General features: G+C 38.3%; 1 protein-coding gene and 1 pseudogene across 1 annotated transcript; both read right to left on the reverse strand.

Moving 5' to 3' along the window:
• Positions 1-10,889: 10,889 nt before the first annotated feature.
• On the reverse strand, positions 10,890-11,917 carry LOC135277985 (histone-lysine N-methyltransferase SETMAR-like; annotated as a pseudogene).
• A 24,992-nt stretch (positions 11,918-36,909) lies between these two features.
• LOC105729239 (protein disulfide-isomerase A3-like) lies at positions 36,910-38,636 on the reverse strand. Its single transcript, XM_064384143.1, is given in 3 exon segments — positions 36,910-37,623; positions 37,626-38,597; positions 38,600-38,636. Coding segments are annotated over 3 exon segments (1,497 nt in total). The 3' UTR covers positions 36,910-37,135.
• Positions 38,637-72,089: the final 33,453 nt, after the last annotated feature.

Here is a 72,089-nt window from a genome sequence, read left to right on the forward strand (position 1 = left end):
GAGATGCTGTAAGTTAGTAGGAAACATATTCTCCATCCCAAATAATACATGTGTTTCAGTAGATGTTTGCACTGACAACTTTGAAGGGACTTTGTTTCATCCTGGTCTGTAGTTCCCAGTGAAGGTCCTGACATAGAATTGACATTTGATAAATATCTGCTAAATTAAGTGTATGACAAGTGATTCTGGAACTCCCTAGCAGGCTATTAGTAGTGCTATTCTCAGTTAGGGGCACATTTCTTGGTTGTTACACGATAAATGAGTATGCAAAGCATAATAAAGCATATGCAGATATTTGCTCCACTTTGTCCTCAAAGCGTAATTGATATCTAACCTGGGCTTTCCTGTGCAGAGTGGAGCCTAGTGAATGAGGTAACTTGGGCTCTGAGCCCAAGAACACCTTACCGCATGTAAAAGATGGCCTTCATTTTTAAACAAAGCACACACAAAGCACACACATACCCCTGAATTTCAAAGCAATGTGCCCCAGAGAGTCTCCAGGATGAAAGGGATGAATCTACTGTCAGCTTTTAACTAACTTCTTTCTTCCTTCTTGTTTTATTTTCCCAAAAAGGGTCAATCACTCTGGTTCTTACTGTTACTGCCATTCCAGGCTCACTCATTAAAACTCCACTGTAGGTTTTGACAAGAATCCATTTTGTAGAGCTGAGCAGGGTAGCATTTATTCAAAAGTTATAATACATGCTGTGAGAATGTAAAAATTAAGTTGACATAAAACACAAATAGAGAAAAAAACAGGATTTTCAAAGTACAAATTTCCAATTTTAAGAGTGTTAGTAAATGAATCCAGTTGACTAGGTCCCAAATAATCTGATTGAAATTTTATCTTCCTCCTAACATACACAATGAGCCTCTTTCTCTCCCAGCACCATGTCTACCTCTCAGCTTTTGTGTGCTCTATTGTCCCTCACCCTGAGACTCTCATTGTAGTTCTTACCACCAAAGATGTGCCAAACCGTCAGGTGACCCTCTGTTCTTTCTAGAGCTAAGAATGAACTAAATTATTGGCTTGGATGCAAAACACTACCAAATCATTGCTGGACTGAGTGTTTATCCTAGTTTTAAAGTTCATTCTAACACACAGAAACAATTGATTTTATTAAAGCCCTTTTGCTTTTTGCAAAATTTCATAACAGTTGTTTCAACATAAAGCAGTTGAAGCACAAATATTAGCTAAGCACATATGCAGAAGGGAATGGGGTGTGAGAAGTAAAATGATTTAGATATGTTACTTAAGGAATATGGCAGTAGGATTAAATAAGTCCTTGTTATGAATCATTTCTGAGACCTATAGAGATAGACTTGTACCTATGATATGTCATGTCTCACATTTTGTCACGCCTCCCATAGAACTCAGCATCTAGCATATTCTCTTTAATACTGGAGTGCTCAATAAAGGTCTGGTAAGTGATTGACTGGTTGTTGGTCCTGCCAAAGAAAAAAAAAATCATTTTCTTTTTCTTTTTTTCTTTTTTTTTTTTTGAGACGGAGTTTCGCTCTTGTTACCCAGGCTGGAGTGCAATGGCATGATCTAGGCGCAACCTCTGGGTTCAGGCAATTCTCCTGCCTCAGCCTCCTGAGTAGCTGGGATTACAGGCACGCGCCACCATGCCCAGTTAATTTGTTGTATTTTTAGTAGAGACGGGGTTTCACCATGTTGACCAGGATGGTCTCGATCGCTTGACCTCGTGATCCACCCTTCTCGACCTCCCAGAGTGCTGGGATTACAGGCGTGAGCCACCGCGCCAGGCCCAAAAAAATCATTTTCTGATGAGCTTTGTATTTAAGATCCAAATCAGGTAAGCTAGTTTATTTTGCTTCAGAAATGGTGATTATTTACTCTGTTGCAAAAAAATGTAGAATGCCATGTCATCGAGAAAACATTTCTGAATCTATGGACACACAGTCAAAAGAAATACATGAAAAGAAAGAATACACTGAAAAGATACCTCCCTTTTCCACGTTTGATAAATGACCATTTTAACAAAAGCTTATGAGATGAAATTGCTGTATGAATGAGACATTTTATGTCAAGTTCCAGCCAGTAGCTGACAACACTTTCAGTGCAATGTTAACAATTTGAAATATATTGAAATAATTTTATAAATTAGTACTGTAGCTATGAAAAGCTCAACCTCATAATCATTCTCCTCTGGAAGCACTCCATTCCATCTTATTTTTATAAGCAGTTTATATGGAAATATGATACGTTGCTCCTGTTAAGCAAACTACTTCAGGAGGCAAAAAATGGATTTATTAAATAATTAGCATGCAGCTAGAGAAAAGCTATGTGCCTTGCAGAAAATCTAAAATTGTTATTGGGAGCAAAGTGATATTCATATTTTTTAAACTGTATCAGCAATTGCAGATGCCAGGCACATTCACAATAACAGTACAATTTAGTCATGGATTAGATATGGACATGGTGTTAGCATTTTAGTGTGAGAATAATTTTGGTAATATAAATGTGAGCAAACCTTTGAGGATTTAGAAAGGCCAGATAAGGCATAAAGTATATCCTGGCTGTGGCAGGGTAACAGAGGCATTGTAGGAAGAGGATATATAATGTAGATTATACATGACCTCAGAGAAGACAGCGACATATAGAAGACTCTTACTAATAAAAACAGAGATGATGATGCATGCATTTATTAAATTCCTGGAGGGCTAGCAAGTATGATATTGGACAAATAAAAAGGTCAAGTGCTTCTCTCTCAGCACTAAGAAAGAAATATCAGAATGTCCCTAAAGATAAATAAAGCATAAAGCAGTGAATTTTAATAAAAGTTGTGGTTGGCAGACAATGGAAAGTAATCACCAAATAAGTTAGTGACCAAATTGGCATGTGTGCAATAACCACAAACAAACTATTTCTCAGCCGAAGAAAAACAAACAGACAGCAAACCCAAGAGGTTTGAGATAACAGCCAAATTATTCTTCGCTTATACCTTCCTTCAGGATAGCCATGAGGGAAGAAATGTGAAAATGTGACAAGCTGAAGTTTTAGTTATGAAAGGAGATAATTATCTCAAAGTGCTTTGTAGGTAATAAAGAGCTGCATGAAAGATAGTAATGATAGTAATACATCCTTGTGACTTCCAAAGTGCCTTCAGATTCCTACTCTCATTTGAGCCAGGTGTTTTCACGTATCTGTTATCTCCCATAATACTCAACGTATTCGTCATGTCCAGGTGAAACAGAGAGTCCAAGAGCATAAGCGACCTGTCTACGGTCAGGCAAGGCAGTGAGTGAAAGTGGGAGTCAAATTCAGGTGCCCAGATTCACTGTCCAGAATAATGGCTATTAGAGCTCTATGTGGTTCTTGATCAATGTGTCTCTCCTTTCACTGAGAAGCTCCCCATTTGCTCAAGGTGGAGGCCATTCCATGTTAATATTCTGCCTAAAATATAGACACTGGCTTGAGACACCGTTGTTATATATTCCTCTAACTAGTCATTCTTTCTCATTTAATTATTTTTGAACTTATCCCAAATAATCAAAATCCTTTTCTCACAAGAACAATTAGCCAGTAACATTGATTAAATTCTGGCTTGAAAATCCCACATTATTTTCAGCCAATGTAACAAACAGAAACTACTTGACTTATGAGGCAACATATAGTACCTAATGTTTCTTCCTTTGAGGATTCAGAGCTACTCAAGGTAGAAAAAAATGCAAATAAAAATGCCTCTATAAAGAGATACTTGACTTTATTAAGCATATTCCATGTTAAATAGAACTGCGACTTTAATAACAACTGCTAGCCAGGTCATTCCTTTAAGTAATTTAAATGCATCTAATTCTTCAACTTAAATTTTGCTCTTGTGTAATTTTCCAGTTTACCACATAACATGTTGAACTTAGTATGAAATATTTGCTATATGCAAAAAGGAAAAGAGGTAAATTATTATTTCAAGGCGGCTTTCTATGCCATTCAAGTTGGAAAATATGCTGGTTAACACACACAAAAACAATTCGCCTAGTAGCTGAAGGAAGTGTCAGGCATGTAGAAATCTATTTCCCCACCCTGCTGAGAGAAAGAGAACCAGCAAAACCTCAGGATTTCCCACAGGTTGGTCTTGGCATTCACAAACAGCCTGAAGATGTACAAGTGACAAGTAAGTTAAAAGGGAAATTCTTTCTCCTCCCCAACTGAGAGATGGGAAGCTTAACTTGAAAATTTCCTTATGAGTTAACAAATTAAATGTTTAGAATACCAAATGTACTTCATTGGACCCCACTCCCACTCGTTGATATTCATACAAAACAGCTCCATTAAATACGGCACAGAGAAATGAGATGAAACCAGAGGCATAGTTTATCAGATCTTCTGGGGAAAAGGAAAAAAAAAAGGAACAAAAGATGGAAAATAAGCCTGAATGTTGTCTTGTGGTGTACACTCGAAAACTGTGAAAAACACTCCAAAATGCTTGTGTCATATCCTAAAAGTTCGTTTAAATGTTACCCTGTGCTCAAGGTGAAGGTGCTGTTTTCTTTCCCCAAATAGGCCAGTTGAGTTTCGCCCATGTTTTGCATCTCTAACTGTGCCTCTAACCCCAGGTGAGCCTCTTGCAAAAGTGGCCAGAGGCTGAGTGAGACTGTGAAAGAAATCCTATGAGAAAAACAGTGAGCAGCATGAGTTACCAACCAATTTACCGAGTTACTATGGTAGGGTGGAGGCTGCAGAAAACTGATAGCCTCAAGTTCTGTCCTTTGATCTCTTAGAAATAAGCTGGAGGAGTTAACATAGGTTGAAACAATAAGGGTGAAACCTCAAAAAGACTCTTGACATAATTGGATTTCAAAAAAGAAGAAGTTTGAGGCATACCAGACTTGTTAAAAAACGCTACATGGAAGATATCGGTATTGAACTGCATCTTAAAGGCGCGATGGGATTTAACTGGAAAGAGAATAACTATATTCATGTCTTGAGTGCTTATTCTGTGCCAGGCATTGGGTTAGGTCTTTTACATACATTATCTAATTGACTTCTTACCTTGGAGAGGTTTTATTACTCCCATATTGTAAATCAAAAAACAGAAGTTTAGAGGGATTAAGGGACTTTTCCAGGGTCGGACAGCTAGTAACCACCTTTGGGATAATGTCATGATCATAACCTTACAAGATCTTGCACAGCGAGCCTCTGCTTGTCTCTCCAGCCTCATCTCACACCGCTCACCTGCTCATTTAACACACTCATTTAACACACTATAAATGAACCAATGACTCATCACAGGATGTTCAACTTTGGGATTCTCACTCATAAGCGCATGTTGAACAATGAGAACACATGGACACAGGAAGGGGAACATCACACACTGGGGTGTGTTGGGGGTTGGGGGGCTAGGAGAGGGATAGCAAGGGGTGGGGAGATTGGGGAGGGATAACATTAGGAGAAATACCTAATGAAGTTGATGTAGGAATGGAGGCAGGAAACTGCCATGGCACGTGTGTACCTATGTAACAATCCTGCAAGATCTGCACATGTACCTCAGAACTTAAAGTATAATTAAAAAAATAAATAAATAAATAAATAAAAATATTGCCTGGGAATATCCTCTTTAAATTTATCATCACAATCCTCATATGGACACTATATGGTGCCTGGAAATCCTACATTTCCCCCAATAAATTTCCTTTCATCATCTCTATTTTGTACCTTTATTTTTTTCCTCAAAACTGTGAGAGCCTCATCCCCACACTTTCAACAGATGGCCTCACCTTATTCTGCTTTGAGAATTTTAGTAGCAACTGACTTGAGCATTCTAATCTTCTTATGATAACCAATAATCCTCATGCTTCTAAGTCAGTAACCCTTCCCTATTCTTGTCTTAAAAACTCATTTTCTTAAAACACATTCATCTCTCGGCATTCACAACATTATGTTCTTCTGATTTTCTTCATACTGTATCAGCCATCTCTTCTCAATTTGTTTGCTATTATCATCCTCTTCATAGCCTTTCAATGTTGAAGTATCCCAATGTTGATGGGTACTCTCCTCTAAAAATCCTTTATCCCTAAAAAATCTCACCCAGGCATATGACTTTAACTATCAACCATATACCAAATTTATAGCTCTAGCTTTCACCGCTTCTCTGAACTTCAGATTGTTATATTCTCAACAACTCCAAGTAATTGTCTACTACGGTTGAAACTTAATATGGCCCAAGCTGCTGATTGTCCACTCCACAAACAAATGTCTGCTTATTCCTCAGTCTTTCATGTCTCATTGTCACTATCATTCTTCCGGTTGCTAAAAGAAAAAAAACAATGAGTTATCCTTGATTCTTTCTATTCTATAATAATTCATATACAATGAATCAGTAAGTTTTGTTAACCTACTTCAAATTATATCCCCGAATCCATTCACCTCTCTCCTTCCTTACTGCTACCAGGATAGCCCAACTCACTGTGGATGGTGTCATCAGCTTCCTAATTGATATTTCTGCTTCCACTCTTGCTCTTCACATCCAAGTATCTAATCTCCAGGCAGTGGGATATTTCCCAAACAAATCAGATCATGTCATTCTCTGCTCAAAACCCATTCATGGTTTTCCGTCACACTGAGAATACTATTCCCATTCCTTCTCATGAGGTACGTGGCCTCCTAGGATCTGGCCCCTGACAATTTTCTAATCTCATTGTATACCTCTCTTCTTTTCTCCTCAATCATACTGGCCTCCTTTCTGTTACTCAAGTAAGTAAAGTTCTTTCTCACATTAGCACCTTTGCACTTGCTGATTCCTCTGCCTGGAGTGCTGTTTTCTCAGCTCTTTATGTGGCTGGTATTTGTCTTCTGATCATTCAGATCTCAGGACAAATGTCATGGCTTCAGAGATGTCTTTCTTGAGAATTCTTTCCAAAGCAGCCACCCTTCTCCCCGACCACACGCTAACACACTGCCGTGTTTATGTCTTTCATATCACAACGGCCTGTAATTGTAGTTTTGTTTGTTTGTTTATTAGACTATTTTCTTGTTATCTATAAAGATTACAATTGTTTGAGAGCAGAGACCTTGTCTCTCATACTGTGGGCACATGGAACACCTTGACTATATAGTCCAGTGAGTTGTGAGAAATTTGTCCCCACAACCGACAACTCCACTGGAGAGGCAACAAGGACAGTGCCAACTTTACTTCTCCTCATAGGATAGCCAGAGAAATAGCCGACAGCTGCCCACTACCCAAGTCTCGCATACTGTTTTCTGCTTAACTAATCAGAAAAACAAGTCTAATAATGAGAAAACTTTTAAAAAATATTTTGTTGCTGTGCATCTAGAACAAATAAAAAACTTACTCTTCAATTCCATTATGCAATTATTTATTCAGTGTTCACTCTGGTTCTAAGTCTTGTTCTCAACATTGACGATACAATGATCAATAAGACAAGGACCCAGTCCTCAGAAAGCATATAGCCTAGTAGGGGAGGCGGGAAGAAGCAACTGCGAAACACAAATATTTCTATTAGAAAGCAGTGAGAAGTGTTGTCCTAAATGTTAAAAAAACGTGGTCAGAATACAAAAGAAGTTGGATTTCTGAAGGTTTTGCCAAAAAACAGACAAACTTAGATTACTATTTAAAGCCAATATCACTGAACAAAAGACATCAATCATACACAAACCAAGCCAGCGGGCATCTGGAGGTTTCCTGAATGAAAGTGGAACACACTAACTATGGCATTTTCTATGCCTTTTAGCAAGATCAAGTCCAACCCTGGAGTCCCTAGACTCTGTGTTTGAGAGCCTCATGTATCATAAACACTTCTGTGCCCTTGAACTTTCTGTGCAGTCAGAATTATAGAGTGGCAGAGCAGGGAAATAACTTAGTGGAAATCATTTATCTGTTCAGCTATCAAAGAATCCGGAACTTACAGTGTCATGTTTAAAGTGGAAAGGTGTCAGAGAAAGTACAGTTCCCTGGTGTACAATTGATTACATAAAAGGAAAATGACAGTTTGCCAGAAACTTTTATTTCAACTCCTGTACACCAATAGGACAATATGTAAAACTGCCACATAATATAGACTGATCCCAGCACTTAAAGAAGAGGCCAGAGCTTCCCTACCTCATAAATCAGGATCTCTAAATAGATTAGTTATCCTTAGAATATTGAATGAAGAGTTACAAAGCCATGTAGGCTTAGATAGGACATGCTGTTGTCTAAATTCTGATGTCCTATATGTAAAGAATTTAATAGGCCAGGCGTGGTGGCTCATGCCTGTAATCCTAGCACTTTGGGAGGCCGAGGCTGGTGGATCACCTAAGGTCAGGAGTTTGAGACCAGCCTGGCCAACATGGCAAAACCCCATCTCTAATAACAATACAAAAATTAGCTGGGTGTGGTTGTGGGCCCCCATAATTGCAGCTATTTGGGAGGCTGAGGCAGGAGAATTGCTTGAACCTGGGAGGTGGAGGCTGCAGTGAGCTGAGATCATGCCACTGCTCTCCAGCCTGGGTCACAGAGTGAAACTCCATCTCAAAAAAAAAAAAATTAATAATACTGACCTCTCTGAGTTATCGCAAGCATCAAATGGAATAACAGATGTTCTGAGGTATTAACTGATGTATGTAAAAATGCAGTATCAACTTCGTTCCAACAGTTGCCCAGTTCTTGGAAATTTCTTTATTTTACTTGGAATAATTTTACTTATTTTGTTTTATTGTGGTAAAATATATTGCTATTGTATTCTTTAAATAGGAATAAGAATAAGCTTTCTTAACATTTTCTTCAACTGAATACTTACTAGTCTTCCAGATATCACCTTTTGTCAGAATTCACGAGTTATGAATGCACTTCAGCATACTGATGCTTTCTGACTAACTTCCTTCTACTCTGAATACAAGAGACCCTAATAAGCAAGAATATCATTGCTCTTAATCAGCATGAAGAAGTTACAGAAGATGAATCTTCCTCCTTCTACAACCCTTAGGATTAAGGGTTCTCTTATAAAAGGGAGGGAAGAAATGTCAGAGATGTGTAAACCAGAGCAACACCATCTTGAATAGGAGGGATGAAATGAGGCTGAGACTTACTGGGGTGCATTCCCAGATGGTTGAAGCATTCCAAGTCACAGGATGAGATAGGAGGTCATCACAAGATACAGTTCATAAAGACCTTGCTGATAAAACATGTTACAGTAAAGGAGGTAGCCAAACTCCAACAAAACCAAGATGGCCACAAGAGTGACCTCTGATCATCCTCACTGCTACACTCCCACCAGTGCCATGACAGTTTAAAAATGCCATGGCAACATCAGGAAGTTACCCTATATGGTCTAAAAATGGGAGGCATGAATAACCTGCTCCTTGTTTAGCATATCATCAAGAAATAACCATAAAAATGGGCAACCAGCAGCCCTTGGGGCTGCTCTGTCTATGGAGTAGCCATTCTTTTATTCCTTTACTTTCTTAATAAACTTGCTTTCACTTTATGAACTCGCCCTGAATTCTTTCTTGCACAAGATCCTGTAACCCTTTTTTGGGGTTTGAATTGGGACCCCCATTTCCTGTAACAAAAGCAGTGATTAAAGAATTTTTTAAAAGAGCTGTTTAAATACAAAGACATTCTGTGTTCATGGATTGGAAGACTCAATATTGTCAAGGTGTTATTTCTTCGTTACTTCATCTATAGCTTCAATCCAAACTCTATCAAGTGCCAAGTAAACATTTTGCAGCTATTACAAGCTACCAATAAAATTCATACAGAAATGCTAATGATTTAGAGTAGCCTAAATAACTTTGAAAAAGGCCAAAGCTGTAAGATATTATCAGATTTCAAGATGTATTATGAAGCTGCATTAAGCAATACAACATGGTATTGTCACAAAGGTAAACAAATGCATCAATGGAACAAAATACAGAGCTGGAAAATAAACACATACTCATATAAACAACTGATTGTTAACAAAAATGCAAAGCAATGCTGTGGTGATATGATAATTTCTTCCATAAATGGTACAGGAACAATTAGATATCCATATGCCAAAAAAGAAGAAATAAAATCCTTGGATTTATTCCTTATACCATGTATAAAAATTAACTCAAAATGAACTATAAACCTAAATGTAAACGTTAAAACTATGAAACTTCTAGAACAGAGCATGAAAGGACATCTTTGTGAACTTATGTTAGACAATTTCTCAGACATGATACTAAAACATAAAGCCCATACAAAAGAATTGATTGTGCCAGATCCCTGGCATTGGAAAGTGGTTGACTTGTGGACTGGTAAGAAGAACGTACTGACAACTGTATAGGTTTGAAAAAGGAACATTTTATTAGAAAGAAAGAATGCTGTGGGAGAGTGCAGTGGGGTGCCTCAGCGAGAGGACTGAGCGAGCCACGGTGGACTTTTCCTTAGAGCTATTTATGGACCTTCATGTGGGAGCTGAAGGGTAATTTGCACAATAAGTGATTACATTTGTAGACATTTTGGTGCCTTAATGTCAAGAAAAGTTCAAAGGTTGCACAGTGCGTTTTGGCATGCATGCATTCCAGAGATGTATAGAAATTCTAGTTACTTATAAATTTTAATTTGAAATGAGGTCTGGAATCAGGTGTCTTTAGATAATAGGGATGTTTCATTACTTCTAAATTCATCTGATAAAGAGTTCTTGTCTCCAGGGACTGCTTGCTGGTCGCTAGGTATTTTTGCTCTCCTCTGATTGGACTTTAACAAAATAATTTAAAAATCTTTCCAAAAGACATTGTTAAGAGAATGAAAAAACAAGTCAAAGCCTGGGAGAAAATAATTGAAAAATTACATAATCCATCAAAAACTTGTATTCAATATATTAGCTTGGTGCATAAGTAATTGAGGTTACAGACTATGAATTTTAAATCATTATAACTAGATTCAAACACAGCTTTATTAATTAAACTAGGAACCATTACAATCAACACATTTTTTCCAATAAGAAATAAGTTTTATTCCTGTAGCATAAAAATCTGTGCTTTGGGATTCAACAAACTCATGGAAAGCATTTTATGCATCCTGCTGGTTGTGGAAGCATTTTTTTACTCCAAAACTTGTTGAGATGCTTGAAGAAGTGGTAGTCCGTTGGTGAGAAGTCAGGTGAATATGGCGGACGAGGCAAAACTTCGTAGCCCAATTTATGCAACGTTTGAAGCGTTGGTTGTGTGACCTGTGGTCGGGCGTTGTCATGAAGAAGAATTGGGCCCTTTCTGTTGACCAATGCCAGCTGCAGGTGTTGCAGTTTTCAGTGCATCTCATCAATTTGCTGAGCATATTTCTCAGATGTAATTGTTTCGCTGCGATTCAGAAAGCTGTAATGGATCAGACCAGCAGCAGACCACCAAACAGTGACCATGACCTTTTTTGGTGCAACTTTGGCTTTGGGAAGTGCTTTGAAGTTTCTTCTCAGTCCAACTATTGAGCTGGTTCCCGCTGGTTGTTGTGTAAAATCCACTTTTCATCACATCACAATCCAATCGAGAAATTGTTCACTGTTGTTGGGTAGAATAAGAGAAGACAACACTTCAAAACGACAATTTTTTGGATTATTCACTCAGCTCATGAGGCATCCACTTATCAAGCTTTTTCACCTTTCCAATTTGATTCAAAGGCCAGAGGAATGTAGAATGGTTAACATGGAGTACTTTGTCAATTTCTCGTGTAGTTGTAAGACGATCAGCTTTGATGATTGCTCTCAACTGGTGGTTGTCAACTTCCAGTGGCTGGCCACTATGCTCTTCATCTTCAAGGCTCGGATCTCCTTTGCAGAATTCCTTGAACCACCACTGCACTGCACATTCATTAGCAGTTCCTGGACCAAATGCATTGTTGATATTGCGAGTTGTCTCCACTGCCTAACGACCCATTTTGAACTCAAATAAGAAAATTACTCTATTTTGCTTTCTGTCTAACATCAATTCCATGGTCTGAAATAAACATGAAATAAACAGCAAGTAGTAAGTCATTAGTAAAAAACATAAAGTGAGAAATGCCCATTAAAATGATATATAACATAACCACATTTATTTAATAATGTATTCCAATATCAAATGGCAAATTCCAATAATACAAAAACCACAATTACGTTTGCACCAATCTATATATACAGAACTCTCAAAACAACAATAAGAAAACAGTCTTACTTAAAAAAATGGGTAAAGAATTTGAACAGACACATCACCAAAGAAGATATACAAATGGCTAGTATGAATATGAAAATATGTTCAACAGTCATTTTTCCAAAGAAAATGCAAATGAAAATCACAATGAAATACCATTACATACTTACTAAATGGCTAAAATTCAAATGGCTGACCATATTAAATACTGATGATTGTACTCTAATCTTTTTACTCTTTCGTTCCTACTACCACTCTAGTTTAGATTCTTAAACACTCTGGCCTTTACTGTTAACGTAGATTCCTGATAGGCCTCCCCATTTTCACTCCCGCCATCCTCCAGCTGTTCTCACTGAAGCCAGTCATTGTCATAAAATACAGATCTGATTGTCTCACTCCCCTGCTTAATATTCTTAGTTGATCTTCTTACTGCTCTCATGAAAGTTCATAATCCTTAGTGTGGTTATAAAGGCCTTTTATGATCTGCCCCCTGCCCATTTGTGTATACTCATCTGTGCTACTCTCTTTCTTCATCAATATGCTCCACCCACACTGTCATCTTTCTGCTTTTTTTTTTTTTTTTAATGTATGGAACATCTTTTTCCTTTTATGTGCCTTATGCAACCCAGCAGACAAAATCACATGTTATATTTTTTCAACACACAATTTTATTTCAGGTCTCTGTGCCCTTTACAAATCTACTACTTTCTGTCTGGAGTGTTCTTTTTTCTCCTGGCCAAATTCTAATTATTTGTCAAGAGTCTGCAACAGCATCATTTCTTCAGTGACTCAATTCTCCAAGCATCATATCCTCTGTGTTCCTAGAGCACTACATTTGATCAGTCCATAACAATACTGTCAGTGTATTATAAGAACTTATTTACAGGTTTTGCCTATTTTACTATGCTGTGAGCTTTGTAATCATATGAATTGTGATTCTGTATATTTAGTGGCTACCATAGTGCCTAATTCATGGTAGGTGCTCAATAAATGTTTGAGAAAGATGAAATCTTTTTAAACATAATTTAACTTACAACTTCTCTGCAGCAGTCTTTTTCTCTGCCCAGGCTATCCTTAGTGTGAAAATGATGTGTGATTTAGAGAGACACTAGCCTGCAATAAAAGCTTATTTTTTTCTATGATCTACAAATTGGAGAGGACCATAAAGTGTCATATGGGGACTTGTACACTCCCTGTGTTTTGGTACCGAGCTTGAAGGTCCTTTTAAAAATCACAAATTTAATTAAAACAGATAAGCCCTCAGGTCTGAAGAGGAGATTCCTGACTTCAGGCTCTTTTCTATTGGTGATGAAAGACAGATTTCATCATCATTTCAAGGTGAGGATTTGTATTTTTGTTTTCTCTTCACTTTCTTTAAATACAAACTGCTTCTCTTTTTAGTGCTCACTGGCATCTTACAGTCATGTTTACATAGGTAAAAAAGAGACATGCAAGCCATCCATTTCCCTATGTGGAAATTTCATGAAGTCCTAGCTTTAAGTTTCTCTCTCTATTTTTGAATGTCTCAACTATTTATAAAATGCCTGACCATTTATGTTGAGAAAGTTACATAAAAAAGGAGGCTGGATGCTGGTAAGTCAAGACATTTTTTTCCAGACACAGCATGATGTGGAATATTTATAGCTCACTGTAGCCCTGAACTGATTATTGTTTCTTTCAGGAAATTTCTGGGCTTTTGTGTCATGTCATAGCCACATATTACCTTCAAACAACTACCTTAATAGTGCTCCAAGGAGATTCACCTTACTCTCTCTAACATGTTTGCAAAGGTGTTTACAGCTGCATGATTTGTGTTGTTAGCATAAATCTGGGTCCTGAAGAATTGTGGTTTAGATTTTCTTGACATGATGGATGGTTCTCCTTGAAGTTTGTATTATTACCTTAATTGTTCCAGATGTTCCTCCCAGCCCCATTGAGAACTTCCTAGGCAATAATTACGTGACCCATGCCCAAACTTGCCATTTCTTGCATGCTACTCAGGGTCACTGAAAATTCTCCTTTGAAAAAGACATGAGAGCTGAAGGTAAGATATGTCAAAAGCTTTGGAGGCAGAAGGATTAGCTTGTTTATTTCCAGCAGTCTTGATATGGGTAGGAAAATGGAACTAAAGGGCAAAATTAAAAGTTAAGTAAACTTTGGCTCAGTGTCAGAATATCCTTTCTAATAGTCAAACGGGACTGAGACCTGGTGTACTTTTGTTACCACAATGAGTGGGTTTGGTCACTTGGCAAGTGTTAACCCAATAACCACAATCAAGGAGAATTTAACAAGGGGATTTTTATTACTTGTAACAAATAAGGCGAATACTGGGGACAGTTCCCAAAACAGTGTCTCCTGGAGCTAGGGGTTGGATCAGGTTTTAGAAGCATAGGGCAATGAGACATAATCTGATTAGATCTCGTAGTTATGTAATGCTGGGAGGCATTAACTGACTGTATCCTGCCATGGGCTGACACCAGAGTTTAAGCTGGTTGGACTGTGGATCCTGACATGTGGTGTCCACTTTTTAGTTCAGTCCCTGCTCCTTGGTCTGAGAACTTAAGTTCTTCCTGTGAATGCATGCTTGGTTCATCTGGGCATGCTCAGATTACACGACCTAAGAGTTCATGGCAACTGAAAAACAACTCACAACTTTGTTACATAAAACTTGAACCAAATTGGTCTGGTGTGGCTACACTTTCATAATGACAGCTCCACAATTTTTACCTGGGAGAGATTTAGAGATGACATTTTAGTCAAAAGTAGATGACTAAGGGACTCGATTGGACCCTACAGTTGCATAGAAATTGGTGTACATTGTAAAAACATTATTTGTTCATATCAGTGAACTGGGGGAAAGTGGTAGATATTGGGGGGAAGCTAAAGGCTCCAAACCACTCTTTTAGGCTGCTGCTGCTCAGGAAGTAGTGCACTTTTCAAAATGGAAAGTGTTTACCTTCTTGGTACAATTATTGGAGAAGGAATTACTGCTTAGATTCTATTCTCCTGTGTTTTTGTGAATTTACTCTTTTGGAATGTAACAAACTCTGTCTCTTTGTGATATAAATTCTAGATAGAACTATTAAATAATTTTGCCATTTGAGGGAGGGAGAGAGGTGGGAGCTTCACTTTCTGCCTACTGTGACCTTACAGAAAACCCCAAATGAGGGAGGTAAAGCAGGTGGTTCTAGTTCTATTTTACATAAAGAAAACCTGAAGGCCGAGTGAACTATGGTTACATATTTTAGCATTTAACACAGGTAATACTTTATAGAAGGAAAAAGCAAAGTTTAGGTGGCCTAAGGTTCCATCTTTAACATACTGAGGGACCTGAGTCCCTTCTTTCATTATTTTTTTTTTCTACCAGACAACTTTGTTACCTATATACAACTGAGTTTATAGGTTTATAAGTAGAGCTCCAGCATTTTACCCATCTAAACAATGCCTAAAACTAAATACAATTTCTATTTCTAGTTTCTTTAATTTTTGTTATTGGTTTATCAGTCTTGGACATTCATATATGCATACACATATGCCCATACACACACACACACATACACACACACACCTCTAGCAATCCTGTACCAAAAGTTCATAGTTACCGTAGGTTGTAAAAGAAACTATAAAAATAACCAGCAACGCAGTAGGCAAGCTGAGTTTCAGGGGCAGGCACCAGGTCTGCTTCCTTTAAAGCAGTGTGCACACTGGCAAGAGTATGGTCAATATGGCAAACAAACCATAGAGAATGTATGTTTATTTTTGGTAGTCTAAATCGTATTTAAAATATTTACATTTTATAATTATAAGGCAATTTGTACATATTTCAAAAGTGTTGAAAAATACTGAGTCAATAAGAAAATAGTTATCACATAATTTCACCAACAAAAGGCAAACATTGTTGCTATTTTGCTATATATTTTCCCAGTGTATATGCTTATATAAACGTGTGTGTGTGTGTGTGTGACAGTATTTCAATCTTGGTTGTAATTTGAATAAGTTTGCAATGTTGGGATATTTGTCATGCCTAGATATATTAGGTTTTAAATTTATACTATAGGACTTCTGCTTCTGGCCAAGATAAAATAACAGGAAGCAAATTTATACCCCTATCTGAAAGAGATGAAAAAATGACAAAACACATGGAACAATCATTTTCAATTTATCAGACTTCAGACAGTACAGGATAGTGATCTCAGAGATGTAAACAAATGAGGTGAGCCCTCCAATTGCTCACCTTATTGCCTGGAGAGAGATTGCAGCCTACAGTGCACGGAGTGGGAGCCTGGTAGTCTTCCTGAGTGGAAGAGATGGAGCTGAAAATCAAGGGAGGCAAATGAGGCCAGAATACCAGAGATGAGAGAGTCGCACAGAGGGCTGTGCATAATCCCTGATGGCATCAGAGTGGAAAATTTTATAATTCATGGAGCATTGATTGGAATACTCAAATAGTTTTGCTTAGGTGTGATGTAGTATTAGCTACAGTCTAAACACTGCTCTGACATTTCCTAACAAGGTTTAAAAGCAAGACGCATTGCAGTTTGAATTGTGCCACCCGCAAAATATGCTCAAGTCCTAACGCCCTGTACCTGTGAATGTGACCTTATTTGGAAATAGGATTTTTGCAGATTACTTACTTAAGATGAGGTCATAGTGGAGTGGTGTGGGCACCTAGTTCAGAATTACTGACGTCTTTTTAAAAGGTGGAGAAGAGAGAGGCACAGAGGGAGAACACCATGTGAAGATGGAGGCAGAGATAGAAATGATACACTTATAAACCCAGGAGTATTGCTGGCCATCACCAGAAGCTAGCAGAGAGGTATAGAACGGACTCTGACTCAAAACCCTCAGAAGGAACCACCTCTGACGATAACTTGACTTCAAATGTCTAACCTCCAGAACTGTGAGAAAATAAACTTTTGATGTTTTAAACCAGGAAGTTTGTGGTCCTTGTTAATGACAGTCCTAGGAAACTAACACAACCCAAATCATAGTACTATTTCCAATTAACTGTGTCCCATAAGAAAGCTCACAGATATTTACTGGTAGAAATACAAAAATACCCAGCACTCAGTAAAGTAGAACTCACAATGTCTAGCATCTGATCAAAATTAGCAGGCATGCAAAGAGGCAAAAGAATATAACGATAATGAGAAAAACATCAATTCATCAGTAATATAATTGATGGAGTTGGGTAAAGGATATTAAAACAGTTATAATTATTTCATATGTTCAAGAAATAAGAGAAAAGTTTAATGTTGTCTAATACAGACATGGAAGATATAAAAAGACCCCAAATGAACTTTGATAAATGAAAATTACAATATCTGAGTTGAAAAAAATACATTGGTTTAAATTAAAAGCAAAAGAAATGAATAGTGAACTTGAAAATATAGCAATAGAAACTTTCCATAGTGAATCACAGAAAGAAAAAGAAATTAATAGGGCACTATTGAGCTATGAGACAACTTCAATAGGCCTAACGCATTTGGAGATCACAAAAGAAGAAAAAAGGGAGGATAGAAAAAAACATTTGAATAAATGAATAAAAATCACCAAATTTGATGAAAACTATATAATTCCACAGATCTAGGAAATTAAAAGAATCTCAAGAAAAAGAAACGCTTAGAAAAATATACCAAGGCACATAATAATTAAATTGCCTAAAATTAGTGCTGAAGATGGCACTTAGAAGCCAGTTAATGAATGTGCATCTTATAAGGAAAAAAAAAAAAATACTAAAAAGGAAATCCTAAAATTAGCCAGAAATGGGAAAAAACATTTAATTTGCAGGGGGAAGAATATAAGGATGACATAGACTTCTTGCAAAATAATAAAAGCAGAAACACAACATACCAAATATTGTATGATTCTATTAATAGGGAATATCTAAAATAGGCAAATCTGTACAGACAGTAAGGAGATTAGTGGTTTCCAGGGGCTTGAGGGAGGGGAGAATGGGGAGTGCTTAATGAGCATGGGGTTTCTGTTTGAGGTCATGAAGTTCTGGAACTAAATAGTGGTAATTATTGCACAACAATGTGAATGTACTTAATTGAACACTTTAAGTACCACTGAATTGTACACTTTAAAGCTATTCACATAGTCAATTTTATGTTTTGTTATGTGTATAACAATAAAGAGAAGAAAAGCAGGGGAAAGTGGAACAATATATTTGAAGCACTGAAAAACAAAATGACTGTTTACCTGTATTTCTATACCCAGTGAAAATATATTTCAATAACAAAGGTAAGGCCGGGCACGGTGGCTCACGCCTGTAATCCCTGCACTTTGGGAGGTAGAGGTAGGTGGATCACCTGAGGGCAGGAGTTCAAGACCAACCTGACCAACATGGTGAAACCCATCTCTACTAAAAATACAAAAATTAGTTTAGCATAGTGGCAGGCGCCTGTAATCCCAGCTACTCGGGAGGCTGAGGCAAGAGAATCGCCTGAACCCGGGAGGTGGAAGTTGCAGTGAGCCGAGATTGCACCATTGGACTCCAACCTGGGCGACGGAGCAAGACTCTGTCTCAAAAGAAAAAAAAAGAAAAGAAAAAGTAAAATAAAGGTTTTTTCATAAATATACAACCTGGAAAAATTCATCACCAACAGATGGACACTACAAGAAATGTTAAAGGAAATCCTCCAGGCAAATGAAAAATGATACCAGATAAAAATCTGGATCTATAAAAGGAATGAAGAATACCAGAAATTACAACTACGTGGGAAAATATAAAAGATGCTTCTCTTATTATGTAAATGTCTTTAGAGATAATCGACAGTTTAAAGTGGAATGAAAAATACTGTAAAATAGTTTATAACATATGTTGAAGTAAAATATATGCCAACAATAGGCGAAAGGATGAGAAGGGAAAAATTGAAATATACTGTTGGGTTTCATGCGTTTGACTACTCTAAGTTCCATTAAATAGGATTGGCTGTTTTCTTCTTTATACATAAGGTTTCTGCACAGTGACCAGGTGAGCTCATATATACCAGGCACTTAAAAAAATATTCATCATTTAGTGTTTGCCATGACAAGCTTGAGTTACTGAAGCTTAAAACAGGCACACTATATTACAGGACTAAGGGTCTGGGTATTGATGTGTGTAAGCTCCATCCTGGACAAAGGATGCCAAGACTAGAGCCTGAAAAATGACCTGAGACAGCAGATGTGAGATTGAAAATTTACACTATATAACTCTATACATGATATGAGCCACAAATTCACAGGTGTGTGTGTATATATACACACATATACACACACCTGTATATACATATATTCATCCATCCAGGAAAGCAGAAAAAAGTGTGTATATGCACACACACACCCCAATACACACACACATACATATATGTGTATGAATATCATATATATGAAGTACATGTAACACACATACATATGTATGTGTGCATATATATGTGTATATGTTACATGTATTTCATATATATATGTTTAAGGAAACAGGAGTTTATCTGATTGGTGAATTCTGAGTGAGCACTTTCTCCCTTTAAAATCTTCCCTGGATTTATTAAACTTTGTGTGATTTTGGCTGTCAACTGTGTTTGCCTGAGAGGGATTGACATCCTATAGCATGTAAACCACTTTCTATATAACACTAGATTTTCCCTAAACCTATGGCTTCAAATGACCTCTACTGATGCAGCCTGGCCTAGTCATCAGGTTAGACCCCTCTCCTGATAGTCCAACCATGGTTCCTACTGACCATTAGACAGCTTCACCTGGACAGTCCACACAACTTAGCCCATACTGACCTCAGCCCTCACTCCCTTCCTCACTTCTACTCCTAACTCAAGTCCCCACCAACTGTTCCTCCTCTATGCTCAGTCTTAGCCAGGTGGAACAGCTTTTACTTAGTCAGCAACCTTCAGAACTCAGAATCACTATACACTGTCCACAACTATTGCACAGAATTTCCCCAAAATTCTCATGAGTCCATCTCCTCCTCACCTTCTCTCACCCACAGCCTGAATTAAGTGCCTTGTCATTTTATTTTGCTTTGTTTACTTGGTGTTATTAACTCATCATATATTCAATGAAATTTTTCTGGATGGATGAATTAATGAGAGAATGAGTGAATCAATTAAAATACTGGAGGATCGCATTCAATTATTCAAAATGTGGAGTCTGCCCCATGCCTGGGCTTTCTGGCTCTATGAAAGAAATCTAACATGCCACAACTGCTCATGTAACTTCAGAAATCCCAAGGAAAAGTAGCACCGAATCTGTCATTATGGATGTATGAATGTCTCCTCTCCAGGCCTAAACACCATCTTGGCTGTGGAGATGCTCTCAACATCATCATATGTGATGCTTCCTGCTTTGCACCCTACATATTCCTGTTAGCCCTCAGGTATTTATATTTAATCCTAACAGGGACTGCATCCCCTTTTTTTTGCTTACCTGATGATGTACCGTTCAGGCCAAAGACCCCATTTCCCTGACAACCTTAGAAGACGAAGTGAGGGAGGGGGCCTTCTGTATGATTGTCCTGCCTGGGACTTCCCCAGACAGATGGCATATGTGGCTTTCTGTGAGTCCACCTCTCTCTGTGGAGGGAACTCCTTTCTGCCTTCCCTGTGATGCCTGGCAGTGCTTAGATCACCTTCCCTCTCCTGATCCGAAGCCAGGCCCCTCTGAGCAAGGTCTTCATCTCTCTCTAACAAACACCCTAGTCAGAAATCAGGGGACCCCACATCCAACCATAATGCTCTAGGGCCTCCCAGGGCTGAAAGCAGGTGGGGTGCTGTATTCTGTGGGGCCTCCTTCTTCTTAGGTGAGGTCTATTCAGACCTCCCTCAGGGCCCTCATCTTAATGTTCACCAAGGGCCTGGCCCCTTCCCTCTCCCAGCCATTCCAATGACCATGCCCTGGGACCTCCCAGAACTAATCAGAGGAGTAATGTGGGATTGGGGCCTATTTATTCTGGAATGAATGGGAGATCCCATAAGTCCTCCCATAGGTCCTCATTGTTCACAGCTGTAAGGGCCTCAAATCCCTCTCTGCTGATCTGTGTCTGTCACTCTCAGACCAAGGCCTCCACCACCCTGAGACCCCAAATGGAAAATGAGAGGGGCTTCTCAGCCTGGAGTCTCCCAAACTGCTATCAGAAGTGGATTAGGAATCTGTGGGTTGCCCATTTTTCTGAAATGTGTAGGCCCTTCAGTGCTCAATTTTGAGGGTCCTCAATCATATACCCTGGCTTCTTGATTAAGTACTTCTTGGGCAATTATTCCTCCCTGACATATCTGAGCATTTGCTCAACTTGCAACTCTGGCAGAGAATGGTTTTGTAGTTCCTTGTTACAGATGCTAGATGAGGAAGTAGAAGCACCCATGACAGAGAAAAAGCCCATCTTCCCATAGGGTCTTTTCACCAGCCAGAATGGAGAAACCATGGCTGTGCAGACTCTTTTTTGGTCCCATATAAATTTTAGAATTGTTTTTTTTTCTAATTCTGTGAAGAATGGTGGTGGTATTTTGATGGGAATTGCACTGAATTTGTAGATTGCTTTTGACAGTGTGGTCATTTTCACAATTTTGATTCTACCCATCCATGAACATGGGATGTGTTTCAATTTATTCGTGTCATCTATGATTTCTTTCAGCAGTGTTTTGTAGTTTTTCTTGTAGAGGTCTTTTGTGGTTAGGTACATTCCTAAGCACTACACACACACACACACACACACACATTTGTAGCTATTGTAAAACGGGTTGAGTTCTTGATTTGATTCTTCACTTGGTTGCTGTTGATGTATAGAAGAACTACTAATTTGTGTACATTAATCTTGTATCTGGAAACTTTGTTGAATTCTTTTATCGGTTCTAGGAGCTTTCTGGAAGAGTCCTTAGGGTTTTCAAGATAAACGATCATATCGTCAGCAAACAGTGACAGTTTGACTTCCTCTTTATTGATTTGGATGCCCTTTATTTCTTTCTCTTGTCTGATTGCTCTGGCTGGGACTTCCAGTACTATGCTGAAGAGGAGTGGTGAAAGTGGGCATCCATGAGTGGGTCTTGCTGCAGTTTCTGTTGGGGAATGGGAGTGAGATTCCCAGGTCACTAGAGTTGTGTATCTTAAAGGATTATGGCTGCCTTTGCTGAGTCATGCAGGTTGTTGGGGAAAGCCAGCAGTACAGGCCTCACCCAGCTCCCACACAAACTAAAGAGCCTGTCTCACTCCCACCATGCCCTGCCCAACATCCCTGAGTCCATTTCCAGGTGGAGGGTGAGATGGACTTGAAAATCTGCCCCAGGCTACCTGCATCCCAGCTGCAAAAGAAAAGAGTTTTGTTCTACCCCCACCTGTGGAGTCTGCACACCAGATTTGCAATCTCCCCCAAGTTCTGGCCAGGAGGCTTCTCACCCCATTCAAATTGTTACAAAGCCCAGCTAGAGATTTCCTTCTCCACTTGGAGTTTTACTCTCTGCTTCTCTAGCTGCCCTCTGAATGGATCCCTGTGGTTCCAGGCAGGAATGGCATGCTAGGGGATGCAGAGAGCTCCCAGGGCCTTTCTGCTGCTTCCTTTACCAGTTTATTTCTCTCAGCTCTCCAAATTGACTCAGATCCAGGTAAAGTCAGAAAGCTCCTGCAAACAGACATTCACTTCTCCAGTGGGGGTGTGTGTTTGGGAGGGGAGGGTCTCCCTTTTCCACTTCCAAAGTTGGGGCACTCACATATTTGGGGTATCTAGGTCCTGCAGGGGCAGTCCACTTCCTTCAGAGGGTCTGTGGGTCCTCTTGGGATTGCTGGTTTGTTCTTGCAGTGGATCTGGAGCTAAAATTCACAATTTGAGCCTCCACACACTGCTCTGTCTGGAGCTGCAATCTAGTCCTGCCTCCCATCCACCATGATGATATCTCCCCTCACAAGGGAGAATTTAATTCAGGGAATTGATTGCACAAGTGATGGAGAAGCCAAACAGGAGAAATGGAGAACCCAACAGTTTTCACCATGAGGAAGTCAATCTCACCTCTAGGCTGGAAAGACAAAGAGAGGAGATATTGTTATTGGAGCCTAGGTGTTGGGTTCCACAGGATCTCGTGTCATGGTGGGTTAATTTGATGGGGCTAGAGTCATGGATAATACGTAGCCTTTGAAGGATAAGCCCCACCTGATGCAGAAGAAGGAGAAAAACTGTCTGCTCCAACCTTTTGGATTCTAATCTCTTGTTATTCTGCGTATTGGTTGAACCAAGATAACCACAAAATGTTAGCTAGTCTAGGAATTGCAATCTTCAGGGGTCAGCCTATGTAAGGCACAGCAGAGGACAAATGATAGCCACAAAATGTTAGCTAATCTAGGAATTGCAATCTTCAGGGGTCAGCCTATGTAAAGCACAGCAGAGGACAAATGCATCTTTCCAATCCCAGGATAGGTTAAGCATTCTTTTCTATCCTTCCATCTCCCTTTGTGTTCCTCCTCTCAATATATCATTAATTTACAAGCTGTGTCTGATAGTTTACTTGTCTGTCTCCTTCATTTGACAATAAACTTTATGTGTGCAAAGACTATGTCATGTCCCCCACTATATCCACAGTGTCTGCATATTGCTTGAAGCACAATGTGCACTGTAAATATTTGTTGTTGAATCATTTGATTTGCCAATGATTCTGAATTGAAAATAAAATGCATAATTGTTTTAATTTCCTTTATATATATATATATAATTATTGGACTTTAGGTTCTGGGGTACATGTGGAGAACATGCAGGATTGTTGCATAGGAACATACATGGCAATGTGGTTTGTTACCTCCATTCCTCCATCACCTATATCTGGCATTTCTCCCCATGTTATCCCTCCCTAATCTCCCTACCACCAGCTGTCCCTCCCCTATTCCCCCCTACAGACCCCAGTGTGAGATGTTCCCCTTCCTGTGTCCATGTGTTCCCATTGTTCAACACTCGCCTATGAGTGAGAACATGCTGTGTTTGATTTTCTGTTCTTGTGTCAGTTTGCTGAGTTGATGGTTTCCAGATTCATCCATGTCCCTACAAAGGACACGGACTCATCATTTTTTATGGCTGCATAGTATTCCATGGTGCATATGTGCCACATTTTCCTTGACCAGTCTATCGCTGATGGGCATTTGGATTGGTTCCAGGTCTTTGCTATTGTAAACAGTGCTGCAGTGAACATACATGTGCATGTGTCTTTATAATAGAATGACTTATAATCCTTTGGATATATATCCAGTAATGAGATTCCTGGGTCAAATGGAATTTCTATTTCTATGTCTTTGAGGAATCGCTACACTGTCTTCTACAATGGTTGCACTACTTTACACTCCCATCAACAGTGTAAAAGTGTTCGTATTTCTCCAAATCCTCTCCAGCATCTGTTGTCTCCAGATTTTTTAATTATCACCATTCTAACTGGTGTGAGATGGTATCTCAATGTGGTTTTGATTTGCATTTCTCTAATGACCAGTGATGATGAGCACTTTTTCATGTGTTTGTTGGCCTCATATATGTCTTCTTTTGAAAAGTGTCTGTTCATGTCCTTCACCCACTTTTGAATGGGTTTGTTTTTTTCTTGTAAATCTGTTTTAACTTTCTAATTTTTTCAAAGTTGAGTATCCCACCCCTGTGGCCAAGGACACTTGCCTGCTCTACTGAAACAGCATGGTTTAATTGAGAGGATAAAGAAATTTCCTTTCAAGAAGATAGAGATGTTCTCAAGACAGAATGAGATGCTGAGACAGTAAACCAAGTAGTATAAACTACATACTTCCAAATGAATGTCACAATCTCTTCAATATTTTAAGAATATAGAAGGATGCTGTAGAGGGTAGTACTTTATTCCTCCTAAATGGAGGAAGGCAAATCCAAACCTTGCTTTTCACATTCTCAGGTTATATGAGAAAGATGTTTTAAGAATGATTACCAAAGTTGAATAATGAAGATTTTTAATTATCTGTCTCTTTGGGTTTTCCACCCCCTTGTTCAACCCAATTAATACTAATAATAGTTAACTACATGTGTCCCCCTAAAAAAAAGACTATTCGGATTTTTTTTAAGTAGTTAACTCCATAATCAGAAAACCCATATATACTGTACTTTCAATAATTCTTTATTCTTTATGCATTTTAAGAGAAGGAAGATGAAGGATAGAACCAGAAACTTTGGTCTTTCTGATATACTTTTAAGACAACATGATTGCACTTTTCCTCTTGAACCCACAGTATCTGGGTAAATGAGAATCTGATGAATGTCCTAATGTGAGCACCTAATAAAAAGTCAGTGCTAGATAGAGCAGAGTTAAGTGGTATGATCTTTTGACTCATTTGGAGAGTATGATTAATGGAGGCATTTGTGGCCAGGAGTGATAGGGTTGGAGGGTTGACAGAAAAGGGCGAGTTCTCCAGACTTGTCCTTTCCATAATGCACTCCACTCTCAAGGGCAGAACATTCCTCTTAAAGCACAGCTCTCACAAGCTCCAACCTTGATTCAAAAATTAAACCTTTTAATCTGGTGAAATAAACAAGCCTTCACCTCACTTCCTGGATTCATCACTTTGCCACCTCAGGAAGCCACAATGCTGAGCAGAATGGGCATCTCACCAGACCTTGAGTGCTAATCACCCTTCTAAGCTCACCTCAGATACCACTGTCTTCCTCTCCATCCTCCAAACTGCTGTCGCTCATGTTTTGGCATTACTTTGCCCTTCTATTGTCTATCACAGCTTGCTTGAGCTTAGCATTGTTTGTGTATATGTGAGTCCTCTCTTTTAGACTGTACATTCCAAAATTAAGTGCACAACTTGACACACTAAGTACTCAAGAGAAGAAGTAAACTGAGATGGGGGCACCGAAGTTTACTTTCAGCAATAGAATAACACATGACTCTTCTCATTACATGAATCATTGTGCTAGAAGTGTGTATTACAAGTTGGTAGCCAATGGGATCCAACTAGTACAAGCCAACCAAGGATAAGGTAAGTGGGGAAAGGCCTAACTTCATTCTGGTATTTTATTAGAAACAAATAGATTCTTAAAAGTTGCACCCCTTGGTTGATACAGTTTCTGAACATTTTATTTCTAATTTTCTGTCTGTCACTAAAATGTGACATTTTTCTATTTCCCTTGGAGCATCTTGTAAAATCTCTGCTCTTTTCTCTCCCAAGTTCAGTTTCTGTAGTACACTTACATAATTATACTCAATACATTTCATTAAGGTGCACTTTTTTCTTCCCTTATTTATTGCTGATATTTTATGGAAAATTTCTTAAGCGATGAAACACTCTATTCCCAAGTACATCTTCAGGCAAAAGAGGAAGGAGTGGATTTACAGACGGTCCCTAAACCCAACACTATGACTATCTCCCAATAAATTGGTATTTACAACAAGCAGGCAATTTTTGCCATACTTACAAGAAGACATAAAATTCTCTAGAATCCATAATACATCATATGATCAACAGAAAGGAACTCTAGGCAGCTATCTCCTCCAGGCAAAGGAACAAAACAACAAACCAAAAACTTGCAGGGTTATCAAAGTAGTAACGCCAGAACAGGATACTAATTTCAAATATAGGTTAATATTGCAGCTGTCAGAATAATAGGTTTTTGAGGTGAATACTAAGGAATTACCCTGTAGTCTAAACTACTTTTACTTTTCTATGTTACATGCAGGGGTTTTTAGACAACCTTTTAAAATATAAACATTTATTATAAAAATATAAAAATTGAAAAATATGTAAAGAGAATACAAATTCAACTGCAATATACCATGGGTAAAAGATATAGGAAAAACCAAAGGCAATGTTTTTTTTTTCTACTATCATAGACTCGCTGAGCACAACACTTCACATCTGATCACCAAAATATGTGGCTATTTCTCCCCATCAGCAACCAATTCTGCAGTGAACACCAGCTCTGTGTCCTGTAATTCAGCATTTGATACTGACACTATCTACTTTGAAATAGCATAGCATCACACTCCACAGGTTGAAAGCTTAATCCTATAAGACTGCTTCCCACTTCAAATGCCAATCATAAACCCCAGGTTATGGCTTGTGCTTCTGTAAATTCGGGTTACCACAACCGCCTCCTCAGGCTGGAATAATTTTCTAGAGTGGCTTATAGAACTCAGGGAAATTTCTTTATTTACATTTACCTGTTTATTATTAAGGATTTTATAAAGGATATGGATGAACAGCCAGATAGATGGAAGAGAGATGCCTAGGGCAAAGCATATGGGAAGGGGTGAGGAGCTTCCATGCTCCCTCTGGGTACACAACCCTCCAGGAACTTCCACATGATCAGTAATCTGGAAAGCTCCTCCAAACCCCGTCCTTTTGGGTTTTTATGGAAGATTCATTACTCAGGCATGATTGATTACATCATTGGCCATTAGTGATCAACTCAAGCTTCAGCCCCCTCCCCTCCTGGAAAAAAGGAAAGTTCCAACCCTGTAATTGTGCCTTGGTCTTTCTGGTGACCTGCCCCCATCCTGAAGCTCTTTAGGGACCCCCAGCCACCAGTCATCTCATTAGCATACAAAAGACACTCTTACTACTCCAGAGACTCCAAGGACTGTAGGAGCTATTTACTAGAAAGCTAAGATGAAGGCCAAATACATACAGGTTGAGCATCCTAAATCTAAAATGCTCCAAAATCTGAAACTTCTGAATGCTGACTTGATGCTCAACGAAAATATTCATTGGAGCATTTTGGATTTTCAGATTTGGGATGCTTAACTGATGTAAACTAAATACTAGTATAAAGTAAATACTCCAAAAACCTAAAAAATCTGAAATCCAAACATTTCTTGTCCCAAGCCTTTTAGATAAGCGATACTTAATCTATATTTCACAATATCACAACCATCTAAGGATTAGATTATTTTAAATATTGATTTATTTCCTCTCAGCCTTTTTTCCATGCAAATAGAAGACTTCTTATTTAATAAGTTAGCACAAGAATCCATTAAAACAAGAATCAGAAATTATAATAAATATTTGAACAGACTATTTTTAGAGCAGTTTCAGGTTCACAGCAAAATTGAATGGAAGGTACAGAGATTTCATATATACACTTTTCCTTTACACATGCATACCTTCCCCCCTTATTAACACTGCACCAGAGTGGTAGATTTGTTACAATCAATGAAGCTACACGGACACATCATTGTCACCAAAAGTCTATAGTGTATATTAAGGTTCACTCTTGGTGTCGTACATTGTTATGGGTTTGAACAAATATATATTGACATGTATCCACCATTGTTATTGTACTATACAGAATAGTTTCACTACCCTAACAATCCTGTGTGCCTCATTTTTTCATCCTTACCTCCGAACTAACCCCTTGAAAACACTAAGCTTTTAATTGTCTCCGTAGTTTTGCTTTTCCCAGAATGTCATATAGTTGGACTCTAACAGTATGGAGCCTTTCAGATTGGGTATTTTTCTCTAATTAATGTGTATTTCCATTTTCTCAATGTGTTTTCATGGCTTCATAGCTCATTTTATTTTAACACCTAATAATACTCCATTATCTGGATATACCAAAGTTCATGTGTCCATTCACATGCTGAAGGAGATCTTGGTTGCTTCCAAATTTTGGCAATTATAAATTTAGCTGCTGTAAACATCCATGTGCAAGTTTCTGTGTAGACACAATTTTTTAGTTCCTTTGGGTAAATACCAAGGCACGGGATTGCTGGATCATATGGTAAGAGTATGTCTAGTTTTGTAAGAGACTGCCAAACTGTCTTCCAAAGTAATTGTGCCATTTTGCATCCTTACCAGCAATGAATGAGAGCTTCACTTGCTCCCCCTCTTCACCAGGATTTATTGTGGTTAGTGTTCTGCGTTTTGGCCATCCTGATAGGTGTGTAGTAATATCTGTTAGTTGTTTTAATTTGGATTTCCTTGATAATATCAGACGTGAATCATCTTTTCATATACTTATTTGCCGTCTGTAAATCTTCTTTGGTGAAGTGTCTGCTAAAGTCATTGGCCAATCTCTTAAATTGGGTTGTTTGTTTTCTATTTTTGAGTTTTAAGAGACCTTGGTATGTTTTGGATAACAGTTACCTAGCAGATATTTGTTTGGCAAATATGTTCTCCAATTCTGTGGCTTTTATTTTCATTCTCTTCACAGTATCTCTCGCAAAGCATAAACTTTTAATTTGAATGAGGTCCAGTTTATCAATTCTTTCTGTCATGGATCATGCCATAGGTGTCATGTCGAAAAAGTCACCTCCAAACCCAAGGTTAGCCACATTTTCTCTTGTTATTTTCTAGGAGTCTAACAGTTTTGCATTTTACATTCAGATCTGTGATCCATTTCTAGTTAATTTTTGTGAAGGGTGCAAGGTTTGGGCCTAGATTCATTTTTTGCATGTGGATGTCCAGTTATTCCTACAACATTTGTTGAAAAGACTATCTTTTCTCCATTGTATGTCTTTGCTTCTTTGTCAAATATCAGTTGAGTGTATACGTGGGTCTATTTCTGGGCTCTCTATTATGTTCATTGATCAATTTTCTATTCTAACACCAATTCCACACTCAGTTACTGTGGCTTTGTAGTAAGTAAAGTTTTATAGTGTCAGTTCTCCAACTTTGTTCTTCTTCAATATTGTATTAACTGTTATTGTCTTTTGCCTTTCCATATACATTCTAGAATAAGTTTGTTAATATCCACAAAATAACTTCCCAAGACTTTGATTGGGATGGTATTGAATCTATATATCAAGTTAGGAATAACTAACATGTTGACAATATTGAGTCTTCCTATCCATGCATATACATATCTCCATTTACTTAGGTTTTCTTTAAGTTTTTCTTTAGAATGTTATATTTTCCCTATATTCTTAACATAAAACTTCAAAGAGAACAATTCTTTGGCAGTCTTACGATGTGAGGCCAAGATCTTCTCTTGGAGATACATCCAATGATTGGATCTCTGTTGATCTTTCTTATGAAATGCTCACTCATAGCAAACACATTATAAATTCTCGTTACATTTATTTGAATGGGAACAATAAATTTAAAAGACACTTGCTGAAAAATCTGAGAAAATCCTTGATTTTTTTCTAATTGTTTTTTCCAACATTTTATTTTCCTCCCGCATATAGTTAATACAGAATTTTTAGAAGACACTCACTTTGTGTCTTTCTGCAGCTTTTAACTGAGCTTTCCTACGAGAAAAAGAACCTCTATAATGTAGATGACAGGGCGATGGATGCAGCAAACCACCACCATGGCACATGTATACCTATGTAACAAACCTGCACGATCTGCACATGTTCCCCAGGACTTAAAGTATAATAAATAAATGTATTTAAAAAAAGAAAAAGAACTTCTGTTTTTACAGTTATATCTCACTGGTTTCCATCATATTTAATTAAATAAATAATTATAATTTCAAACTTTAACATGTTAAAAGGTTTGTGTACAGATAAAAATTATTCTCTTTTTTGTATAAATTTATGGAGTACAAGTGTAAATTTGTTACATGCATAGATTGTGTAGTGGTGAAGTCAGGACTTTTAGGGTATCTATCATCAGAATAATGTATATTGTACCCATCAAGGAATTTATCATCATCTACCCTCCTCCCACTCCCACACTCTTCCAAGTCTCCATTGTTTATCATTTCACACTCTACATCCATGTGTACACAGTATTTACCTTCCATTTATAAGTGAGAACATGCAGTATTTATTTTTCTTTGTCTGACTGTTTCACTTGATATAATGGCCTCTGTTTCATCTATGTTGCTGCAAATGACATGATTTTACTCTTTTTATGGCTGAATGGTATTCAATTATATATATATATATATATATATATATAATACTTTCGTTATTTTGTCATCAATTGATGAACATTTAGGTTGATTCCACACCTTTGCAATAGTAAATAGTACTGTGATAAACATACAGGTATCTTTATGATTTAATGATTTCTTTTGTTTTGGGCAGATGCCCAGTAGTGTAGTGTGATTGTTGGAGTGAATGGTAGTTCTACCTTTAGTTCTTTGAGAAATCTTCATACTGTTTTTCATAGAGGTTATTGTAAGGCCGATTGCCTCGCTGGGAGCTCGGACGCACACACACCCGCTTTTTTCTGAAAGCTCAGACATACTCGGGCATGTTCCCTTCTCCCTATCTTGCACAGCCTGGCTTTCCCTTAAAGAACCCAGTATGCAAGCGGGGTCTTGTGATTCTAGTCAATAGCAGCCAAGTCTTTCTAGCCAATAGCAGCCAAGTCTTTCTAGCCAATAGCAGCCGAGTCTTTCTAGCCAATAGCAGCCGAGTCTTTCTAGCCAATAGCAGCTGAGTCTTTCTAGCCAATAGCAACCGAGTAATTCTAACCAATAGCAGCCGAGTAATTCTAACCAATAGCAGCCAAGTCCTGTATGCAAACAAAGGCTTGTAACCTTACCCAATAGTAGTCCTGCTCTCCCACAACCAATCGAGCTCCTTCACTCCCTATAAAATCCCACGTCTGAGAGGAGTCCGTGCGACTTCTCCGGCCCCTCCTGTCGGGCCGCAGAACCTCGCCCGGGAGCCTGAATAAATTCCTTCATATTGGATCTTCTTGTGTTGGCCTCAGTTTCTTCCTTTTAAACTCGGCAAGAACCCAAGAACAAACCTTACAGTTATATTACTTTATATTACTACCAGCAGTGCATAAGAGTTCCTTCTTCTCTGCATCCTCACGAACATCAGTTAATATTTTCTCTTTTTAATACTTATTCTCTAGCCGTATGCAGAAGAATGAAAACAGACCCCCTACTTTTCATCACATATAAAATGTAACTCAAGATGGATAAGAGATTTAAATGTAAGACCACAAACTGTAAAAATCCTAGAAGAAAACTTAGTGATATGGTTTGAATATGTGTCCCTGCCCAAATCTCATGTCGAATTGTCATCTCCAATGTTGGAGGTGGAGCTTGGTGGGAGGTGATTGGATCATGGAAATGTTTCTCATGAATGGTTTAGCACCACCCCATTGGCACTGTCCTCATAATAGTGAGTGTTTTATTGTGACATCTGGTTGTTTAAAAGTGTGTAGCACTGCCCCGCCCACTGTCTCTCTTGCTCTTGGTCCTGCCGTGTAAGGAATGCCTGCTATGCTGTCACCTTATCCCATGATTATAAGCTTACTCAGGTCCCTCCAGAAGCTCAGTGGATGCCAGCATCATGCTTCCTGTACAGTCTGCAGAACTGTGAGCCAATTAAATCTTTTTTTCTGTATAAATTACTCAGTCCCAGGTATTCCTTTATGGCAATGTAAGAATGGACTAATACATCTAATAAATATCGTATGGGGCTGGGTGCAGTGACTCACACCTGTAATTCCAGAACACTGGAAGACCAAGGCAGACAGATCACTTGAGGCCAGGAGTTCAAGACCAGCCTGGCCAACATGGCAAAACCCTGTCTCTACTAATAATACAAAAATTATCAGGGCATGGTGGCACACTCCTGTAATCCCAGCTACTCAGGAGGCTGAGGCACAAGAATCACTTAAACCCAGGAGGGGAGGTTGCAGTGAGTTGAGATTGCACCACTGCACTCCAGTCTGAGTGACAGAGCGAGACTCTGTCCCAAAAAACAAACAAAAAGAAATACGATTCTGGACATCAGCCTCAGCAAAGAATTTATGGTAAGACCTCAAAAGCAATTGAAACAAAACCAAAAATTAACAACTGGGACCTAATTAAACCAAATAGCTTCTGCACAGCAAAAGAAACTATCAACAAAGCAAACACACAACCTACAGAATAGGAGAAAATGTTAGCAAACTATACATCAAGTGAGGGTCTAATATCTGGAATCTGTAAGAAACTTAGACAAATTAGCAAGCAAAAAACAACCACATTAAAAAGTGGGCAAAGGACTCAAACAGACACTTCTCAAAAGAAGACATACAAGTGGCCAACAAACATATGAAAAAAATGTTCAACAACAGTAATCATCAGAGAGATGCAAATTCAAACCACAATGAGCTACTACCTCACACCAGTCAGAACAGCTATTAAAAACACAAAAAATAGCAGATGTTGGCAAGGTCATGGAGAAAAGGGACTGCTTATACACTGTTGGTGGGAATGTGAATTAGCTCAACCACTTTGGAAAGCAGCATAAAGATTTCTCGACAAACTTGAAACAGAACTACCATTTGACTGAGCAATCTCATTATTGGGTATATACCCAGAGGAAAATAAATCATTCTACCAAAAAGACACATGGATTCATAAGTTTATGGCAGTACTATTCACAATAGCAAAGACATAAAATCAACCTAAATGCCCATTGACAGTGAATCAGATAAGGAAATGTGGTACATATATACCATGGAATACTACACAGCTGTAAAAAAAAAGTGGAATTACATTCATTACAGCAACCTGGATGCTGCTAGAGGCCATTATCCTAAGCAAATTCATGCAAGAACAGAAGACCAAATACTGCATTTTCTTACTTATAAGTGGGAGTACACATGGATACACACAGACACAAAAATGGGACCAACAGACAGTGTGGACTACTAGATTGTGGAGGGGTTGGGGGAGAGGATGAAAAACTACTTCATGTAAGAAAATTCATATACAGGTAAATTGCATGTCATGGGAATTTGGTGTACAGATTATTTTGTCACCCAGGTACTGAGACTAGTACCCAATAGGTAGTTTTTCACTCCTCAAACCCTCCTCTAAGCCTCCACCCTCAAGTAGGCCCCAGTGTCTATTGTTTTTCTTCTGGGTCCATGTGTACTCAGAGTTTAGCTCCTACTGGTAAGTGAGAACATGTAGTACTTAGTTTTCCAATTAGGATAATGGCCTCCAGATCTATTCATGTTGCTGCCAAGAAAACAATCTCATTCTTTTTTATGGCTGCATAGTATTCCATGGTACATATATGTCACATTTTCTATCCAGCCTGCTGTTTATGGGCATTTAGGATAATTCCGTGTCTTTACTACTGTGAACAGTTCTGCAATTAACATATGTATGTATGTGTATTTATGGTAAAATGACTTATTTTTACTTTAGATATATACCCCAAAAAGGGATTACTGGGTTGAATGGTAGCTCTGTTTTAAGTTCTTTGAGAAATCTCAAAACTGCTTTCCACAGTGACTGAACTAATTCACATTCCCACCAACAGCGTATAAGCATTCTCTTTTCTCTGCAACCTCATCAGCATCTGTTATTTTTTTTTGAGTTATTAATAATAGTAATTCTGACTGGTATGATTGTATCACATTGTAATTTTGATTTACCTTTCTCTAATGATTAGTAATGTTGAGCATTTTTTTTCAAATGATTGTGAGTTTGTCTTCTTTTTGAAAAGTGTGTGTTAATGTGCTTTTCCGACTTTGTGATGGGGTTGTTTTTTGCTTGCTCATTTAAGTTTCTTATAAATTCTGGATATTAGACATTTGTCAGATGAATAGTTTGCAAATATTTTCTCCCATTTTGTGGTTTGTTTGTTTGCACTGTTGATAGTTTTTTTGCTGTGCAGAAGCTCTTTAGTTTAATTAGGTCCCACGTGTCAATATTTGTTTTTGTTGCAATTGCTTTTGGCATCTTTATCCTGAAATCTTTGTCAGGACCTATGTCCAGAATGACATTTCCTAGGTCTTCTTCAGTGTTTTTTTTTTTTTTTTAATAGTTTTAGGTTTCACATTTTGCCATTAATTCATCTCGAGTTGATTTTTGTATATGGTGTAAAGAAAAGATCCAGTCTCAATCTTCTGCAAATGGCTAACCAGTTATCCCAGCACCATTAATTGAACAGGGCATCATTTCCCCATTTGCTTGTTTTTGTTGACTTTGTCAAAGACCAGATGGCTGTAGGTGTGAGGCTATATTTCTGTGGTTTTCTATTCTGTTACATTGATCTATGTGTTGGTTTTTGTGCCAGTATCATGCTATGTTGGTAGCTGTAGTCTTGTAGTATAGTTTGAAGTCCAGTAATGTGATGCCTCTAGCTTTGGTGTTTTGCTTGTAATTGCTTTCACTATTCAGGCTCAATTTTGGTTTCATATGAATTTTAAAATAGGTTCTTTAATTCTGTGAAGAATGTCATTGGTAGTTTCTTAGGGCAGTATGTTTATTTTAACAATACTGATTATTCCTATCCATGAACATGGAATGTTTTTGCATTTGTTTGTGTCATCTATGAGTTCTTTTGGCAATTCTTTTTAGTTCTCCTTGTGGAGATCATTAACCTCCCTGGTTCTCTATATTCCTAGGTATTTTTTGTTTGGCTATTCTGATTAGGAATGTGTTCTTGATTTGGCACTCAGCTTGGACATTGTTGGTGTATAGAAATGCTACTGATTCTTGTACAGTGGTTTTGTATCCTGAAACTTTCCTGAAGCTGTTTATCATATCAAGGAGCCTTTGGACAGAGAATATGAGGTTTTCTGGGTATAAAATAATATCATCTGCCAGCAGAGGTAGTTTGACTTCTTCAATTCCTATTTGGATGCCTTTTATTTTTTTCTCTTGCCTAATTGCTATGGCTAAGACTTCCAGTACTATGTTGAATAGGAGTAGTAAAACTGGGCATTCTTACATTGTTTCAGTTCTCAAGAGGAGTGCTTTCAGCTTTTGCCCATTCAGTGTGACATTGACTGTGGGTTTGTCATAGATGACTCTATTATTTGGAGGTATGTTCCTTCAATGCCTACTGTGCTGAGGGTTTTTAACATGAAAGGATGTTGAATTTTATCAAAAGTCTTTCCTGCATTTATGGAGATTATCATGTGTTTTTTGTTTCTGGCCATTTATATGATGAATCATATTTATTGATTTGCAGCCAATGTTGCATCCAAGGTATAAAACCTACGATTATGCTGGATTACCTTTGTGATGCACTGCTGGATTCAGTTTGCTAGTACTTTGTTAAGGATTTTTGCAGCTATGTTCATCAAGAATATTGGCCTGAAGTTTTCTTTTTTGTTGTGTCTCTGCCAGTGTTTGCTATTAGGATAATGCTGGCCTCATAGAATGAGTTAGGGAGGAGTCTCTCCTCCTTAATTTATTTGAATACTTTCAGTAGGAATTATACCAGTTCATCTTTATACATCTGGTAGAATTCAGCTGTGCATCTGTCTGGACCCGGACTTTCTCTGGTTGTTAGGTATTTATTGCTTATTCAATTCCAGAACTCATTATCAGTTTGTTCAGGGTTTTTATTTCTTTCTGGTTTAATCTTGTGAGGTTAAATGGTTCCAGGAATTTATCCATTTCTTGAGGATATTCCAGTTTGTGTGCATAGAGGTGTTCATAACAGTCTATCGGTTTTTCTCCCCTGCTCTGGAATTGGTGATAACATCTCCTTTGTAATTTCTAATTGTGTTTATTTGGATTCTCTGTATTTTTTCTTTATTAATCTAGCTAGCAGGCTACTGATCTTATTTACTCTTTCAAAGTAGCAACTTCTGGATTTGTTGATCCTTGGTATGCTTTTTTGGATATCAGTTTTATTCAGTTCAGCTCTTATTGCTTCTGCTAGCTTTGGGGTTGGTTTACTTTTGTTTTTTGTTTTTTCCTTTTTTTACTTTCTTTAACTTTTTATTTTATTTACTTTTTATGTTTCTAATTTTTCAAGGTGTGATATAAGGATGTTAATTCGAGACCTTTCTAACTTTTTGATGTGGACGTTTAACACTGTAAAGTTTCTTCTTCTTTTTTATTTTTTTAAAGGGGTCTCATTTATTGTCACTGTTTCAAATGTACAAAAAAAATTAGAAAATACCCCCCAACTCAATTCCCTCCACCCCCACAACATTCCCCTCAACACAAATAATTTTTCCCAAAACCACAAACATAAACTGGTCCTGGTATTTCCATAAACAGTGCAGCTAAGAAACAGTTTACAGAAAATTTAACAGGATTCAGATTATATCCATTCTGTCCTCTCAGCCCTGAGAGGTAATAATTCCCATATGGGTCCCAGTCCTCCCCAATGGTTTTCCTATCTCTGGTGGAAGAGTCCTTTTACAAAGTGGTGTTTGGCTACTGCTTTAGAGATCCTCCTGTGCCTTCTTCTTCTTCTTGGGCTTTTCTTCTTGAATTACAGGGGGGTTTGTAGCTTCTCGTTGTAAATAGCTAATAAAATCACTTAATTCACGGCCACCTTCGTATTTCTTTGGATTTAACTTCTTGTTGGCTGGAGAGAAGTATATGGTAGGAAAACCTTTGACTTCATATGGAGAAGGCACATCATTGGCTGTGGCATCCGTCTTGGCTATGACGATATTTGGGTCTTTGCTGAGCTTCTCTCCAAGTTCTTTATATTTGGGCTCCAGATTCTTACAGTGACCACACCAAGGGGCATAAAATTTAATCAGCACATCTTTATCTTCATTATTCACTATTTTATCAAAATTCTCTGCTACCACTACCTTTACAGGACCATCATTGCTGTCTGGGATAGGTTCAGACTTCAGGAGTCTCTTCAGATTGTCATCAAAGTAATCCTGCAGGAACCTCTCCAAAGCCTTGCCATCACTTTCTGCATGACAAACTTCTCTCCTTTAGCAGTTCTGATGGCAACAACAGGAATCTCTCCAGTAGTGCTTTCCAAGCCAAAATCAGAAAGTTCATGGCTAAAGGTTTTGCGGCTAGCTACAGCAAAGTTGAGTTTGTGCCCAGCATCCAGGAATTTCTTTGCCACCATCATTACCCTGTTTCTCCAGTAGTAAGAACCCTTAGCATTCTTTTCATAGTCCACATCATAGTAAGCGATAAGTAAGTCCTTGCCCTGTATCAAATCTTTATTGTCTTCTGTCATGTGAGGGCAAATACCAAAAATGTTTTCCTGGATAAACTTTTTAATTTTGCCACTGGTCATTTTCTGCTCTGTATATGCCACAGTCTTGTCCTCAAACTTGTTAGTCAGATGTGAAGGACGAAATAAGGTGATACCCTCTCCGTTATCATCGTACTCGTTCACCAGAGACTCAACATTCGTACGTGCAAATCGGTAGTTATCCCTCAAGTTGCTGGCTGCTTTTAGGAACTCAGAGTGAGCTTCACTGAATGAATCCTTGAAAAAACCTACTACGGAGGCATCTTTATCACTAATGAATTTCTGAAATTCTTCCTCAGTCTTGAGAGGCACTGAAGCTGGGCCTGCCTGCTTCCTCAGGTGGCTGACAATTCCATCAGCAGTCCTAGGTCCATCATAAGCACCTGCTTCTTCACCATCTCTAAATACCTTCAGGATTGGATAGCCACTGACTCCATATTTATTACAGGTGTTAGTGTTGGCAGTGCAATCAACCTTTGCTAATGGAACTATTCCTTTTAATCTGGTAGCTGCAGCTTCATACTCAACAGCAAGTCTCTTGCAGTGTCCACACCACGGGGCAAAGAACTCAACAAGCATGAGGCCCGCAGACCCCGTGTCAGAGACGCGACTCTCGAAGTTGTCGTCCGTGAGTTCCAGCACGTCGGAGGCAGCGGCTAGGCGGGCCGCAGCAGCGCCACGCCCGGGAACAGCGCTAGGCGGCGGAGGCGCATGGCGGCGAGGTGAGGTGGGGACAGCCGGAAGAGTCGGGGCTCGGCTGGGACTGTGGAGGTCGTGCGCGCGTCCACACAGCGGCTGTCTGCGCTCGCGCGTCTGGCCCAGGCAGACCTGTAAAGTTTCTTCTTAACATTGCTTTAGCTGTGTCCCAGAGATTCTGGTATGTTGTACTTTTCTTCCATTTGTTTCAAAGAATTTCTTGATTTCTGCCTTCATTTCATTGTTTACCTAGAAGTCATTAAGGAACAGGTTGTTTAATGTCTATGAAGTTATGTGATTATGAGAGATCTTCTTAGTATTGATTTCTATTTTTATTACATTGTGTTCCGAAAGTGTGGTTGGTATGATTTTGGTTTTTCGGAACTTGCTGAGGATTGTTTATGGCCAATTGTGTGGTCAATTTTAGAGTATGTGCCATGTGCACATGAGAATGTATATTCTGTTATTTGGGGGTGGAGTGTTTTGTAGGTGTCTATTAGGTTCATTTGGTCAAGCATCAAGTTCAAGTGCTAAATATCTTTGTTAGTTTTCTGCCTTGCTGATCTGTCTAATGTTATCAGTGGAGTGTTAAAGTTTCCTGCTATCATTCTGTGGCACCTAAGTCTCTTGATATGTCTCTAATAACTTTTTTATGAATCTGGGTGCTCCTGTGTTGGGTGCATATATATTTAGCGTGGTTAAGTCTTGTTGAATTGAACCCTTTACCATTATGTAATGCCCGTCTTTGTCTCTTTTGTCTGTTGTTGATTTAAAGTCTGTTTTTTTTTCCAGAAATGAAAATGGCAAGCCCTGCTTTTTTGTGTTTCCCATTTCCCTTTTAGATTTCTCTCCATCCCTTTACTTTGAGCCCATGGATGTCATTGCATGTAAGATGGATCTCATGAATACAGCATGCTTCTTAATCCAACTTGCTGCTCTGTGCCTTTTAATTGGGGTAGTCAGCCCTTTTACACTCAAAGTTAATGTTGATATGTGTAGATTTGATCCTGTCATTGTGTTGTTAGCTGCTTATTATGCAGACTTCACTGTGTAGTTGCTTTATAAGTCAACGGTCCTGTGCTTAAGTGTGTTTTTGTGGTGGGTGGTAGTGGTTTTTTCCTTCATTATTTGGCACTCTCTTAAGGATCTCTGGTAAGACACATCTGGTGGCAACAAATTCTCTTAGCATTTGTTTGTCTGAAAAGGATCTTATATCACCTTCACTTATGAAACTTAGTTTGGCTGGACATTAGTTGGAGTTTATTTTTTTAACAATGCTGAATATAGGCCCCCAATTTCTTCTGACTTGTAGTGTTTCTGCTGAAATGTCTACTATTAGCCTGATTCGGTTCCCTTTGTAGTGACCTACCCCTTCTCCCTAGTTGTCTTTAATATTTTTTTTTCATGTCAGCTTTGGGCAATCTGATGATACATGTCTTGAGGATGGGCATGTTGTATGGTATCTTGCAGTGGTTCTCTGCTTTTTCTGAATTTACATGTTGGCCTCCCTAGAGAGGTTGGGGAAATCTTCATGGACAATATCTTCAAATAAATTTTCCAAATTGCTTGCTTGCTTTCTCTCCTTCTCTTTCGAGGATGCCAGTGAGTCATAGATTTGGTATCTTTACATAATCCTATATTTTTCAGATGTTTTGTTCATTTTTCATTTTTTAAGACATTTTTGTCAGGCTTAGTTAAGTTGGAAAGCCAATCTTCAAGCTCTGAGATTCTTTCCTCCACTTGGTCTATTTGCTGTCAATAATTGCAGTTATATTATTAAATTATTGTAGTGTGTTTTTCAACTCTATCAGATCATTTTTTTTAATGGCCTTTCTTCTTTCGGCCTGGCATTTTGAGTTACTGGAGTTCTTGTGCTCATTCTTTCTCATCTGTGTGCACTGATGTTCCTTTAATCCTTGAAGTTGCTGTCCTTTGGGTGGGTTTTTTAAAAAAAATTTTTATCTTTTATGCCTTTGGTGGTTTGATTGTGAGCTTTGGCACTCCTGGGCTATGTTCTGTAACTCTTGGGGACTGGTATTGGACCCTTGAATTTGATCTCTGATCTCTAGATGTTAGGAACCTGATGCACTGGAGGGGCCAAAGTGTTATGATCACTGGCCCCAACACTCTAGTGGGGTGTGCCGGCCAAAGTGCTTCATAGGGGCAGTGGCAGTGGTAACATGCTCACTTGCACATGCCAGCAGCCACAGCAGCACAGCAGAGTGCCAACATGAAGGAGGCCATGGGCCAGCAGCAGGGACAGGGTGGTTACAGGGTTGCCAATGTCTGTGCACGATCTTGCACCAGAAGCAGATGCGACGCAGCTGGGCATAACACCAGCTGTTGCAGGGGTCTGGTTCCATCATCTGTGCACAGACTTGTGTCAGAAGTAGTAGTGGCAGCACAGGGGGCTGCCCACACCTCAGTGGTGGCAGCGTGCCATTGAGGGTGGGTAGGGCAGCCGGGTGTGCTTACTTACCAGGAAGCAGTGGGGTGGTGAGGTGTTTGTGGATGTTCACTGTCATGAGAAGGGAGGCAAGGTCCACCCACATGCATGTGCTGGCAAAGCAATGGGGCGTGGGTTCATGAGCACATTCTTGCCAACAGAGCAGCAGGTAGAGACTGCAGTTGGGGGAGGTTCCAGGTGGGCTCTTGGAGCTCTCTAATGATTAAGCATGGTCTGCCAGAGAGGGAGCTATAATGAGGGCTCCTGAGAAACACCTTGGTAGGGCATCTGAGACTGCACTGCAAGAGGGTGGCCTCTGGCTGGGCCCCCAGGATAGGTCAGCAGATGAGGGCGTGCTCAGACTGGACTGGCCCGGTCCTACAGGCAAGATTACCCTGCTCTGTCCAGGCTAAAGCTACCTAGAGGACCTTGGCAAGCCTTGGGGGATGGGTATCCTGTGCTCCAATGCAGCTATTCCCTTGCCAAATCCTCTGCTGGTTTGGCAAGGGCTAGAGTCCTGCCCTTGCCACCTTTCCAATTTGCTCTCCTTATCAGCCCAAGTGTCCATGGAAGTCATGAGGTCTCCTGCTGCTAGGATTCTGGAGGTCTGTGGTGAGAGTGGGCCAGTCCTCACCTGTTCAACTCACTCTTTCCCCAGGAGCCACTTGGGGCCGGGAGTGGGTCCCAGTGTTTGGCAGCCCCACACAGGGTTCCCAGCTTTCTCCCTCTTCGTCCATTGTCTGCATCTTCCCTCCATCCACTCTCAGTGCCTTCCCCCTGAAGATCTGCTCAGAGTGTGCCAGTCTTCCTGATGTCTCAGACCTTTGGTGAGCAATATTTCTCCTGGCTGTGCCTAATCAGTCATCCTGCCTTCCTCCTAATATGTGGCTTTATTTCTGGGTTCTTTATCCATTGATTTATATGTGTCTATTTTTATACCAGTACCGTGCTGTTTTGCTTACTATAGCCTTGAAGAACAAAACTGGGGGCATCACATTACTTGACTTCAAATTATACAAATGATTCTTGATAAACATATATAACTCAACTTGTGGGAGAAGAGTCACGTAGGCATACAGAAGGGATAGCTACCAGCCCTGAGTTTTATGTGTGCTGAGTACTATATATTTTACAGATGATCCAGAAACCACTTGTAGATCACTTAATAGAATCCTTATTGCACATTTTTATTGTGAAACTGAGATCAAACTACAGATCTCTTTTCTAATAGAATTCAAAGTTGTTTTAGTCAGTAACATCATCAAATAACATTTTAAATGCAAAAAAGTAATATGTTCAATGTTGAAAACTTGTAAATCTAGAAAAGTCACAAAGGTAACAGGAACAGAAATGAATTTTAATTACCATGTAACTATCAGTACACTACGTTTTTTAAAAGTGGCATTCCAGAATTTTTTTTTAGAAGCATGGATTTTGATGTTTACACTATTTTTCCATGTTATTTCAGCTTATTCTTTAATCATTAAATATTATGTACCTACGAAAAGCATAGAGACTATTATAATTTATGCTCATGTGCCCACAACCCAGCATATAAAATAAATTATTATAGATATAAGTGAAGTCCCTTGTTTAATCCATCTGGTCCCCAATAAGAAACACAGTGACACACTCAGTATAGGATCATTCCAGAAGAGTTTTTGGAAGAGGGGACTATTTACAACGATGTGGGTATAAGAGAACCACAATGGATAGTGCAGAATCTTGGGGCTAGTAGCAACTTAGATATCAACACCTAGGCACAAAGGCATAGGAGAGAGAAAGATACCTGGACTCCAAAGAAGTCTCTTATAGAATTAGCCACATTGAGAGCTGCAGAGACATCTGGTCAAGGGACATAGTCAGTTTGAGATGATTTCACAGAGAAGATGCCAGGAGAATATTTCCCTTCTTCTCCCTAATCTCTTGTTTTCTCATTGTGTAAACCCAACCTGAAGCCAGAGAACATGGAAAACACATTGATACAGCTTGTGCAGGGTTCAACATGCCCCAGGCAAAGAGTAGAATGGGAAAGGGTAGAGAGGTAACTGAAGTAGCAAACAGCAGTTGTCCAGCATTCTCAGCCCATTCCACTCTCTTCCTTTCTTTCTTCCACAGGGGTATTGCTAATTTGAACTTTATATAAATATACTTTTATTACATTTTATATGTTCATATGCACTGTAGAGTGTTATTTAGTCTGGTAGTTATTTGAATTATTTAACAAATATTTGGAGTGATTTCCCCTCAAATGACATGGAAAAATTAAACTTCCCAGTCCTATTAAAGTTCAACGTTACTGTGTGATTTGCTTTGGACAATGAAATATGAGTAAAAATGAAATGTGTCACTTCCAGCAGAAGCTTTAAAAGCTACCATGAAAATCACTTTATCTGCTTCCCACTGGTTGAGTGATCAGTGAAACATGTGAGAAGATGAAACCTATATCAGCCTGAGAGTCTGAGTGACCCATGAACAGAGGCCTCCAGATAATCTGTACTAAACATATCATGGCATTAAGTAACTGAGATTTGGGAGCGTTAGGCAGCATTACTTAGCTTATTTTGCATTACAGACACATTTTGCATGACTTAAAACTTTGTATAAATGTTATCCTACCATATTTATCATCCAGGAATTTTTGCTTTGCAGTTTTGAGATTCACCCATGCTAATGGATGTAGCTATGTAGTTCATTCCATATACAAATATACCTAATTTACTTATCTCTTCTCCCATTGATTAGACACAATTTTATTGCTATCACTGATAATGACAAGATGATCAGTTTGGTACATACTTCCTGCACAGATGTGCAAGAATTTCTCCAAGAAACACACTCAGGGGAGGAACAGTGTACTTTTAAACCTTTCAAAGAAAGTCGCAGATCAGGAGGAGACGTTAATCATTGTGAACCATAGTTTCCGTTAGAAAGGTTTTCAGAAATCTTTGCCCCTGAGGATCCTTATTCCTACTCTCTCAGAACACTAAAACATAATATTCAGAAAAATTATATTTAAAAATTGCTCTGACCTTGAAAAGACCAGAGACATTCCTAAAAATCAAAAAGATCCATCTTAGAGAACGATGGCTACACAAAATAACACCAATTACTTTTTTGAAAATCTCTCATTATAGAAGACAAATCGAAATAAAGAAACAATATAAAATTTGAAGTAGCTTCTTAAAGGATACTCTTTTCATAGGTATGATGAGACATAAAGCTACATAATCAGTCACTTACTGACTCAAAAGTATTATCAGCAAATACAATTGGTGAGTAAATATTTAGCTGCCAATCATAGGTCAAGAGACCAGTAACGTGAAATGCATTTTTGACATATTCAGTTTAGATTATAAATATCAAACTGTCACCATATAAATGAGCAATCTGGATAACAAGGTTGCTACCTAACCCCCAAAGGTGCTAAGAAACAAAAGAATCATTCTGGAATATTTGAATGCAAAGGAAAATGCCCACAAAATGTGTCACATACATGTCTTCAAAACACACCATAAGACTATCCAGTGGTAGAATTTCTTATTTGTATAGGTAACAAATATTCCAGACTGTAGTATAAAGAACATAGGTGTAGTACAAATTTCTATGGGCACTCAAGTCCGTAGAATACAGTTATGAGGATGATTGGAAAGGTGACCTCAAATGGCAATGGCAGATTATGAAATACTGTAATAATAGCCTGGTAAGATTTTTGTATCTAATACTAAAGGAGTCTGGAAGAATATATATAAAAATATTGAATTGTTCTCTAAGCACTGGAATGGTGGATTAAGTTAATTTTTGTTTTTGACATATAAAACCTAAATTTTTCTACAAAATTAAACATTAAATGTACATTACATGTTACATTAAAATTACTTAATTTAAAAATTTGTTAATGGTGGAAGAAATGGGAAGAAAGAAAATATTTTCTTTGCCTACACATCAACATTTCATAACTTCCATTCTGTTGATTCCCAGTGTAAGGCTTTCTCCTTATCTTCACTGCTTCAGATCTAGGCCACTTGGACAGGTTCACCTCCAGAGACTAGTATAGTAATAAGAGAAAAAGTCAAATAAGAGCTTTTTCTCCTTCTGTCCAGTTACCTTCTCTGCTCCCCTTCTAGGGCTTGCTTTCAAATGTCCAAAGTAATGAACTAGGCCAGTGAAAAAGGTACAAATTGGCCAGAAGTTTGGGGGAAGGGATCATATCACAAAGCATGAGTGTTTAACCAAGCTCTAAGTTTCTGTCTAGTTAGCACACCTTTTACCCCTTTTCATACCAGACTCCCTTCCCCACCACACACACTTCTCTGCAGCTCCTTACCCCATCCAGAGTCTACACTCCTACTCTTTCTTAAAATACTTTAGAGCAAATTGTAGCCATAATCAAGTCCCCTTATTTTACAAATGGGGAAATTTCCAAAGAAGGAAACTGTTTTATTCAAGGTGCTACAGCAATGTAACAGGTGAAAGATATAACAGGTGAAGGATTAGACCCGTGTAACAGGTGAAGGATTACAGTAAGCTGATAATGTAACACAGCTTGCATAAGCCACTAATTAAGCAGACAAGCAAAAAAAAAAAAAAAAAAAACTAACAAAAACCTGACACTTTTAACTTTGTCCCCCAGCTTTCTATCTTTTTGTTGTTTCTGTTTATATTTTATTGTACTGTCTATGTCTTGAATAGTTGTTGTAATTATTTTGGATTCATCTTTTAGTCTTTCTAGTTTGATAAGAGTAAGTTACACATCAGTTAATGTTATGATATTCTATGTCTTTTTGTGTACCTACTATTACCAATGAGATTTGTATCTACACATGATTACTTATTGCTCACTGATAACATTTTCTTTCTGACCTGAAATACTCCCTATAACATTTCTTTTTTTTAAATGTAATTTAATTTCGTTTAAAATTCCAGGATACAAGTGCAGGACATGCAGGTTTGTTACATAAGTAAACGTGTGCCATGGTGGTTTGCTGCACCTATCAACCCATCACCTAGGAATGAAGCCAAGCATGCATTAGCTACTTTTTCTGATGCTCACCCTCTCCCGCACACACCCTCTCCACAGGCCACAGTGCATGCTGTGTGTGTTGTTCTCCTCCCTGTGTACATATATTCTCATCATTCAGCTCCCACATATAGGTGAGAACATGTGGTGTTTGGCTTTCTGTTCCTGTGTTAGTTTGCTGAGGATAATGGCTTGCAGCTCCACCCATGTCCCTGCAAAGGACGTGATCTCCTTCCTTGTTATGCCTGCATACTGTTCAATGGTGTATGTGTATATACAGCATTTTCTTTATCCAGTCTATCATTGATGGGCATTTGGGTTGATTCCGTCTTTGCTCTTGTGATTAGTGCTGCAATGAACATATGGGTGTATGTATCTTTATAATAGAATGATTTATATTCCTTTGGGTATATACTCAGTAATGGGATTGTTGGGTCAAATGATACCTCTGGTTCTAGGTCTTTGAGGAATCACTATGCTGTCTTCCACAACGGTTGAACTAATTTACATTCCCATCAACAATGTGAAAGCATTCCTATTTCTCTACATCATCATCAGCATCTGTTGTTTCTTGACTTTTTAATAATCACCATTCTGACTGGCATGAGACAGTATCTCATTGTGGTTTTGATTTGCATTTTTCTAATGATCAGTGATGTTGAGCTCTTTTTCACAGGTTTGTTGACTGCATAAATGTATTCTTTTGATAAGTGTCTGTTCATATCCTTTGCCCACTTTTTAATATGGTTGTTTGGTTTTCTTCATGTGAATTTGTTTAAATTCTTGTAGATTCTGTATATTATACTTTTGTCAGATGGACAGATTGTAAAACTTTTCTCCCTTTCTGTATGTTGCCTGTTCGCTCTGATGCTAGTTTTTTGTTTTTTTTTTTTCTGTGCAGAAACTCTTTAGTTTAATTAGATCCCATTTGTAAAATTTTGCTTTTGTTAGAATTGCTTTTGACGTTTTTGTCATGAAACCTTTGCCTGTGCCTGTGTCCTCAATGGTATTGCGTGTATTTCCTTCTAGGGTTTTTATAGTTTGAGGTTTACACTTAAGTATTTCATCCATCTTGAGTTAATTTTTGTATAAGGTTTAAGGATGGGATCCAGTTTTAATTTTCTGCATATGGATAGTCAGTTCTCCCAGAACTATTTATGAAATAAGGACTCCTTTCCCATGCTTATTTTTTGTCAGGTTTGTTGAAGATCAGATGTTTGTAGATGTGCAGTCTTATGTATGAGATCTCTATTCTGTTCCATTGGCTACTGTGTCTGTTTTTGTACCAGTACTATGCTATCTGGTTACTGTAGACTGGTAGTATAGTTTGAAGTCAGGTAGTGTGATGCCTCCAGCTTTGTTCTTTTTGCTTAGGATTGTGTTGGCTGCACAAGCTCCTTTTTGGTTCTGTATGAATTTTAAAGTAGCTTGTACTAATTCTGTGAAGAATGTCAATGGTAGTTTAATGGGAATAGCACTGGATCTACAAATTACTTTGGGTACTATGGCCATTTTCATGATGTTGATTCTTCCTATTCATGTGCATATAATATTTTTCCACTTGTTTGTGTCCTCTCTGATTTCCTTGAGCAGTGGTTTCTAGTTCTCATTGAAGAGGTCCTTCACTTCCCTTGTTAGCTGTATCCCTAGGTATTTTATTCTCTTCGTAGCAGTTGTGAATGGGAGTTCATTCATGATTTGGCTCTCTGCTTGCCTGTTGTTGATGTATAGGAATGCTTGTGACTTCTGCACAACAACTATGTATCCTTAGACTTTGCTGAATTTGATTATAATCTTAAGAAGCTTTTGGGCTGAGACAATGAGATTTTCTACATATTGGATCATGTCATCTGCAAACAAAGTCAATTTGACTTCCTCCTTTTCTATTTGAATACTCTTTATTTTTTCTCTTGCCTGATTGCCCTGGCCAGAAATTCCAATACTGTGTTGAATAGGAGTGGTGAGAGGGGTCACCCTTGTCTTGTGCCAGTTTTCAAGGGGAATGTTCCCAGCTTTTGGCCATTCAGTATATTGGCTATGGGTTTGTCATAAATGGCTCTTTTATTTTGAGGTATGTTCCTTCAATACCTAGTTTATTGAGAGTTTTTAACATGAAGGGATGTTGAATTTTATTGAAGGCCTGTTCTGCTTCTATTAAGCTAATCATGTGGTTTTGTCTTTAAATCTGTTTATGTTGTGAATTATGTTTATTGATTTGCATATGTTGAACCAGCTTTGCATCCCAGGGATGAAGTTGACTTGATCATGGTGGATAAGCTCTTTGATGTGCTGCCAGGTCAAGTTTGCCAGCATTTTATTTAGGATGTTTGTGTTGATGTTCATCAGGGATATTAGCCTGAAGTGTTTTTTTGTTGTTGTATCTCCTCCAGATTTTGGTATCAGGATGATGCTGGCCTCATAAAATGAGTTAGGGAGTAGTCTCTCTTTTCCAGTTGTTTGGAATAGTTTCAGAAGAATAGTACCAGTTCCTATTTGTACCTCTGGTAGAATTCAGCTGTAAATATGTCTGGTCCTGGGCTTTTTCTGGTTGGTAGGCTATTTATTACTGCCTCAATTTTAGAACTTGATATTAATTTACTCAGGGATTCAGTTTCTTCCTGTGTCATTTGATTCTTCTCTCTTTTACTCTTTATTAGTCTAGCTAGTGGTCTATCTATTTTATTTTTTCAAAAAACCAGCTCCTGGATTCACTGATTTTTTGAAGGGTTTCATGTCTCTACCTTTTCCAATTCTGCTCTGATCTTGGTTATTTCTTGTCTTCTGTTAATTTTGGAGCTTGTTTGGTCTTGGTTCTCTATTTGTGATGTTAGGATGTCAATTTGATAATTTTTTTTTGATGTGGGCATTCAGTACTATAAATTTCCCTCTTAACACTGCTTTAGCTGTATCCCAGAGATTCCAGTACATCATTTCTTTGTTCTCTTTGGTTTCAAATAACTTTTTGATTTTAATTTCATTATTTACCCAGGAGTCATTCAGGAGCAAGTTGTTCAATTTCCATGCACTTGTGTGGTTTTGAGTGAGTTTTTAAATCTTCAGTTCAATTTAATTGTGTTGTCATCTCAGAGACTGTTATGATTTCTTTTGCATTAGATAAGGAGTGTTTTACTTCCAATTATGTGATTGACTTTAGAGTGTCATGTGGTGCCAAGAAGAAAATATATTGTGTTATTTTTGGGTGGACAGTTAGATATCTCTCCACTCAAAACCAGATAGATATCTATCAGGTCCACTTGATCCAGAGCTGAGTTCAAGTCCTGAATATTCTTGTTAATTTTCTGTCTCATTGACCTGTCTAATATTGACAGTGTGGTGTTAAAGTCTCCCACTGCTATTGTGTAGGAGTCTAAGTCTGTTTACAGTCCCTAATAACTTGTTTTATGAATCTGGGTGCTCCTGTATTGGGTGTACATATAATTAGCATAGTTAGCTCTTCTTGTTGAATTGATCTCTTTACCATTATGTAATGCCCTTTTTTTTGTGTGTGTGTTTTTAATCTTTATTTGTTTAAAGTCTGTTTTGTCAGAAACTAGGATTACAACCCCTGCTCTTTTCCGCTTTCCATTTGTTTGGTAGATTTTCTTCTATTCCTTTATTTTACGCTTATGTGTGTCTTTGCACGTGAGATGGGTCTCTTGAATATAGCACAGCGATGGTTCTTGAGTCTCTATCTAACTTGCAATTTTGTGTCTTTTAATTGGAGCATTTAGCCCATTTACATTTCAGGTTAATACGGTTAAGTGTGAATTTGATCCTGTCATCATTATGCTAGCTGGTTATTTTGCAGACTTTTTGATGTAGTTTTCAGCGGTTTTTTCATTGATTTTTTCTCATCTTTGTGTTTATCTAGCTTTGATCTTTGAGGCTGCTGACTTTTGGATGGGATTTTCATGGGGATATTTTTGTTTATACTGTTGTTGCTTTGTTTGTTTGTTTGTTTGTTTTTAACAGTCAGGCCCCTCTTCTGAAGGGCTGGGGGTCCACTCCAGACCCTATTCACCTGGGTCCCTCTCACACCTGGGAGTGTCACCAGTGGAGGCTGCAGAACAGCAATGATGGCTGCCTGCTCCTTCCTCTGGGATTTGTGTCCCAGAGGTGCTCCGACCTGATGCCAGCAGGAACTCTCCTGTATAAGGTATCTGGCGACTCCTGTTGGGGGATCTCACCCAATCAGGTGGCACAGGATCTGGGACCCACTTACTGAAGCACTCTGGCTGCCCCTTGGCAGAGGGGGTGTATTGCACTGGGGGGAATCACACTGGTCTGGACTGCCTCAATTCCTCAGAGCCAGCAGGAGAAAATATTAAGTATGCTGATCCACAGAGATTGTTGCTACCACTCCCTGCAGGGGCTCAGTCCCAAGGAGATCAGAGCTCTATCCCTAAATCCCTGGCTGGAGTTGCCGAAATTCCTGCAGGGAGGCCTTGGCCAGTGAGGAGAGGTAGGTCAGGGTCTGGCCCAAAGAGGCAGTCTGGCCATGATCTGCCAAAGCTGCTGTACTGTGCTGTGGGGAATTCCTCCTGGGTCAAAATCATCCAGTCTCCCTAGCACTGGCAGAGGAAAAATGGTAGACTGGAGCCACAGTGATGACAGCCACCCCTTCCCACAGGAGCTCAGTCATCTTAGGCAGCAGACAGCCACAGTGATGACAGTCATCCCTCCTCTGGGGAGCTCAGCTGTTTTAGGCAGAATGCAACCGCAGTGATGATGGCCACCCCTCCCCCTGGGTACCGAGTAGTCTTAGACAGTCTCCAGCCATGTGGCCACTGAGAATCTGCACAGTTCTGTGCTTGGGACCCAAGGCCCTGGTGGTGTGGGCTCACAAGAGAGATATGAACCACAGGTTGCATAGGTCCATGGCAAAAGCATGGCTTCCTGATAAGGGTAGCACAATCACTCATTGCCTCCCTTTGCTGGGGATGGTAGCTCCCCTTGTCCCACGTGGCTTCCAGGCAGTCCTTTGCACTACCCTGCTTTCCGTCGCTCTCCATAAGTCACACCAACTGCCTAGTCAGTCCCAATGAGAGAACTTGAATACCTCAGTTGCTGGTGCAGGATTCACTTGCCATTTTCATTCTTAGCAGGAGCCTCCAACCACAGCTGTTTCTAGTTAGCCGTCTTGGCCTTTTATCCTAACATTTATTGTAGGACAAATCTGGTGTTGTTGAAATCCCTTAGCTTTTTGTTTGTCTGGGAAAGTCTTTATTTCTCCTTCATGTTTGAAGGATATTTTTGCTGGATATTCTATTCTAGGGTAAATTTTTTTTTTTTCTTTCAGCACTTTAAATATGTCATGCCACTCTCACTTGGCCTGTAAGAGTTCCACTGAAAAGCCTGCTGACGGATGTATTGGATCTCCATTGAATGTTATTTGTTTCTTTTCTTTTGCTCCTTTTAGGACCCTTTCTTCATCCTTGATCTTTGGGAGTCTGATTATTAAATGCCTTGAGATAGTCTTGTTTGGGTTAAATCTGCTTGGTGTTCTGTATTCTTCTCGTACTTAGATACTGATATCTTTCTCTGTGTTATTATTTGTTTGAATAAACTTTCTAACCTATCTCTTTCTCTACCTTCTCTTTAAGGCTAATAACTCTCAGATTTGCTTTTTTTGAGGCTGTTTTCTAGATCCTGTAGGTGTGCTTTATTTATTTATTCTTTTTCTTTTGTCCCCTCTAACTGTGTATTTTAAATTAGCCTGTCTTCAAGCTCATTAATCCTTTTTTCTGCTTGATCAATTCTGCTCTTAAAAGACTGATGAATACTTCAGCATGCCTATTGCATTTTCTAACTCTAGAATTTCTGCTTAATTCTTTTAAATTATTTCAACCTCTTCGTTAAATTTGTCTGATACAATTCTGAATTCCTTCTTTGTGTTGTCTTGAATTTCTTTGAGTTTCCTCAAAACAGCTGTTTTGATTGCTGTGTTTGAAAGGTCACATCTCCATCTCTCCAGAATTTGTGCCTAGTGCCTTATTTAGTTTGTTTGGTGAAGTCGTGTTTTCTTGGATGGTCTTGCTGCTTGTGGATGTCTGGGCATTGAAGAGTTAGGTATTTATTTTAGTCTTCACAGTCTGGGCTCATTGGTAGCAATCCTTCTTGGGAAGGATTTCCAAGTATGTGAAAGGACTTGGATGTTGTGATCTAAGCCATATCTGCACTAAGGGGCAACCCAAACCCAGTAACTGTGTGGTTCTTGCAGACTATTAGAGGTCTCACCATGGTGGTCTTGGATAAGATCCAGAAGAATTTTCTTGATTACCAGGGAAAGACTCTTGTCTTCCCTTACTTTCTCCCAAATGAATGGAGTCTCTCTGTCTGTGCTGAGCTAACTTGAACTGGGGATAGGTTGACATGAGCAGTCGTATTGCTATTACAGCACTGGGTCTCACCCTTGACCCACTGTAACCATACCTGGCTATCAACTATGTTCACTCAAGTCTCTAGGGCTTTACAATCAGCAGGTAGTGAAGCCTAATAGGCATGTGTCATTCCCTTCATGGTGTGAGTTCCCTCAAGCTCCTGGCGGGTCCAGAGATGCAGGGAGCCAAGAACTATAGTCAAAAACCTCAGCAATCTGCCTGGTATTCTATTGTACTACAGCTGAACTGGCACTCAAGCCATGAAAAACAGTCCTTCTCACTCTTCCCTCCCCTTTTCACAGGCAAAAGACCTTTACCCGATGGCCACCACCACCACAGCCCAATGGAGAATATTGCCAGGCTACTACTGATGTTCACTTAAAGCCCAAAAGCTCTTTACTCAACTTTTGGTGAATGCTGCCAGGCTTCGTACTCACCCTTTAGGGCAGCAGACTACCCTCTTGCCCAGGGCAGCTCCAGAAACACTGTTCAAGAGCCAAGGCCTAGAATCAGGGACCTAGAATTGGGGACCCCACTGTGGCAGCACTGGTAACTACCTGATTTTTGGTTCTTAAATACGTTCTTTTTGTGTAGTTATTGTATTTGGTGTTCCTGCAGGGAGGACAATCAGTGGAGCCCTCTATTCAGCCATCTTGATCCGCCCCTCCAGCTGCATGCTAATTTCACTGCTTTTAAAACCACATCAGCTTCCTATAGACTTTTGTTTCAAGTAGTTCTTTTCTAAGATGAAATTACATTATTGAAGTTTTCTGGTCATTGTGATCAAATGAAATATCACCCATTAACCTGAGCACCCTGCATAAGACCTGTCACTTTGCACCTGACATAGTGACATTTGCTCTAATTTCAGTTGTGATAGACCTGCTGCAGTTCTTCTCTTTCAGAGAATTTCATTTGCAGTCACTTGAGTACATTCTGACACTCTGTGATTTTTAAAGTCAAATAAATAATTGCTTAATTTCCTCCTGAGCTTTGATGAAATGTCAAAATCATTATAGAAATTGATGAGAATTGTGCTAGGGTCTTGTCAGTAGCTCACTGTATCCCTATTATGACTATCTCATTCCTAGTCAAACACTGGGGTGATTTAAGGAGCATGTTCTGACCTAAATTTAGATTTTAATTATAATAGTTAGGACACAATGTTTTTCACTGACTGTTTAGTTTTGTTTGGAATTAATTTGGATGACAGAGTCAGTATTAATTAGGACCAGGAGAATGTGCAGGGGAAAAACCTATCCTGATAATTAAAAAAATTTTTTTGTCCAATAACTTTAAACTTTTCTCTAAAACATTTTTTCAGGGTTGTTAAAAATATCACATTTAGAATTGAAATCAGTCATCCTCTCTCTTAGCTACATTCAGATCAGAATTCAAGCTTATAGTGACATGTACCAAAAGTGAGTGATAGCAAAAAGGAAAAGAACAGCCCAACAGAGACCTTGGATAATTCACAATCTCAAAAAATAAGAACTGACTGTGTTGAAATCGAGAAGCCCCAATCCATGCGTCACTAACTACCTTTGCTGTTATAATGAAAAAGAAAATAAAGCTATCAAAGGCACAGAAACAACCAGCTGTAGAGAATGAATAATGCCACTTCCAGAGGACTTTCATGGTTCACAAAGTCAAATTCCTTCTATAACCAGAGCCTCATGAACTACTTAGAATAAAGCATCTCTTTGGTAGTACTCAGATTACAAAAAGTTAACCACACAGTGAAAAGAGCCACAGATAATAAATCTGCAGACCTGTATGATATTTCCAAAAACTCTTCTTTGAGGCCTTGAGAAAGTCACTATGTCTCTCAAAATCTTGATATCCTGGCTTATAAAAATTAAGATACAATATATAATTGCCAAAGCAGTTTCACATGAATATGAGGTATGTGAAACTGCTTTGCGAATTATAAAGCACTATGTAAATGGAAATGATAAACAACAACTGTTCTAAATATTTATTATAGTCTCACTACTGTAGAGAGATGAAGCAAAAGCATTAATGTTGATCTCCATCTTCAAGGTACTTATAATTATACAGGGAGATAAGACTGCTAATGCCAGTAAAACAACTAACCTTCCACCCTGGACAGCATGTAATTAGCCAATGCTCTGAGTGTTCAACATACATTTGTAAGAATCATCCCATTTGACCCTCACAATAGCTCTAGAAGGCAGATAGATTTATTACTGCCATCCTCATTTAATAGATGGGAATCAAAATAAGGGAGTCACTTGCCTAGTGGGAACACAAACCCACACCTGCGCCTTCTAACTCCTAATTAAGTACACTTTCTGTCTCTTCCTTTAGCTATGTTAAGTGGCACTGATTCTGTAACTTCTGTAGAAATTTAGAAAAGGGACAAATGGTTGATGAATAAGAGTAAGAAAAGTCAGAGAAGTCTTTATGGAGGAGACACTTCAGAAAGCAAGATCGGATTTGAGTAGATTGAGAAGCTATGAGGGAGCATTCACATTATAATCACCTAACTACCAGGAGAAGGGGGAGTTCTTCAAGCCACACACACAAAACCCATTTTAATGTTATATGTCCTCATTCCCACCTTTACTCAGCGATCCACCACTGCTGCATTGTGGCCCACCACTACTAAGAGGTGTATTTAACTCAGGTCTGTTAAGGCAGAAAAAAAGCAAACCACCTAACTCCCTTATCCAACTCCTTTGTCTTTCCCATATATTCCCTTCCCTAGAAAATACATTCCATTTCCCTACTTGTAAACCTAAACCTGTACATTTTACAACAGTAAAAACAGCTTTATTTAGTTGACAAATATAAAAACTAATGAGTGCTGGTTGCAGACCTTTCTGAGAAATTACTTATGCAAAATCAAGTTAATAAAACTAAATAACATATATTTTTTCAGTCTTCAACTTTCAGAATTCCAGAATGTCTCTTTACGGATAAATGATAAGTAAACTGAAAAGGGAAACATTAATAATACTATAAAAATTCAGATACCCCTTTCATTGCCCCACTAAATTTTGATACACAAAGCAATTACATTCCAACTGGAGAGCAAAAGGCTTTGTTTCCATGGTCTGTGCCTGAGATCATTGGCAAAATGCACATACATGTCTTGAAGACTATACGAAATTTCTTATAATGCCTCACTGCTAGAGCTGGACAGACTGTACCACAGTCAGTCTACCTAAGTTTGAGATACCTTAAGGTGAAGCATAGTCCTATAGTGCCTGGATTTCAAACAGAGTTCTGCAGAACTTTTGGGTGTTTCAAGAGTACAAATATGTGGGTTGAATTTAATTTCAGAAAAGCACTCTAAACTTTTTGTTAAACTGTAGTAAACATAATATGCTCACCCAAACATGCCATACTTGAGCAGATTGAAAGCCATAGATGTGTTTCCTTATGTGGTCCAGTGAGGCAGGTTTGGGAGCAGACCTCAGAATAAAGTTCTCCCTGTTAAATCTGCTAGAAATTTGAACTTCTTAGACATATGTCATTTATTAGAGAGTTATGAGTTCTCACTTACCTTTTTCTTTCAAGCTTTTGCTGGTCCACTTCCACAAAATCGCACAAATGAGAAGAGGATCACGGAACACATGCGCTGGGCCTAATGAAATGCAAGTCACAGCTGCATTACTAGTGCTTACTCTAGATTCACATGATAGTCAGTTGTGAAGTTACAAAGGGACATATAACATGTTGTATTATGACAGTATCATCATACTATAGAATATTGAAGCAGGCTTGTGAGTTAATTAGATGCTGTTGCTAGTGATTCAAATTTAAAATCAAGATGTCCTGTTTAAATTGTCTTTCAATCTTGAGGATTAGTGAAATTTAAGCATTTTGAGATTACTGGAAATCTATTGTTAACATCTGCCACCATTTGCAGCTACTAGCTTTTAGATTCATGTCGATTTTCTCAATACTGGGAATTTAAAACAAAATTAATTAATAAATTGCATGGTGAGACTGTCAGATGACTGCTACCTGCATCTAATTTTTATGTTGATTAAACAACTTTCATTATTAGCATTGACTGACATTAATAATGATTCCTAAAATTGTACACTGGAATTATAAATATCTATGATGAATTTATAACAAATTTTGCCTGTTTTCTACATCCAGGTGAATACAACTTTGTTTCAAAACAAAATTTCTGCTATTTGAAGGAAGGAAGGAAAGGAAGAAACAATGAAGCCGAGGGGAGGGAGGAAGGCAAGGAGGGAGGCAGGGAGAATCGAAAATCACTAGCCAAGTTATACTGGCCTAGGACATGACAGCCATGAATTCTAGTTAATTCTATCATGGACATGCTGTATTCCCTTGAGCATTTAAGTTCTTTCCCCTCAAAGCCTTGATTTCCCAAGCTGTAAAACTCATGTACTTAACAAAGATTTACTGAGCGATACGCTGAACTCGGAGCTGTCCCTGGTGCTGAGGAGGGTACAGTGGTAAGAGAAACAGGCGTGGCCTATGCCTTCATAGGGCTTATGGTTAGTGAGGAGGCAGGGAGGGAGAGGAGAGAGAGAGAATAAGTGGGTTAAATAAGCATAGTTGTAATAATTCTACCTGCTCCATAGGGCTATATATTTTGAATACTCAGAGCATTAACCAACTACGTGCTGTCTGCTGCTGAAGTTTAGTTGTTTCATTGATATTGCCAATCTTGTCTCTTTAACATGACTATAAGTACCTTAAGGATAGATATCAACTTTAGTGCTTTTTCTTTATTTCCCTACAGTGGTGAGTATATAAAAAACACTTAGAGCAGTTACTGTTTTGTAACAAATTGTCCCTCTTCCTCATTCATATATTCCACATTTTGTCTCCTTTCATTTCCTGGAAAACAATACACTCTTTCCTGCCTTTGAGTCTCTGGCCATGGTGTTTCCAAAGCCTGGAATCCTGTTTAGATTGCCCACATTCCTCCTGCCTTCACATGACTGCCTCTTTCTCGGCCATTAGATTTCTGCATAAACGTTACCTCCTTAGTAGAGACTTCCCTCTCTTCCATAGCAGATATTTCCTTTGATTTTTCCAACAAGTTTTTCTTGTACAGTTCTAGTCTGTTAATTTATTTTCTTTTTTTAACCTTCAGCTTGGCTGCTTTTAGTCAGCCCTGCACATGTACGATTCAATGGTCAGCCAGGGGTGCAACGACTGTGCTTGCTCCAGACTCTGTACTCAAATTCGTTAAGCCTATATGACTGCAGGTTTTCCATCAGAGTTCTAGCCACTTAATACTGCTAAAGCCTGAAAACAGGCTGAAGGTAGTGGTGTAAAGTGACTAAAACTTAGGACTCTCACCTGATGCCATCACTTCTTTCAAGTATCAATCCTCTACACCCTCACAACCCCTGCTTTTGTTCAATTGTTTCTAGTCGTTATGAAGGGTGGGGTCCAGAAGGAACTACTCAGCCATACCAGAAGTGGAACACCCAGGACTACCTTTTTAAAAAACAAACCAGGTCACATAGCATCTCTGCTCAAAATTCTGCAGTGGCTCCCCAAATTACTCAGAACAAAAGCCAAGTGATCTACCTAACTCATCATAACCTGGCCTTTGCTATTACCACTCTGCCTTCATCTCCTTTTACTCTCCCCCTTATTCACTCTATTTTATCTTCATTGATTTTATTGTTCTTTCATGATATCAGGAATGCTCTCTAGTTTTTTTTCCCCTGCCTATAGCAGTTATTCCAGATATCCAGATAGCATATTTTTTCACTGCTTTAACTCTGAGCTCAAATATTAGCTTTTCATTAACATAACTTTCTACCCTAAACTCCATAGCTTTCATTCCCCTTCCCTTTCTTTATCTTTTGTTTTGTCAGTAGCATTTATCACCTTCTGACATATATTATTTATTTATTAGTGTTTATTGCCTATTGTCTGTCTTCTTCTCTTGGCTGTAACCTATATAAAAGACAGCAGAAACCTTTATCTCTTGGTTTACTTCTGCATCCCAAACATCTATATCTGTACCTGGAAGAGAATAGGTACTCAGTATATTTTTGTGAAATAAGTAAATGATTAAATGTATGAATAAAGATTCCTCATTTTTTATTTGAGACAGAGTCTTGCTCTTGTCACCCAGGCTGGAGTGCAGTGGCACAGTCTCGGCTCACTGCAACCTCCACCTCCTGGGTTCAAGAGATTCACCTGCCTCAGCCTTCTGAGTAGCTGGAATTACAGGCGCCTGCCACCACACCCAGCAAATTTTTGCTCTTTTAGTAGAGAAGGGGTTTTACCATGTTGGCCAGACTGGTCTCAAACTCCTGACCTCAGGTGATCCACCCTCCTCGGCCTCCCAAAGGTGCTAGGATTGCAGGCGTGAGCCACCATGCCTAGCCAAGATTATTCATTTCTTACGTGGGGAAACACACACAATTCAGGGAAACAACCATCACACAAAGAACTTGGGGAGATCTTCATTAGCATTGTCCTCAAACATTGGGAACATTGTTTGACCCTCTTCCGCAATTTGACCCTCTTCAGTAATACCAAACACACTCTTTTTTATTATTATTCTTTAAGGTCTGGGGTACACGTGCAGATCGTGCAGGTTTGTTACATAGGTATACATGTGCTATGGTGGTGGTTTGCTGGATCCATCACCCGGTCATCTGCATTAGGTATTTCTGCTAATGCTATCCCTCCCCACTCCCCACACCTCCTGCCATTTCTTCCCTAGCCCCCAACCCTCCAACAGGTCCCGATGTGTGATGTCCCCCGCCCTGTGTCCATGCCAAACACACTTACTTTAAGGATGAACTTACCTTTTAGAAGCTACCAAAAAGTCTGTCTGAACCAAAAATAGTCAAAAGAGAAGGTGAATAATATGGACATTATTATTTTAGGTTAAAAATATTATATTAAAAGACTGTGTTTAATATTTTAGCTCATCATCATCCTATGAAGCATTTCCCAAGAAGTCCCCAAAACACTTCCAGTGCCTGCTGAATTGATGTATGTTTTTGTAACGAAACAGTTTTTAAGTAAAGGGTTCTGATTTTTTTCTTTTTTAAAGTGTCAGTATTTTATATTCCTTTCCTGCAACATATAGTAGTGCAAGATAAAAGTCTCCACTATATTTACATAAGCTAGAAAAATTCAGCTTTTAATTTTTACCAGATGTGAGCCATATAGACAAATTTCTCCTCAGTGTTCCTTCAACAAGTTTGGTGCTATTGAGACTGGTGGAGTTGGAGGTAAATACTGGGTATAAAGAGTCTTGATTCCACTGATGTTAATAGTTAGTGCCATGATTGTTGTAGCTCATTAATGGAAAAATAAAGTTTATTTAGTGTTAACATTAAAGAAAATTGTTGAATTTGTCTCATTTTCCTAGCTTCTGGTATTCTAAATAGTGTATTTTTATTTATTAATTATTTATATTATAATCCCACAGTAGTGTAGTTGAAGTAGTTTTTAAGCATGCTGTAATATGGCTTATTTTATCTCTATAGTCACCCTATCTTTTCCCTGGGTTATTAGTTGCCATATAATTGCATTTCTTAGTACTTATCTATTGATTTAACACTATGGGTGCTTATTAAACCGTCCTTCCTAGTATTGGGTGAATTAGAAGATCACTGTCCTCATTAGTTAATGGCTTATTTCACTCTTTGCTCTACTGACCCTTACTCTGCATGTATTATTTTTTATCTCCTAACATTAGAATATATAGACACAAGTGTGTACCTTTCTACTTTTGCCGTAAGCATACTAAGAAATGAGTAAGCAAGTGATCAAGCCTTCCTATAGTTGTTTCTAATTCTTTTTCCTGATAGTATACATCCAATACATCAAATAGATTTTGTCTTAAGCTCCAACCCAAACAACTTATAGTAGCTATCCGGAGCACTCTGCTGAGGGTTATATAACCTGATCTAGCTCAATGAGAAAGTATGCCATAATTGATGAGTGATATCTTACATCAGCATAAGATAGAAGAAATTCAGGACACCGGCTAAGCTTATTATAGGTGATGGAAACAAGATCAAAACACTTCAAGAGAGGAATAGAGAATGGGATATAAGGGTCAATATTAACTATATATTTTATATATATTATAGCCTATGTATTCAGGGCTCATGGACTTTTGGATAGTTGCATTCTTTCCACAAAGCACCACATGCTTCTGAACACAATCACAAGGATTAAGGGACAAAGCAGACAGTGGTTTATATCCACTTTGGCTAGAAGTCTCTTCCTACTTGGAACCCAAGTAGGATTTACATGATTTGCCTTTTGTAGAGTGCCCTGATACTTCTTGGATAACAAAGTGAAAAATGTAGTCCACCCTAACCAAGGCAAAATATCTATCTTGGGATATTACTATTTAAACACTTCATGACCAAGATTACTTGTGCTAAATATGCATAAAATATATAATTCATAAAATTTCATATAAACACTATTTTTTCTAGTACCTATCAATGCCCCTGCTAGGTAGCTATTTTCTGATGTTTATCTGGGTGGTACGAGCTAATTTTCATTCCTGAAGGATCTGAGCTCTCAGTTTCCCTACCTGTATCAAATCTATTATAAAAAACTATAGCTTATTTTTTTGCTCCTTTTTTCTTGCTTGTCTAGTGGGCTCCAGATGGCTAAGTGTCAAACTTAACTTCCAGTTGCTAAAGACACAGGTAGGTTGCATGAACACAGTAGTAACTGTCATGATCTGCCTCCTATCATACTGTTATGGTTTCCTCAACCTGTACCTGTAATCTCGTGGAGACTTAGCTATAACCAGGGTACTCAGAGAAATATTTAAGCTTGGATTATAGATTGTGGCATCAGCCAGAGTGGTCCCTTACAGTATTATAGGCTCACATGAACCTGCCATTCCTCTTCTTGGGATCTCTCTGGTATTACATACATCTCATACCTTGCCTCTCCCACTCTGGATTTTAGTTTCGAGGTTGCCATTAACAAAGCCTGCTTTGTTCATATTTCTTCTGTCTCTGATCCTGACTTCCACCCTCTCTGGCTTTATTCATTGTATATCATTGAAATTTTACTGGAGTCATCTTAACTCTGACCTTCTCTAACCAACAACGCACTCAAAAAAAGAAAAAAAAACCCATAAGGTTGGAAAGACTCCTTGGTGTCCTCATCTGGTTCCTGAAAACTATACCATAACTAATTTGATTAACTTTTTTAATGTTATCATGGTTTATTTTTCACTTTTTGCCAACAACTCATCATGTGGGAAGAAAAGATCACAGGTTACTAGATGTTGAATACTTACAGTTATTTGTCATCTATTGTCAGTAAGCAATTTATTCTCAAGATGATCTGTTAAAGCCCAGACTCGATATGGAACAAGGCCTGCAAATAATTTGCATGTTAAGAAGTCTAAAAATGTTCTTGTCCTCTTTCTAAATATAGAGGAAAAGATTCTTGACATTATAGGCATACATTCTAATTAATTAGTCAAAAATTATGTTGTATAGAAATAGCAATACTTTGTATCCCAGAAAAAGTACTGATGGTGGTTAATAAATAATAATTATATTCTCATTTTTGATAATCGGAAAAATAGTTTGAATAGAACAGATGAATGGTTTTCCACAGCTGAACAGACATCAAAATATTTAGCATAGTATTATAAAAGTTCACTTTAGAGACAAGCTGTTTTCAGGACTGTATCCTTGCAAATATTCTAAGAAATTCTAGACAAAATAAAGACATAAGAGAAAGAAAGAAAACTGCCATAAACAACTCCAACTGCTTATTCTGAATACAAATGGAAGTTGCTTGGGCTTGGAAAAACAAAGTGAGAAATGGACCAAAATGCCCCTCAAGCTACTGTCTACATGAAGTGTACTAGCAAAGCTCACAGACTGCAAACCTATATCCTAAAGAACAGGGATTTCCCAAATTAAAAACATCATAGGAAGTCCTGGCTAATTTAAAAATGTACAAGGAATTTTTCACAACAACTTGAAAGAACTGAGTAAAATTTGTTGCCACAGAAAGGATAGAATTCATTAATTTTCCATCTCCTGGAGATAGAAGTCAATTGACTATAAACAGGTGATCCAAGCTTAGAGATTTATTATTTACCTACTGCTTCTAAATAGCTTGGCATCATAACGGAGTAACAAGGCACAAAATTCAGAACTAAATTAAGTCATGAAACAGTGTTCTTCTGGATATAGGTTCAAGTAAATACATATCATTCCCAAAATAGGGATATAACCCTGAATCTACCAATGGAGTGGCATTTTTAAAATACCATCACCAACTAATAAGGGATCAAGATGGTCAGAACAGCCACTCTATTGTGGACATTTATTTTTAACTCATTGCACATGATATGTTTCTTTTGTGAAATTTGGCCATGGTAAAAAGTCTTTGAAAACACAAATTGCAATAATGTTGCTGTAAGAAGTTCTGGATTCTATAGCCGTAGCTGGAAACCAAAGAATAGTCTACTGTATTTCCAGATGTTAATTGAACATCTTCACTTGTATACCCCATGTGCATCTTCAATTCAGTATGCCTAGACTGGACTCAGTATGTTTCCCCACCCTTGCCAAAAACAAAACAAAGCAAAATAAACACTTTTTTTTTTGAAAACCAAACTGCTCTCCTCCTTCTCCTTTGTTTTTTATCTAGGTGAGTGGCATCAATATCCAACCAGTTACCTACACCAGATGACTGGGAATCCAGCTTGATGCTTCCCTCTCTCTCACTGCCTAAATTCAGTCCATCACCGTATCCTACTGATTCTGCCTACAAAATATCTCACATTTGCTTTGTTCCCTCCATCTCCATCAACTTTAACCTAGTTTATCATAATCTCTCAATCCCTTTACCGCAAAAGCCTCCCAGATGATTTCTGTCACTCACTTTAAACTCCTCCTATTTATTCTCCATGCATCAAACAGAGTGTTGTTGTTGTTGCTATTTTCCAAACACAAAAACTTGGTCATGTCATGTTGTTGCTGAAACTCTTTGATGGCTCCCAACTGCTCTTAGGGGAAAAGAAGACAGATTATTCCAGTGGCCTCTAAGGCTTTGCTTGTTCAGATTTAGGACTGGGGAAAGGGAGGTAGTTCAGAACTCCATTATTTCAAATCATAATGATTCCATCATCCCAAACAATATGATAAACAGTTGAAACAAGGTAGAAAAAAAATTAGGTAGGCCAGGTACAGTGGCTTACACCTGTAATCCAAGCACTTTAGGAGGTTGAGGCAAGAGGATTGCTTGAGCTCAGTCATTCAAAAATGTAAACTATGATCATTCCACTGTACTTCAGTTAGGACAACAGAGCAAGATCCTGTCTCTGAAAAATTAATAAAATAATAAAATAAAATATTAGGTAGTGGTAAAAACTGGAAGAAATCTAAGGAATCAGTGCCATCTATGGCTGTAAAACTATATTAAAATGCACGTTTTCAGGGTCACCATTGACAAAGCAGGTCAAATTTAGGTAATTGTAGTATCTCAGCATTCTAAACTGTGACTTGAGTAGAATTCTCCAGGAAGCAATGCCCAGGTCTCTAATTTCTGATGACTAGTATCCCTATTATGATCACAAATTGTTGACCCTGTAACTGCATGATGATCACAAATATTTGGCCCAGTAAGTGCAACCCACTGGAGATAGTGATTCTGCTCTCCTAGTTGAGTAAGCAATTTTGTAAACCCAGTAGGGTTGTCAGATAAAATACAGGACACCCAGTTAAATTAACAGTGGGTTACTAAAAAGTTATTTGTTGTTTGTCTGAAATTCAAACTTAATTGCTGATCTTGTGTTTTTATTAGCTAAATCTGGCAGCCCAAAAAGCCAATAAAATATAAAAATACACGTATAAATGTTGAAGCAAATTAACCCTTTAGTAAAAACTGTTTTCATTTTAGGAATAATTTTGTTATTATCATGATAATCTGTGATATGCTTTTAACATAAACTATTCGAAACACTTAAATCAACCTGTTAGAGATTCTAAAATTATAACTTTAACTTGAAGTGTCTAATTATCAGTAGATTATTGAAGGGTAAGGTTATTTTGTTATGTTTATGTATGACATTTGAATACTTTTAAGAAAGTGATTTATTACCATTATAATTTTGGTTAATTAGATATAAAGCATACAAATATTTTGCTTGTTAGGCTTACAAGATCACCCTATCAAGCATTTGAAGTGTTTATGGGAATAAAATTTATTAAATTTCTTAGTGTATTTATGGTAAAAAAAATAAGAGAAAAGTATATTGAGTTAATCAGAGAACAAGTGAAAGTGATTTTTAAAATTTTTATATAAAAATATTACATTTATAAATAGAATAACAGGGTTTTAAGTTGAATGTAAAGGCTTAAAATAAAAACTCAATTGTAAATTTAAAACTCCATTCTTATTGGCCTTCTTTCTGGCCTCTCTAGTCTACTTGTCACTGCAGATATTTGCAGTAAATTGTTCCCTGTTCCTTGAGACTATCTATGCTCTCCTCTCCTCCTCCCCACAGTCATCTAATTAGCTCCTTCTCTTCTTTTAGATCTCACCTAAAGCTTCCAAACTCTCTAACTAGGTCAAATTTCTCAGTTAAAGACTCCCACAGTATAGGGATAAGAAGTTATTAGTTGCTATTATTATAGCTGTTTTCATTTTACCTCATAATTTTTCTTCTTAGCACTTATTTATAATTTTATATTGATTGCTGTCATTAATTAGTTTCTTTCTCTATAAGCTCTACAAGGTCAAGGAGTACTTTGGTCTTTATTCATCATTCTAGTCTAGGTGAGTAGCAGTCTGTAACATACTAGACTCTCAATAAATATTTGTGAAAAGAAACAAGGGGCAGGAGTAGGCAAAGACAAATTCTGTCTTTATCTAGAGGTAAACTGTGGAGTTGAAAATCAACATGAGAAGTATATAATCTCATCACATATCTTTTTTTATTCCTTACAAATCCAGGCTATCTCTTCCCTATATGAGTAGAAGAGATGTTTATATTTATACTCCCAAAGGGCTGGGATTACAGGTGTGACCCACCAGCCCGGCCTGGAGTCTCTTTTATAAAGCACCAGTTTTATTCATGAGATTTCTGCCTTCTTGACCCAGTCACCTACCAAGGATTCTGCCACCTAATATCATCACGTTGGTGATTAGGATTTCAACATATGAATTTTGAGGGGACACAAACATTCTGTTTAATGGATTTTCCAAGTACAGTTTTATAGGCATGTTACAATCCAGCTATATCAGATTACATGCCATTAGCCTAAATGCTTTCACATTATATACTTTTAAAATTGCTAACCCTCCACCTGAAATGCCTCTTCCCTACCTCCTCTCTGATTCTCCTCACCCCTATCTCACCACTTTCACCTGTAGAAGTCCTACCCATCCCCCATTGTCCAACTCAAACTACACTTCTTTTTGCAGATTTCTTTAGATTTTATCAGTGACAAGTCATCACCATACTCCCATGGCCATACATCGCCATTAGGCTCTGTAACTTTACTTTGACCACAATTCTTTGTACTGATGTTTTCTCTAGACTAGTTTTTTTTTTAATGTGTATCAGAATTACCTGATGTTTTGGGTAGTAATTAAGACTGATGTTTTGTCTAGACTAGTTTTTTTTTTGAATGTGTATCAGAATTACCTGATGTTTTGGGTAGTAATTAAGACTCCAAAGATCCAATGCAACTTTATGGAGTCAGAAGCTCAGTGGGTAAGTGCTGAAAATCCATATTTGCAACAGCTCTCCAGGTGATTCTTAGGCTTATTAAAGTTCCAGACCATTTGCCCTACACTGAGAGACACCCTCCCCAAAAGAGTCACATCATCATTCTTCTGTGAGTTATTTTCTCCCTCCATTCCTGTTGCTGAAGATAGTGTAAATATTCAATATTCAATAAATGTTTTAAATGTTAATTTACTGTGGCCACAAATGAATCTTGGAGCAGAAGCTATAGCTGAAAACCTCAAAAATTTTACAATACCTTCTTGTGTTAGGCCATTCTCACATTACTGTAAAGAAATATCTGAGACTGGGTAATTTATAAAGAAAAGACATTTAATTGGCTCCTGGTTCTGCAGGCTATTAGAGAAAGCAGGGTGCTGGCATCCACTCAGCTTCTGGGGAGTCCTCAGGAAACCGACAATCATGGCAGCAGATGAAGGGAGAGCAGGTGTATCACTTGGCCATGACAGAAGCAAGCGAGGTGCTACACACTTTTAAATAATCAAATCTCACAAGAACTCACTGCCTGTCTCCAGGACAAAACCAAGGGGATAGTGTAAACCATTCATAAGAAATCTACCCCATGATCCAATCACCTCCCTCCAGGCTCCAGGTCTAACATTGGAAATTACAATTCAACATGAGACTTGAATGGGGCCACATATGCAAACCATATCACTTCTACAACTTAATTTTCAGTAGGTTTTAGCTTAAAGGCAAAGGAAAGCTATCAGAGGTCATAAGGATACCAAAAAGTGTCATTTTCTCTTCTCTCCCTCCTTCCAATTCACTATTGAGCTTCCAGAAGTATATAGTAAAAGGCAGAGCTTTTATTAACATCTACCACACTATAAAAAGAACTCTGTGTAGCAATTCTTAATCAGAATGAGTGAAATGTTCTTGCTCTTTATCCCTGAAGCTCTTAATATCTGTACACTATATTTAATCACTTGGGCCCCTTAATTTGCTGACATTTAAATGATCTCAAATTAGATTTCCTGGAGCACTGTTCCCAATAAGTAACTTTTGAAGATAATGCAGGATCTTAGTTGCAAATCCTTCCACTGGTTGCTACTTGCAGCTTCTGCAGCATCCTGAAAAATTACCCTATTTACATAATTTTCTTTCAAGTAGGTTGGAGTCTGCATAAGTATGTAATAATTAGAGTTTTTACATTTGAGCCAAAATAACATCAAGAAAATGTGACATAACAGATAAAAGGCTTCTTTCTCATCCTTAGCGCAGAGCAGGTTCAAACACTCTAAACATATATAATAATATTCTTTTCTATATTTCTACTGCATTAGTTTCACACTTGTCATTACATTTGGTCTCCATTACATCCCTGTGAGACTAATAGAGCTAGTATTATTAATTCAGTTTTGTAGATGAAGAAAATGGGTTTTAGGTGAATTATGTGATCTAGCTCAGAGTATGCAATCAGAACTTAAAACCAAATCTTCTTACACCACAGAGAATATTCATTCTACTGTATAAGAGGTTCTGAAGCTTTTTGAAATGCGACAATTGTGGCATATATTCCTAAGGCCTAACTTCCCACCTGTCCTCACCAACCCAAGACACCACTGATCATTTATTGACAAACTATGGCTCTTCTAATTCTCTGCAGGTCCCCTTCAGAGACAGTGAGATCACACGGTACAGGCAGCACCTACCTCACATACATACAAAGCCAGGCTGGCCTAGACTCCTTATTGGAAAAGGATGGCATAGTACAAGTCCCCTGTTAATGAGATGTTAAGTCCGAAGCTATATCCCCATTCCTACAAAGGCAGCATATACAAGCCTGGCTTTCACAGAAGAGTGCCTCTAAACAGAATAGTGCCCAGTTATTTAAGAAATTTGCTAGAGATTACATGTTTCCTCAAAACTCAGGGATTTCACCTAATTGGTAACTCATTAGAATTTAATGCATTAACTATTCAAAAGAAAACACCACCCTATCCTTTATTACTCTGACCACAGTGACCTGTCTCGGAGGAATAGTCTTCAGCCAAGTAAGGCGACTTCAATAAAATGAATGGGAGAGCTTGTTGTATATCTCCTGAAGGTTAAATAATGTGTACACTGGTCTCTGCTGTCATGTGGAATCTAAAGATGAAAGATAGGATAGGGTGGACTATAGCAGGAATGGCTGACATGGCCAGAGCTTGGCAGGCAAAAGTATTCTCCATGGGCAACAATAAACACTGAGGAAGGTTGATGGATGTGAATCATGCTGCAGGGGCCCAGCCCAAGAGATATGCCTGCCACTGCAGGGATATCTCAAAAATAGCAGGCATCAGTTGTATTGCCAGAAGCAGGAGAGAGGTGGGTAGAGTCAAAGCTTAGAGGGAGTATCACCCATGATTGAGATGATGCAGTGGGATGATCCCAGGGTGGAGTGTCTCCAGAGAGTTCTTAAAAGCACTGTACAAGAGGAAGAATCAGCGCTGGGGTGTGTGTCACATCCACAGCAGGCCAATTCAAGATAAACACTATACCGCAGTCAGATAAAGCTTTGCCCATTTCTTTTCATCCATCCTATCTGGCAGGTCGAAGTGAAGCCAGAAGAAGCTTAATGCTTGGAAGAGGAGGGTGACAAGAGCCAACAAGAATGAGGAAAAGAAAATCTCTGTCCCTTTGGTGGACTCCATGATGTGCTGCCCAGTTTCCCATTCAGAAATGAAGTGCTTACTCTCCCACGAGTGCTGCCAGTTGACAGCCCTTGGCTCTCAGTGCCTTTATGAGGATTATCTCAGCTGCAAAAAGCTACCTTTCCCAGGTCATGTCTTCTTTCCGGGAAGAGTGACTCACATTCAACAACTGATAAATACAAGGTATGAATACCTGGCTCCCTCACCCAACTCAGGACAACTCGGATGGGTCATCTCGGCTTCAGAGTTTCCAATTGGGTTGGCCAAGACCTCTGCTGGGATGTACTGTAGCTTAACTCCCCCTGTATAATCCTGCTTCTTTCTATTTGTTTCTACCCACAGGGGTTGATCCCAAAAGCAATCTGTAATAAGCCTCTTGTTTGTCATTTCCCAGCTCAGAATTTGCTCCTGGGGATCACAATCTAAACCGGCTCCACTTTTCCTACTAGATTCTTCTGAGTCTAGGTTTAACCAGGAGCTATAGGAGAGAAGAGAACCTTTAAATTGAAAAAGACCCAAGTTCCGGTTTTTATCTGACAGGGCTTTCTAATACTTTAGGCTGGGATTTCTCATTAAAAACTGTAAATGACTGACAAAGCTATAGAATCTGTCTGAGATTCTGTCCATGAATAGAAAGGGAGCTCTTATAGAATGAGCTTGAAAGTCACTAATTGAGGAATTAAAATTTTTTCATTATTCCACCCTTTATTAAGTCCAGCTTGGTCAATAAAATAGTTGCACAGGTCATGCCACAGTTTTCCTGGTGTCTGAAGCTCGTTCCTGTCTGGTATGCAATTTTGTAGATGATCACTGTTAACTTAGAATTCATCTCCGTAGGAAGACTTGCAGTGATAGCAATGGTGCTGCCAGAACTCCAAATGTGTTTGTCACTCACTTGGATGACACTTCATAGGGGTTTGTTTATTGGTTCATTTGTTTCTCCTCAGTGGTGGCAAGTCTTCATTCAATGAGTCCATTTTTGATTTCTGGAAATACTTAAACATGACTCAACCAAACCTGCTGAATCAGGTAGATAATAATGTTTTCAGTCCAACATGCATTTTAAAGTAAAGTTACGAGAAAAATGTCCTCGTTTGAATAGATCACTGCCTCTAAAAGTAAAAGGAATTCTGAACATATTTTGAGAAATGTAAGGATCTTTAGAAGGAGATGAATCTTCTCATTTGGATATCTAAGTTGTGGTATGTATATTTTCCAGGCACCAGCTATCTTGAATTGTGAATTATACTAGTGTTTGTTAGATAACTCAGGAAAGTTATAAAGATGGGAAGTAATCCTCTGATGCTACACATTGGCAACCATGCCAGAAAAATAGTAAAAAAGAAAAAAATGTTCCAGGCAAACAGCCACACACCAGGCTCTATAGCAAGCAGCCTTGGTTTGATGTCAAATTGCCAAAAGCAGACATTTGGGAACTTGGTAAGCTTATGCTATTGGAATATAAATTATCACTCCATCCGCACCCTCAACATGTATACCTGTATGACAAAATGTAAAACAAGTTCTTATAAGCCACAGCAGATGCTTGCTTCAGAAAGTAACAAAATGGGATTTGAGCAGGAAATTGTTTTTAGAGTTCATACCCCAGCAAGCCAGCAGCCTTGGGCATTGTGGGCCAGACGGAGTATGGAGACCTAGATGACCTGATGATAACTGATTACTTTCACTTTTCTTTCCCATGCAGGACCTAGAAGACCTAAACACATCCATCTTACTATTGCCCTCAAATATTAGTCCCACATTCACAGAGGTTAATAAATGCACAGTAACGCAACTTTCACCTGAGTACATACAATTTAGGATAGGATAGAACCCATAGCTGAAGTTAACAAGAATGCATCTACTTGGGAAAAAAAATGGGCACGGGGCAACTTTTTAATACCTCAGTGTTAGTATGAAATTTATACTGACAATTCTGACATCACAATAAGAATAATGAATACAGTACTATTTTCCTTTACAAAGCAAACAGTGGATATTTACAGAATGACTACATTGGGCCTGGCACTGAGTTTAACACTGTAGAAGATGGAAAAACAAATGAAACATAGATTATGCCCTTGTCACACTTCAGCAAAGAAGGTAAACACATAAACAATTACAGAACAGTGTGTTGCATGGTCTAATGGCCCTATAACAGCAGTTATCACAACTGTATTTAGCAAAGAATCACTGAGAGAATGTTATAAATATTATATTGACATGATCAACTCAAAATCACGACTGTTGTTATCTTGTGTTTACCCATTCCTGTCCTGCAATACCACTGGATAGACCACTCCTGGACTCTTAAAGTGTTCTGTTTCATTAGAGGACTGCACTGTTTTACAAAGCAAGTTTTAATATTAATTTTTAAATTCCCGTTATGTAGTCAAAGCTTCTTAAGAGAACTCAAAGATGATCTTATATTAGCTAGATACAGAATCATATGAAACATAGACTACAGTGGAAATAAATAGCTATTGACGAAGAAATAACAAAAGGAAGATGTTTCTTTCTAACAAAAATGTGACTGCTACATCAACCCACGAAATCTTCCAGGGAATCTAAAAAGCAGCTAAGGTGTCAGAGTATGCCATTACTTCTTACTATTTCTGTCTCAAAGAAATGAATTCGGTATTTCAATTATATTCTCCCCTGTGGGGCAGGATAGCTAATGTATTATTTATTTTTAAAGAAATTAAAATGAAAATGTTCTCATTTTCATAATTTTGTCTAATTTTTTCATGAGAAATAAAATTTTTGGAAAGCATAACACATATACATCTCAATCACATAACTTCCTAAATTCTGATATTAAACTTTTAAGTGAGATATCCCTTTGGGAGCCCGCTTCTACACAACAAATTTATTTTCTTGCACCATTCCTAAGAAAATTACAATCTTAATAAAAAACTCATTTCTTGGCATTTCTGCAAAATAATTGTTACTGAATATTTCAACATGAAAACCTGGAGGAAATGAGATATCCTGAGCAAATCTGTAGATATTTGCACATAAACTGAAGTGAACAATTTTAACAAAAGCTTGCTAGGGTAGAAGTGATGGGCACTCCTTACAAACACAACCAAGTGAGTTTTTTGATATGATATGTGATGATTTTTTTTTTAATGTGAAGCTTATTTCATAGTTTATAGCATGGAGAGACTCACAGAAAGAATCTTCTTAAGCCTTCTTACACAATTCTAAAGCCCAACCTGGGGAAGATGCTAACAGTGCCAAC

The sequence above is a fragment of the Aotus nancymaae genome, unplaced genomic scaffold (genome assembly GCF_030222135.1).
Source record: "Aotus nancymaae isolate 86718 unplaced genomic scaffold, 86718_ANA_hifiasm-v0.15.2.pri h1tg000004l, whole genome shotgun sequence".
NCBI classification, from domain to species: Eukaryota; Metazoa; Chordata; class Mammalia; order Primates; family Aotidae; genus Aotus; species Aotus nancymaae.